Here is a 72,089-nt window from a genome sequence, read left to right on the forward strand (position 1 = left end):
CTCATTAGGAACGGAATCTAAACCACGCACACGGAGAAGTCTTAACTGGTCCTAAGAATCTAAACTGGGCCACAGCCACGACTCATTCATTTTGGGTGATGCAGTAGACAAACAGGTATAATCACGTTCTTACTGAGGAACTCATGGCTCCACAGCAGCCATTAGATACTTATATGTACTGGTACCGTTCAAAGTATGGCGATCACTTGAACTTGTCGGATCTTGCGGTCCAAGAGGATGTTGAGGGTGACTAGGTTATGGATGATGATAATGAAGAGCAGGTGCCACAGTCACCACCGCCTCTGCCTCCACCTCCACCTCCACCTCCACCGCCAGAAGAACAACCTTATTCCACAAGCCAGTATGTACCTCAGACATAATTTCCTACGTCGTTCCCGATACATCAGCCACATTTTGACTCAGGAGAGGGAGGTTCTTTTAGCCATTTGCTTGGGTTCATGGCCTCAGATGCCGGCCAAGCACAATATAGCCACCAGGCCGACTTCATGGCGGGTAGGTATTCGTTTGACGCGAGATTTCCATTTCATACCTACTCGGGTGCTTCTGGAGGGTTTGTATCTGGTGATTCTAGTAGGAGTGACGGTGGTCGAGGAGTTCTTAATAGTCAAAACCCGAACCGTGTTTCAATGACTATGATTGAAGAAAATGCTAAGACTTTTGAGCATGAGACTGCTGAGTACTTAGTGGATGAGCTAGATGACGAGGAAGACGAGGAGGATGAGGATGAGGACATGGAGGAGGAAGAAGATGAGGACATGGACCAGGATGAAGAATCCCGTAATGATGCAGGTACAATTATCATATAAGCTTTTCCCGTCAATTGATGTTATCATACTATTGTATGGTTTGTTGTGTAGGGTTGATTAAACTATATAACTGTTTGGTCAATTGATGATATTATGCTCATGTATGGTACGTTGGTTAAGGTTGATTAAACTATATAAATGTTTGGTCAATTGATGATAGTATGTTTATGTATGGTATGCTTTTCTAAGGTTGATTATACTATATACCTGCTTTCTCAATTGATGATATTATGTTCATGTATGGTATGTTGGTTATGGTTGATTATACTATATACTTGCTTGGTTTGATGGTTTTATATACAGGTGACACCTGTACTCCAGGTGAGACAGGCAAAGGCTACAATCTCAGGATTGATCCACCGCGTGGTAGCGCGAGTCAATACACTCCGTCTGTGTTCAAAAAGACCGCGAAGAAATGCAAGAATATCGTGAACTTTGGAAAGTAGACAGCGAGAAAGTAGTAGTTAGTTTTATCAATGTATCAGTTATCTTTCTTAATGTATACTTTAACTATTTATGTATGACAAAAGTAGGGGTGTCAAAAATCCCCAGGAAGTGGGGATCCCGCGGGGACTGCCCCGAATGGGGCCCCGATGGCGGGAAATTTTCCCTGCGGGGACGGGGATGGGGGACAAAATTCCCCCGAAGCAAATGCGGGGACCCGAGCGGGGATCCCCGTCCCCATCCCCGTATTCCTCACAATCCCTGAATATATTAAATTACTTAAATACCCGTAAGAATTTAGTTTTGATTTTGGTTTTTAAGTCATTTCACTTTGCATATATATATATATATATATATATATAATTTAAAACCCTAACTCCTCTTCCCAGTTCCCACATAAAGCGCCGCATTCCAATCCCTAAATAACCTCAGTCCCTCACCCTGCTCCTCGTGAAACCCTTCGTCTCTGCACCCTTCCTCTGCGTTCTCTCTGTCGTCCCAGCCAGCCACCTCCGACCACCATCGTCACGGCCTCACCACTGTCGTTTCAGCCGGCCCACTCACTGCATCATCACCGCACCGCCCCGTGCACCCTATTCCGTTCGCCCTCTTATGCGTCGTTCGCCATAAGATATGTATGTTTGTGTGTTGTTTTGACATTTTGTTGTTTTTTTATTTTTTTTAAATTTTTTATGGTAATTTTCGTATAAATGTTCAACATAAGCAGATGGGGAATGGGGAACACGGGGAACGTGGGGAATGATGATGGAAGCAATTATTCCCCCATGGCGGAGAATGGGGCGGGGAAAAAGACAAAATTTGAGGGCGGGGACGGGGAGCAGGGAGGCATCCCCCACCCCCGCCCCACCCCATTGACATCCCTAGACTAAAGTCTCCTAAGTACCAACTAAATATTGTATTGTATGTTTCAGTTGATGTTCCTTATGTTCATTAAAGTACAATGAAGCAGGTTACGATGGCAGTGTTATCAAAACCGGACCGGATCGGCCGGTTCGACCGGAACACCAGTGAACTGGATCCTATATCGGTCCGGTCCCACATTTGGACCATGCAAGGAAGAAAACCGGTACAAACCGGTCAAACCCAGAATGAACTGTTGAAAGCCCAGTGACACAGTAGTCTGGCCGGTTTGATTACCGGTTCGGTTCTGACAATTATGTATGACGGTTCAAATATAATAAAGTACATTGACACAGGTTACAATGATTCGATCACCATAAAGTACATTCACAAATGTTATACTGGTTCAATTATCATGAAGTACACTAACACATGTTACGATGGTTCAATTACCATAAAGTACAGTGACACAGGTAGCAATTATTCATTTATCATACAAGGCATTCACATAGGTTACAATGCTTCAAATATCATATACATCTACTGCGCATTATTGTCGGTACCTGGACCACCTCCCTGACGGCATCTACTACAACTGTGTCCCTCAACTCCACATTGCCTACATTGCCTTGGACGGCGTAACATACGTGTGTCCATCTCATTCAAGAAGCGCGTCATCCTGTGCCGACCTTTGGAAACGCGTCTCAGGTACGGGTTCGGTACGAATCGAGGACCATTGTAAGAAGGCCACGTAGTAGGATTCCCTAGTGGCCTAAACCTAGCCCGATAAACGCGTCTGACCTAGTCCATATTATAAACGTCATGCACATACACCTGCCAATCTAGTCGTTGATTTGCACAACATACAAACACATGCCGGCAAGGAATCCGGCCCACCTGGAACTCACCGCAGTCACATCTTTGACGACGGAGGTCAACAGCATACTCCACTCAACTTGGCATCTCACGCATTTCAAATACTTCATTCTACCTGTCGAAGCAATTAACTTGAATGTTTCCTGATGCAAGTTGATTTGCATGAATTTTGGAGGTCACATGCTCAGTAAAAACATGGCATGCATTAATCCTCGCCTCCGCATCTGCTCTTTTCCGTGTGAACAACTCATTAAGTCTGTAGAACGTTACTTTTACAAGTGCAGTGATGGGGAGATTGCGTGCACCCTTCAAGACTGAGTTGATGCATTCCACTAGATTAGTCGTCATGTGACCCTATCGGTAGCCACCGTCGAAGGCCAACGCATACTGTTCACGGGGAATACGGTTTAACTAGTTAGTGTACGCCTCGCCCCGCTCTCGTAAATGCTGGTAACACACTTCATACTCACGAACCGTCCGCGAATATCCTAAACAATATCATATACCAAACAAGAAATAAGTTTCAGGATGTCTAGATTGTTCGCAGTTTCATTAATAACAAACTTTGAAGGAATCAATGTTACCTATATTGACGACAAGCTTTTGCAGGTAGGGTGCCTTGAATTTCCTCAGAAAGTTCGACTTTATATGCCTGATGCAAAACATGTGGAAAGATCTAGGAGGTGACCAATCTCCGTAACTACGTTTCACAGCTGCATTTATGGACTCATGTCGGTCCGATATAAGCCCCACACCATCCCGAGTCACAACATGTTGACGTATGTTACTAAGAAAAAAGTGCCAAGCATCAGAGGTCTCTCCCTCGACAATAGAAAATGCAATCGGGATGATATTGTTGTTACAATCCTACGAAACGGCCACTAATAAGCAACCATTGTACTTTCCGTACAAGTGAGTCCCGTCCACCTGGACAACTGGCTTACAGTGTCTGAACGCTCTAATGTAGGGGTAATAGCTCCAAAAGACTCGATGCAATACCCGGATATCACTTACCAAGTCATCCCCTTGATATGCAGGCATAGTCTCAAAATGTACGACAGTTGATGGCTCCTTATGACACATGGCCTCGAACCATATGGGCAACGCTTCGTAGGATGCTTCCCAACCTCCAAATATCTTCTCAACTGACTTTTGCTTTGCCAACCATGCTTTCCGATAGCTGACGGTGTAGTTGAACTTCAACTGCACTTCTGCAATAACTGATTTTACCTTTAAAGAGGGGTCAGCCTCAATCAACGGCTTTATGGCTTCGGCAATCGTATCTGAATCCAGCTCCGAATGATCCTGAGAAATGGTTGCTCTGGTACAAGTGTGACTGCCGTTGTACCTCCTAATAACCCAACAGTGCTTTCTGCTGATCATGCTAACTCTGATAAGCCAATCACACCCTGACCCGTACTGTGTACACTTCGCATAAAATGTCAACGACTCCGACTCATACACACGGTAGTCTACAGATCTTCGGAGGGTATACTCCTTCATCGCCTTAATAACAGCTTCCCTAGAACTGAATTCCATCCCCATGGCGAACTCACCATCTGCGACAAAAGGAACTTCTGCCAGGAAGGCAGCCATACCATAAGTATTTAATACACGATTGTTTAATGACCAAAATTAAATATTAAATCAGCACTCACATCATCAATAATGATATAAATAAGGTTTACATTACGTTATTATCTAAATCTCAATTAAATAAAAATACAAACACATTAATACAAATTATGCTCAATAACTAAAAATAAATACTAATCTTCCAGATAACTTCATAAATACTATAATAAACAATCAGTTATAAACCCTAATTAAGTAAATAACTAAATAAATACAAATTAACTAAATAACTAAAAATAATTATTAATCACCTAAACAACTAAAAATAAATACTATAACAAATGCTCATTAGTAAATCATAATTAGCTAAATAAATATAAATTAACTAAATAACTAAAAATAAATACTAATCGCCTACATAACTTCATCAAGACTATAATAAATACTCATTAATAAATAAACTAATAAATAAATCCTAATTAACTAAATAACTAAATAAATATAAATTCCCTAAATAACTAAAAATAAGTTCCAATCGCCTAAATAACTTCATAAATACTCTAACAAATACTTATTAATAAATCCTAATTAACATATTAATTAAATGAATACTAGACCCTAAATACTAATTAACTCAAACTCTTTTTATATTAAACTTGTCTAAATAACCTCTTTTACAAATGCTAAACGAGTACATGCACTCATATAGTCCGGAAACTCCGGAGCATGCATGGTTTCTAAATCCAAAACTCGCAAGAAAGATGGCTCCTCAAATGGCTCTTCGTTCGCGAGTGCATTTGCAACGTCTGTCACATTCGGAGCCACACTGCCGTCGGCTTGATCTTCATCTCCGTCTTGACCAACAACTTCGTTGATTTCGAACTCTTCCTCACTCTCACTATTGTAGTCTTCTCGTAAAATATTTCGGTCAGCCTCAGATTGTTCGAATTCAATGTACAACTCGATGAACGAAATTTGAGCACGACTTTCAATATACATTGAAAACATCTCTTGCATGCTTGCTTCGTCCGTTACATATTTGGTCTGAAATTGGACGAATCCACCAAATACTGGTACATGATATCTGTATGAAATACATGATATTTTTCTTGACATCTCCGAATCTATCTTCTCACAAATCACGCCTTTAAGCTCTTCAAATGAGATTGTGAAGGGAATAACAACATCTAACAGATCTTCACAAACAAATTTTACTCCTTCAGGTGTCTGCAACAAAATCTGACCAAAATAATACACTTTCAAAAGGACTCTATCATCCATTCTTCTCACTCACTTAAATAAAAATAGCAACTTCACCATCAACTTTTTTTCCAAACCCAAGTAAACACACACTAGACCTAGAGAAAGAAGAGAAGTCGAACAAGATGAAGAAAGTTGGATCTGGTCGGCTGTCTTTGGTTCGCACACCTTCGCAAGTATATATATACACACACAAGTCTGACCAACCGAGTTGTGTAACCTAATTCAAAAAAATTATATAATAATTAAAACGGACCGTCCGATTTCATTTACTGTAAATTAAAAAAAAAAATCTCTCAAGCAAAAATCGGACCCAGCAACTAGTATAACCAAATTAAAAAAAAAAATCCAACAAAGAAAACGGATCATCCGTTTTAATGAGGACATATCGCACGGTCTGATTTCTTCTATGTGAATTTCGTATACCACGAGCAAAACGGACCCTCTGATTTGCTTACAAATTTTTCAAAACAAAAAATTCAGAGGGTTCAATTTTTTCCTACTAAATCTGAGCCAAAAACTGTCATACATTTCGGTGTAGCACCCCCTCATTTTATAATCCGGCACAACACCTGTCCCTCCTCCATAACCAAAAAAATGAGCCTGCAAATGACTAGTAATAATAGTACACCCAATAGGTGACTATAGTGGCTATAATGCCTATACAACTTTAATAACATGTGAAAAATATTACTAAATTAAAGTAATGATATTTTATTATTTAATAATATTTTTTAAATATTACTAAAATTATGTAACCATCATAGCTATCCTATTATAAACAATATAGACTTCACTTGTGTATATATATTAAAAGTGCAAATTAAACTTTCTTGTGTGGCCGGAAGCTTATTGGTGATATAGAAATATAGAATGAACATGTATCTGCTGAAGATGAGGATGAGACATTCTTGTTGCACACTCAATTGAGTTGTTTGAACTTTGAAAGCAGTAGCCATTAATTTCATTGCACTTTAAATGTTTTGTCTTTTGTCTGTCACGGAGAATTTTTGAAGGTTAGATTTAACAGTGTTTGAATAGCTTTCTGGAGTGTTTGAGAATACTCTAGATGGTTCCGGAACGTTCTAGAATGTCCTAGAAGCTTCTGGAATACCCTAGAAGGTTCTAGAAGACTCTGGAAGGTCATAGAGTATTCTAGAAGAGTGTAGATGTATATAGAAGTATAAAGAGTGATATGGAATAATCTAGAAATATTTAGAGAGTTGTGGTAGGATAGATATTTGTAAAGAAGGTTCTGGATGATTAATCTGGACCATTGATTAGATTTAATCCTAACCATCCATTGAGGAGGTGGATGGCTATAAATAGGGATAAGAGTTAGAGTTTGGGTGTGTGAATCATTTGTAACCAACACTTGAGTAATAAAGTGTTCTTTCCACCAAAGCTTCCTTTCTCTTGTGTTCTCTTGTGTTCTTAGCTTTCTTGCTAAGTATTGAGGGTTAGGCTGACTTGGTCTTAGCTCAAGAGGTTGAGTAAGTCCGAGTGCCATCACGGTAGCGTTGGAGTGTGTCCAAGGCCGTGACAATTTGGTATCCGAGCAAGGTTCGAGAGGGAGCACAAGTCGCTTGTGGGAATGGCTTCTAGTATCACCATGGAGCATGTTGAGTCTCAAAGGGGAAGGGATACTATTCTTTCTCAATGGAGAGGCAAGAAGGTCCGTTCTTCAAGTGAGCCTAGAGGTAAGGACTCTAACTTCTTAGAAGAAAGAGTTTCTATGTTGGAAAATGTTCTATCCTCTATGGATGAGCGCTTCCAAAGGATAGAACATGACAAGGAGACCCTCGAGGCTCACGTATTAGGAGAACTAGATGCTTTCAAAGAAAGCATGCTCCAAATTGAAGAGAAGCTTGAGAATTCCTTAAAGCTATTTGAGGAAGTTCGAGTTTGGTTCGAGGAGGCGAAATCTCGACCAACCATTATAAGGGAGACGACAAAGATTGATCTCCCCAAGCCAAAGGAGTTCAAGGGCGTAAGGGACGCTCGCGAGGTGGAGAACTTCCTATGGCAAATGGAGAGGTACTTCGAAGGCCAAGGGGTGGTCGAAGAAGCAATAAAGGTACGCACTGCAGCTTTCTACCTTTCTGATAATGCTACTTTGTGGTGGAGGAGAAAGTGCGTAGATATGGAAAAGGGCACTTGCAACATAGCCACATGGGAAGATTTCAAAAGGGAATTGAAAAGACAATTCTTCCCTGAGAATGTGGTTTATGAAGCAAGGAAGAAGTTGAGGGAGTTGAAGCACAAGAGTACGATTAGCGACTACGTAAAGGAGTTTACTACTCTCACGCTTAAAATTCCCAACTTAGCATCAGAGGATGCATTGTTCTTCTTCATTGATGGACTCCAACCTTGGGCAAAGCAAGAACTACAAAGAAGGAATGTTAAGGATGTCGATGAGGCCATCGTGGTGGCCGAATCACTCACTGAGTATCATAGGGGAGACTCTAAACCTAAGTCTTCCTCCAAGCCTAGTTCTGCTAAAGGTGGGGGAGACAAGGGGAAGAGCTTCTCAACCAAGAAGGAAGGAAAATACTCTTCAAAGAAAGAGTACGAAGAAAAGAAGAAGGCTTTCGTGCCCAAAGGAGGATGCTTCGTGTGCAAGGGACCGCACCAAATGAAGGATTGTCCCAAGCTAGGAACTTTGGCATCTATAGCTGAGGAACGAGAAGCTCAAACTCAAGTAACTGAGTGTGTTGGATCTATCCAACACATAAATGCTGTGAAGACCAAAGAGACAAGTACTGCAGAAAAGAAAGGCTTGATGTATGTCAAAGCCTTTATCAATGAAAAACCCGTCATGGCTATGATCGACACTGGTGCTACACACAACTTCATCACGCCTGATGAAGCAAAGAGGCTTGGGTTAAAGATCACCGAAAAGAATGGCTGGTTCAAACCCGTGAATACCAAGGGTGAACCCCTTAAAGGAGTAGCAAAAGGGGTTGAGATGACTCTTGGTTCTTGGAAGGGCCTTGTGGATTTTTCAGTAGCACCCATGGACGATTTTAAAATAGTCATCGGACTCGATTTGCAAAGGAAAGCAAATATAATACCTATGCCATACTACGACGTAGTATGCATCATGGAGAAAGGGTCTCCATGCATGGTCCCTACAGTCTCTAAAGTTGGCGGACCACCGATACTCTCCGCTATGCAACTCAAGAAAGGGTTCAAGAAGGGAGAGATTACATATTTGGCTCTACTACAAGAGGAGCCAACACTTGAAAGAGAAGACGTTCCTCCCGAAATCAAGGAAGTCCTTGAAGAAAATAAGGATGTGATGCCTCCCGAGTTGCCAAAACAACTACCACCTAGGAGGAAGGTGGACCACAAGATTGAATTGGAGTTAGGAGCAAAACCGCCCGCCTCAACACCGTATAGAATGGCACCGCCAGAACTCGAGGAGTTGAAGAAGCAACTCAAGGATTTGCTAGATGCTGGGTTCATCCGTCCATCGAAGGCACCTTATGGCGCACCAGTCTTATTCCAAAAGAAGCATGATGGTTCATTGAGGTTATGCATCGACTATCGAGCACTTAACAAGGTAACCATCAAGAACAAATACCCCATTCCTTTGATAGCCGATTTGTTTGATCAACTTGGTAGAGCCAAGTGGTTCTCAAAGCTAGATTTGAGGTCAGGATATCACCAAGTGAGAATTGCCGATGGTGATGAGCCTAAGACCACGTGTGTCACGAGGTATGGATCGTATGAGTGGTTGGTGATGCCTTTTGGCTTGACCAACGCTCCTGCGACCTTCTGTACCTTGATGAATGAGATCTTTCGACCTTACCTTGATCGGTTTGTAGTGGTCTACTTGGATGACATTGTTGTCTATAGCAATACTTTGGAGGAATATGTAGAACACTTACGAACCGTGTTCAAGATCTTGCGAGAGAATAACCTATATGTGAAGAAGGAAAAGTGTTCCTTTGCAAGGGACGAAGTCCACTTCTTGGGACACATCATTAAAGGTGGAACTCTCTGCATGGATCAAGGAAAGGTGAAGGCTATCAAAGAGTGGGAGCCGCCAAACAAGGTATCCGAATTGAGGTCATTCCTTGGGTTGGCTAATTACTATCGGAGGTTTATCAAGGGATACTCCGCTAAGGCTGCACCATTAACTGATCTTCTCAAGAAGAATCACTCTTGGGAATGGTCAAAGGAGTGTCAAAAGGCCTTTGATGAGTTGAAGGCTGCTATCACAGAAGGACCAGTACTAGCACTACCCGACTACTCAAAGGTATTTGAAGTCCACACTGATGCTTCTGACTACGCTATTGGAGGAGTTCTGATGCAAGAAGGACATCCTATTGCCTTTGAGAGTCGCAAGTTGAATGATACAGAGAGGCGATACACTGTCCAAGAGAAGGAGATGACCGCGGTGGTGCATTGTCTGAGAACTTGGCGTCACTACTTGCTTGGTTCACACTTCATCGTCAAGACAGACAATGTGGCTACAAGCTACTTCCAAACTCAAAAGGAGTTAAGCCCCAAACAAGCTAGGTGGCAAGACTTCTTGGCTGAGTTTGATTTCGAATTCGAATACAAGTCAGGCAAGACTAATGTCGTAGCAGATGCGCTGAGTCGCAAGGCTGAGTTAGCGGCCATTTCTATGGTGGAAGGAGATATTATGCATATCATCAAGGAAGGGTTGCATCACGATCCATTAGCCAAGAAGTTGGTGGAGTTGGCTAGAGAAGGTAAGACCAAAAGATTTTGGTTAGAAAATGACCTTCTCTACACAAAAGGGAGAAGACTATACGTTCCTAAATGGGACAATCTGAGAAGGAAGTTGGTAAGAGAATGCCACGACACCAAGTGGGCTGGTCACCAAGGTCAGCGAAGGACCTTAGCACTCATTGAATCTTCTTATTATTGGCCTCAAATGAAAGATGAAGTGGAGAGCTATGTGAAGACTTGTCTTGTGTGCCAACAAGATAAGATTGAAAACAAGACACCAAGTGGGTTGTTGGAACCTCTGCCTCCATCAGAGCGACCGTGGGAAAGTGTCTCTCTAGATTTCATCTCTGCCTTACCGAAGTCCGAGGGGTTTGGATCTATTCTCGTAGTAGTGGATCGATTTTCGAAGTATGCTACCTTTATACCTGCCCCTACTGACTGCACTGCAGAGGAAGCAGCACGACTATTCTTCAAGAATGTGGTGAAGTACTGGGGATTGCCTAAGAGCATCATTAGTGATCGAGATCCACGCTTCACAGGACGACTATGGACAGAGCTGTTCAAACTCCTTGGGTCGGAGCTTCATTTCTCAACAAGCTTCCATCCTCAAACCGATGGGCAGACTGAGAGAGTGAATGCCTTACTTGAGTGTTACTTAAGGCATTTTGTAAGCGCTAATCAGAAGGATTGGACAAAACTCCTAGACATTGCTCAATTCTCATACAATCTGCAAAAGAGCGAGTCTACAGGGAAGAGCCCATTTGAGATTGTGACTGGACAACAGCCGCTTACACCTCACTCTCTTTCTTCCTCTTACTCAGGAAAGAGCCCTGGAGCTTATCATATGATTAAGTCATGGGAAGAACAAGCAGATGTCACTCGTTTTTACCTCGACAAAGCTGCCAAGAGGATGAAGAAATGGGCAGATAAGAAGAGGAGGCATGCAAGCTATCAAGTGGGAGACAAGATCTTTTGACAAAGAAATCGAAGAGATCCTAGCTAATCGCGTCGTGCGACGAAGAGGAGTACCACCAAGTATCCAATACTTGATCAAGTGGAAAGGGCTCCCGATAACTGAAGCTAGCTGGGAAACTCGCGAAGATCTGTGGCAATTCCAAGAACACCTAGAGCGCTATCATGAACAGAACGCGACGAGGACGTCTGCGCATTAGGTGGGGGAGAATGTCACGGAGAATTTTTGAAGGTTAGATTTAACAGTGTTTGAATAGCTTTCTGGAGTGTTTGAGAATACTCTAGATGGTTCCGGAACGTTCTAGAATGTCCTAGAAGCTTCTGGAATACCCTAGAAGGTTCTAGAAGACTCTGGAAGGTCATAGAGTATTCTAGAAGAGTGTAGATGTATATAGAAGTATAAAGAGTGATATGGAATAATCTAGAAACATTTAGAGAGTTGTGGTAGGATAGATATTTGTAAAGAAGGTTCTGGATGATTAATCTGGACCATTGATTAGATTTAATCCTAACCATCCATTGAGGAGGTGGATGGCTATAAATAGGGATAAGAGTTAGAGTTTGGGTGTGTGAATCATTTGTAACCAACACTTGAGTAATAAAGTGTTCTTTCCACCAAAGCTTCCTTTCTCTTGTGTTCTCTTGTGTTCTTAGCTTTCTTGCTAAGTATTGAGGGTTAGGCTGACTTGGTCTTAGCTCAAGAGGTTGAGTAAGTCCGAGTGCCATCACGGTAGCGTTGGAGTGTGTCCAAGGCCGTGACATGTCGCTGTAAAGTCTTAATATTAAAACCAACACCAACAAGTATATATCATAGCCATACTCATTATTATTCTTTTAAAAATATTATTTATATACTAAAATTAACTATTAAAATCAATTATTATATATTTATATGTTATTTAATTTATTTTTAATATATATTTTATATTAATAATTAATTTTAATATACATCTAATATAATTATAATTTTTTATGCGTTTGTCGTTTAATTATTGTTGATATTCGCAGAGAGATAGAAAGAGAAAAAAGACAATACATATTAATAAATAAATAAATTTTGATAGTTTATAATTTTATATTGAATTGTGTAAGAATAAAAATATAAGACTACGAGTACTGCTTTGTTGAATATTTATATTATGTGATTAGGTGTCTGGTAAAATGGTAACAATACAATTATAAATAATAGAAATTTATGATGTTTGGATACTGATATGGATACGAGATACGATACGACACGGGATACGTTAATACATAAATTTTAAAATCTTATAAAATACGGAAACACGTATAGATATAAAATATAAAGTATTTTTTAGATAAATCGTAATAATATTTTGGTATTTTATTAATATTAGAATATAAATTATTTTTTAATTATTTTTAATATCTTATTTTAATTATATCAAGTATTTAAAATATTTTTTATTTTAATAAATAATAATATATACTATATCTAAATTTATTTCAAGAATATATATTAAGAATAAGATTGGACACGCTGACACGTGATTATATTTAAATGTGTCCAAATATGTTCAAAATTTTTTTAGTTTTTATTAAAATACGATTGGACACAACAAACACACATATTAAACGAATATCGATAAATATCGTATCTAAAATATGTCCAATATACAAACACAATAACACAGCAAAATATCAATACTTCATAAAAATTGATATCTTAGTATACCTTATATTGATGCCAAAAGATTACCTGTTAATAGTATCTGATCTTAGAGGGACATACAACATCTACTATAAAATATACTAATTAATTGGACCGTATAGCCGTACGACTATAGTAAGCAACCGAACCATCCTTCATTCCTTCTAGACCAATATAGCCTATTCTATCGTCTCATTATTTATCCCAAAAATTTAAATCAATAAAAAAAATAATATTAATAATTATATTTTTAATATATTTAACATTATTATTAATAAAAAATTAATATTAATTTAAAAAATTAATTTTAATATAATATTAATATAACAAAATTACGTAAAAAATTATAAATGTGCAAAATCTAACCTGTAAAATTTAATTTGGATAGTCACAATTTAATCTAGTATATTTCGAATTAATTTAAAATTGGATTAGATTTTTTTTAAAAAAAATAATTCAATAAAATATCTAGATCAAATTTAGGTTTAACAAAATCCAATTTAACCTATACAAATTTTGTAATAAATTATATATTATAAGAGTATATTAAAATTAAATAACAGTATATTAAAATTAAATTTTTAACTAAATACAAATGCTATCATTTTCATATTTGGTTGTTCGTATATATAATATATCGTCTGTTAAATATTTATGGTACCTAATACGAGTTAAATCTTAAAATGGTCTTTGAGATTGGCGTCGTATAATAAAATCGTCCTTGAGATTCTAATTGTACTAATTACGTTCTTGAAATTAACAAAAGTGCACCACGTTAGTCCCTAACTCATTTTTCATTAACGACGTGATGACATGACTTGATGATGTGGGTTGTTAGTGACACGTGTTACTCCATAGTTTGGCCACGTGTAATGGTATGATGATGTGGTGACCAGTGACATGTGGCATGCTGATGTGGATGGTTATACCACGTGTCACAATGCTATTTGGCCACATGTTCGTTTGTGCCACGTGTAGCAATAGTATTCGTCCACGTGTCGTGCATTATGTCATCATTGTAAATGCACCAAATTATTAGTCCCTTACTTTGTATTAAGTGACTCATTTTAGTCTCTAAAATTGAATGTCGTGCATCAAACTAGTTATTTCACCAATTTTTTCTCATTTTTTAAAAAATTTAAAAATTTCAATATCTTGAATACATTAATTTCAATTCTATTTTTTCATATATTGTTTAAATACAAATGCTTTCAAAAATTTGTTTTAAATTTTAGTTTTAATTTTATAATTATTTTTCTATAATAATTTAAGGGTAAAGTACTAAATTGGTCCTCTAGGTTTGGACGTAATTCTGTTTTGGTCCTTAAGGTTTAAAGTGTTCTATTTGAATTCAAAAAAGTTTCATTTAGCATCAATTTAGTCCCACAGTGAGGTCAAAATTAAATAATTAACAAAATGTCCTACATAATAACAGTACAATAACAAAATCGATAATCTGGAGAATAAGTACAAGCTCCAGAGGCATAAAATCAACCATTGATGATACATCAATACATTTATTTATTATTTTTTTATAATATAAATAAAATATTTTCTATAAAACTAAAGAAAATGATAAATAAATGTATTTATGCATCAATGATTGATTTTGTGCCTCTGGAGCTTGTACTTGTTCTCCAGATTATCGATTTTGTTCTTGAACTGTTGTTATGTAGGACATTTTGTTAATTATTTAGTTTTGACCTCATTGTGGGACTAAATTAATGCTAAATGAAACTTTTTTGGATTCAAATAGAACACTTTAAACCTTAAGGACCAAAACAGAATTACGCCCAAACCTAGGGGACCAATTTAGTACTTTACCCATAATTTAACATTGGTAAATTTTGTAATATATAAGTATGTTATTATAAAAAAAGAATTATATGATTGATTAGACACATTTTTTCATATAAAAATATGTATTTTTAACAAGAAATCAATAATTAAAATAAATATTTTTTTGTACTTATGGAATACACGTTTCCGTTATGTGTAAATGGGCTAAACTGAAGGCACTTGTATTTGAATAACATGTGAAAAATAGAATTGAAATTAATGCATTCAAAGATATTGAGAATTTTGAATTTATAGAAAAAAATGAGAAAAAACTGGTGAAGGGACTAATTTGGTGCATGACATTCAATTTCAAAAACTAAAATGAGTCACTTAATGTAAAGTGAGGGACTAATTTGGTGAACAAATACAATGATGACACAATGGATGACATGTGGATAAATACTGTTGCGACACGTGACACAAACAAACATGTGGCCAAAAATAGCATTGTGACACATGACACAACCATCCACATCAGTATGTCATGTGTCACTGGTCACCACATTATCATACCATTATACGTGGCTAAACCATGGAGTGACACATGTCACTAACAACCCACGTTATTAAGTCATGTCATCACGTCGTTAATAGAAAATGAACAGTGACTAATGTGATACACTTTTGTTAGTCTCAATAACGTCATTGGTGTAATTGAAATCTCAGAGACAATTTTAATAAACAGCACAATCATTTTAGGATTTAACTCAGGTAACACATTCATAAATTAAAGAGTGAAAAGTAATTAATAAACTTTTGCACCCTTTTTTACTATTAATTTGGTTCGAACCCCAAGCCTAATATAATCATAACCTTGATGATGCATGCACTTACTAACTTGTAATTAATAATAAAATGTGCATGCACTGTTAATAAGAATTATAATAATTAGGTTATCCAAAATACTAGTAACAACCAAAATCAGCTTTCATTTATTATTCTTTTTGGGGGTGCAAATGTAACTGCCAACTAACTCAAGTAGTTAGGTGGTTTAAAATTTGCAAGGTACAGATCATAAAAAGGCGATTATGTGTGTTAATTAATTAATGACATTGAAAGCTATAAAAAGTAACGATAATTTTAAGAGTTTATTCGTATTCTAAGAGTATATAATAAGACTACTTATTAAAAATATAATCATTAATATTATTTTTTTATTAGTTTAAATTTTAAAATGAGTAATTTCATAACATTATTATTAATAAAATATTTTAAATATTTTTTATTTAATAAATAAAAATAAATACATTAAAAATTTAAACTCTTTATATTTTAAAAAAAATTAATTCATCATCTTAATATATATCCTTAAAATACAAGTTAGATAAACTCTTGACACGTTAACATTTATCTAGTTGTTAGTTGTTGAAGGGTCTCAGCATGGTGTTCTAATAATTATTCCATTCCAAAGACACTGACACTGCAACCATATAACTAATACTAATTATGATTATATATTCTTTTTGTCAACTATAGTTTGTAGTTGTAGAAAAGTGTTTCGACCAAGTAGACCACATGAGCACCAAATTTGGCATAATGAATTTGGTTAGTTAAAGTGAGTGCAAATGTGCAATGAGAGAGAGAGAGAGAGAGAGAGAGAGAGAGAGAGAGAGAGAGAGAGAGAGAGAGAGAGAGAGAGAGAGAGAGAGAGAGAGAGAGAGAGAGAGAGAGAGAGAGAGAGATTATAGCAATTTTTAGGTGAGTCAGCTTTTATTGATGATAGGCCAAAATAAAGGGTTTGCCACTACTACTCTTATCACATGGTTCTTTTTTGTTGGTCGTTATATATTTTGCATTTTTTTTATTTGTCTTATGTTTTAAATATTTAATCTTTTTTATATATGAGAATAAACAAATTTAAGAATTTAAATTTTAAATTTTTTTTATTATAAAAATTTTGATATTATATAATAAAATTATTTATATCAAATAAAAATACATAGATAATTATATATCGACTATACTTGGCACTCTTAATTATATTCATTATGGGTTTTGAATTTTGAGTTCTTGACAGCTACTGATGCATGTTGTGCACTAAGGACTCTGCAATTAGAATTTGGAATATTCATTGCATATAGAGATATTTGCACGTTTCTAACATAGTCCTCCTTAATTGATAGGAATTATTCTGAGCTTTTGCATTTGAGAAATAGGATCGAAGATTCATTCGAGCCTTACCTTCCTTAAGTTGGCAATTACTTATATTTATTTATAATTAATATGTAAATCTTATGTCTGGTGAGAAATGGAATTGAAAGACACCTGTGATAATGAGCGAGCTTTAAGGATGGTTTTTCTCTATGATGGTGTTTAATTAGGTCAACCACCCCTAATTAATTATGAGCTTTCTTCTTTTCTTTTTCATTTTATATAGTCTATCTTTTCATTAGTTCATATATTTATATTTATGCCACTTAAAGTCAATGCCTAGAGTCAATGATCAAATCACATGCACTTCGACTATTATTTTTTTTTTTTTTAATTGAGTATGGGGAGTTTATGTCATTTGAGCTATTACTCATTGGCGTACTTCGACTATCTTAACGACTAGAAATATTTGAGGAACAATAAAACTTACTTAAATCAGTTTAAAATTATTTTGTTTTATATTTATTAATTATCTTTAAAATAAATATATAATATTATATATAATAAAAAAATTTTAATATTATATACATAAAATTATAAATATTAAATTAAATAAAATAATTTTGGATTATTATCTCTTTTAACATTAATCTTTAAAGACGTGGTGCTGGCTTAATTAATAAATCACTTAGCTTGTAATTTATTATGGGATGAAAATAGAAATAAATAGATAAATCAAAATGCGTATGCGCTATATATAGCCCGATATTCTTACTTAATATGATCATTTGGTCCATGAATTTTGGTTGCAATTTATGAGTGATCAGTTGCTTAGAAAAAGAAGGTTGAATTTAGGTTTTTTGTTTTGTTTATTTTAATTTTAAATTGGATAGAATTTAGAGAATTAGTTAAGTCTGTCCTTATTAAGAACGTAGAAAATATTTTTATTTTATCTCTTGTCAATAAAAGAATCAAAATAAAATTGTATGAGAGTAAATTTATTGTGACGTCTTGCGGAATTGAATAAACAGAAAATAATTTTATTTTGTTTCTTAAAGAATAAAATTAGAATTAAAATAGAGAAAGAAGAGTGACACAATCATATATCATAATTTAATCACTTTGTGTAATGTGGCATATATTTAGTCTCCATCACAACGATGATAAAATTTTTACTATCTTTTACAAAGATTATATTTACCAATTTTCTTATGATTCAACTCAATCCTGTCTGGGACAAACTCAATTTCTACCCAAGTTAGATTTGACTAAGTTTACTTTCTAAATTTTCAACAACTAAGTATTCACTCAACTTAGCAAGGGAATCCCCTAAGAATTATGAATACAAAATAGAAAATTATACCAAAATTTTTTAAAATAAATATTTGGCTTTTTTCCAAGTCTAACTCTCTTTGCCTTTTTTCTTAATGACTTTTTCTTAATTTCTTATATTAATGCATTTTTTATTGAAATAAAGAAAGATAAACCTGAAAAAATTGAATATTCAATAGAGAACTATGAAGAAAAAGAATGTATAATTTTGTAAGTTATGAAAATCCAAACTTTATGCTCTCACTCCTTGAATCAATCTCTGCCTGTTTACCCATTTAATAGAGGAATAAAGCTTCCAAAGTTTGAAACTTGACTTCAACAACTTTAACTTCTTCTTTTTCAAATATCAGCACTAGCAGTGACGCAGAAGAAAGATAGAGCAATAGTAGTGATTGAACTTTACATGCATCCATACCCACCATCTTCTCTTTCATCCTTTTTCAAATTTCTTCAAGGATCTGAACCTTTCATTTTTTACTCCAAGATTTTTTCTTATCCCTTGATTTATAGTAGAGCTCCATAATATTCAATTTATCAGTTCGGTGTATGTAGAAGAAAGACTTCTTCAACAATTTTCAATGAAGCACAAAGAGAAAAAGATTTCTCTGACGTAGCATTCAGATTTGATCTTTGTTTAGAGTCCTAACTTATTTGAATTTTTTCTTCTTGTTTGATTTTAATAATCCACTTTTTTCATCTTTGATTTGGATCCTAATTAGATTTTTTTTTATTTTATTTTTTGGAATGCTTCGTATGAGTGAGAGAGAAGAAAGAGACGAAGAGAAAAGAGAGAACTGGTTTTGTAGCTTTGATTTGGTTTAGATAAAAATGAAATTTTATTTCTTAGTTAGCTACATTTTTTCTCGTGCCATGATATGAACTTGGACTTGGATCATCCATTTAATTGGCCTTAAGATTGTTTTTTATTCAAATTCATTTTTCCATACTAGTTAACCAGATTTCTCACAACTTTAAGTTTTGTTAGCTTGTTGTTGAGCTTGTTTGGTTTCTTTGAATTACTGTCCAATTAACAAACTAATCACACATCTAATTAAATTTTTAACCCAATAATAATGTTTGATCACCATCAAGAAATTATTTTTAGTTCTTCAAACTCAACAATGAGCTAAACCAAGCTCACGAAAGCCTAGATAAACTTATCAGCATGTAGCATGAATAGAAAATTAGAGGATATACTCAAATAGGTTTCTAAGAAATTTTGCGTTTGATGTTTTTGTTTCTATTTTTTTTTATTATATTAAGTTCACTCCCTAAATTTTCAATAACTAAGTGTTCACTCAACTTAGTAAGAGAATCTCCTCAGAATAATGAATACAAAATAGAAAATTGTACAAAAAATATTTGAAATAAATATTTGGCTTTTCTCCAAGTCTAACTCTCTTTGTCTTTTCTCTCAATGAATTTTTCTTAATTTCTTATATTAATGCATTTTTTTATTGAAATAAAGAAAGATAAACCTAAAAAAATTGAATATTCAATAGAGAACCATGAAGACGAAGAATGTATAGTTTTGTAAGCTATGAAAACCCAAATTTTATGCTCTCACTCTTTGAATCAACCTCTGGCTGTTTACCCTTTTAACAGAGGAGTAAAGCTTCCAAAGTTTGAAATTTGGCTTCAACAACTTTAACTTCTTCTTTCCCAAATATCAGCGCAGAAGAGAGATAGAGCAGTAGTAGTGATTGAACTTTACATGCATCCATACCCACCATCTTCTCTTTCATTCCTTTTCAAATTTTTTCAAGGATCTGAACCATTCATTTGTGCTTTGACTCCAAGGTTTTTTCTTATCCCTTGATTTATAGTAGAGCTCCATAATATTCAATTTACCAGTTCGGTACATGCAGAGGAAAGACTTCTTCAACAATCTTCAATGAAGCACAAAGAAAAAAAGATTTCTATGATGTAGCATTCAGATTTGATCTTTGTTTAGAGTCCTAGCTTATTTGAATTTTTATTTTTTGTTTGATTTTGATAACCCACTTTTTCATCTTTGATTTGGATCCTAATCAAATTTTCTTTTTTTTTTTTACTTTATTTTTTTGGAATGCTTCACATGAGTGAGAGAGAAGAAAGGTAGCGTTTGTTTTCGGGGGCAGGACACGGAGACATGGACAACACTTGTTTAAAAAGTGTTTGGAAGCAGAGACATGGACAGTGGACATATTGTCTCCGAGACAGTTTTTTATATTTTTGTGTCCACTCTTTCACGAAGGACAATGATGGACACGAGATTTGGAAGAGTGGACACGGACAATTTTATAAATTTTGTTTTCCTTTTTTTCCACTATTACCCCTTCTTATTTTTCCTATTACGTTGTTCAGAGATACTTTTTTCTCCCTGTTCTTCCTCTATCTCTTTCTTTTCCAAGTACTCTCTCCTTTCTGTAGAATTTTTTATTAGGGGTAGATAATTCTTTTCTTTTTATCGTTTTACTTCAATACCATTTTAACCTTATATTATATTATTTGATTTGTAATAAAAATAATAACAAAAATAATTAATCTTAAAACTTTTGAAAGATAAATATTAGCAAAAGTAAAATTGATCTTTTAAAATGCTAAAAAATAATTTATAAATTGTAATTGATTTTATATAATTTAAAGAAAAATCAGTTTTTAAATAAAAAAATAGTTTTTTTTTAAATAAAAATAGATTTTTATATGCAAAAACTAATTGTTTTTTCATGTAAAAATGGATTTTTTGTTAAAATTAATTTTTTATTTAAAATTAATTTGGCTTATTAACTTAAACAAAATTTTTTATTAATCAAACTCAAATTTATTTTTTTTGTTAATCTTAACCATATGTATTCCTACATATTAATAATAAATTTTAAAATAAAATAATTATATTTATAAATTTTATTTTAATATAAATACTAATATATTTTTTTATTAAATTTTTTTGTCTCTTCAAATATTTTTTTCAAGTTCCGTTTGTACTCTTACGTACTCTCATTTTTTATTAAATTAATTTGTATTGATGTAGAAAATTTGGAATCACAGGGCTATTTTAGTCATTTTATATAATATTTTAGTCTTGTCCATGTGTATCCAAACATAATACTAGACATTACATTAGTGTCTTGTCCATCGTATCCAAACACAATACACAAAAGATAATTTTTAGTGTCTCCGTCCTATTATCTCCGTTTCAGTGTCATGTTCTGTCCTATCTCTAAAAACAAACACAGCCAAAGAGACGAAGAGAAGAGGAAGAACTGGTTTGGTGACTTTGATTTGGTTTAGATGAAAATGAAGTTTTATTTCTTAGTTAGCTACCTTTTTTCTCAGGCCATGATATGAACTTGGACTTGGATCATCCATTTAATTGGCCTTAAGTTTGTTTTTTATTTAAATTTATTTTTCCATACTAACCAACAAGATTTCTCACTACTTTAAGTTTTGTTAGCTTGTTGTTGGACTTGTTTGGTTTCTTTGAATTACTGTTCAATTAACAAACTAATCACACATCTAATTAAATTTTTAATCCAATAATAATGTTTGATTATTATCAAAAAATTGTTTTTAGTTCTTCAAACTCAACAATGAGCTAAACTAAGCTCATGAAAGCCTAGATGAACTTATGGGCATGTAGCATGAATAAAAAATTAGAGGATATACTCAAATAAGTTCCTAAGAAATTTTGCGTTTGATGTTTTTGTTTCTAACAAAATTTTATTATATTAAGATCTACGACCTTTACAAAAGTAAAACATATAAATTCTATTGTTTTTATTTGAACAAATAAATTTTTAAAAGTATGACGAAATAACTTATGTCTTATTTTTATAAAGTTTAAGGACTTTTGCATAATAACATTTTTTTGTAGACAAAAACGACCAATGCAAAATTTCTTACGAACCTGTCTAGATATATACTCAAAAAATTATAGTTCACTCATATTTTTATAATGTCACTCTTTATATATTTTTTATATTTTATTTTGCATGCATTTAAAAAAAATATTATCAAAATAAATAAGAATAATATTATCATTTTCCGATATCAATGTATCAACATCATTAGGGTTCTTACAACTGATAAACCTCCAATGTACAATCCACGGCCCATAAAGCTACAAGAACAAGTGGAGTCCAAACACATAAGAATGTAGAGAAAGCCCAATGATAGCACGGTATGTTTAGTGTCAAAATGACAAAAAGATACCCTGTTTTTCTGTCCGACTCAAGCAAAAACAAAAACAAAACAAAAACATGCAGTTGAAATTTGAAAACAATAACAAAAATTGTCACTAAAAAAAACATAAAAAAAGAAACAATAACAATATTTGAATCTAAAATTTTAGACATTATACTTATTATGACAAAAAAAAAAAGACATTATACTTATAGATATTAATATTTTTGGATACTCATGTGCAAGTATTCATTTTTTTATGCCAATGGATTATAACTTAAATGGCATAATCTTTTCATTATTGATTTCGATCCTAACTTTAGAAAAAAAAAAAAGTATTCTTTTCCTGACAAGGATTCCTAACTCTAATTTATATTATATATAATATATAATTACACATGACCAAGAGACAGAAATATGAAACAATACAAATTTATTAATGAAATACAACTTTTTTTTTGTGTTTTGTTTTTGTCTCAATATTTTCTATTTTAAGATACTTATCAAAGACAATCGAATTTGGCGGTTTGCATGGGAGTCATTCATCAACCGAAAAGTCAGGCTCAGCTGGCTTCTGCACAGAGCTAACTACACCAGAATCTGACCTACTAACACTTTTCCTACCACTCATCATCACAGCCCTTGATGTTGGAGTCTCAGGCTCAGAAACTGTTACATAATCATTATTATTATTAATATGATTATTATTATTATTCTCCTTTGCTCTTAATCCAGCAAGATCCTTTCTCTTCTTATGCCTTCTCCAAGCAGCTTGAATGAAACATGCAGCCCAAGTTCTCCATTGGTGTGAATAGAATCTGAACTTGTGCCTAAGTTGCTTACTATGCAGCCTTCTAAACTGAGATGCAACAAATTTAAGATCTTCAGCAATGAGTGCAAAAGCCTCAACTTCTGAGAAGGCCTTAACAGTTCTTGTTGAAGAAGGGAGAATAACACTGGGCCTTGGATCCAAGGCCCAAGTTAGAAGCTCCTCCCCACAGAAATCACCAGGCCCAATACGGCATGAGTTGAAGAATCCAGCTCTGCCACCATTGGTTGTGTAAGAGTCAAGGTGCCCTCTTATTATGAACAGCATTTCATTCACTGGATCCCCTTCTCTTACAAGGTAGGTTCCTTCAGTGCATAATGCTGGTTTTAGTCTTTCACATATTGCATCTAGCATGCTCTCATCCATTTGGTCAAACAATGGTACCTGTTACAATAATTTCATTATCATAATATATATAAACTTATCTATCAAAATGTAACATAATTATTGTAACCACTTACTCCTCGAACAAGGTCAAGACAAAGGTGGCGCTTGATGTCTCTACGAAGATCTAATGGAAGACCTTTGAGAAGAGCTTCTTCATCAACTCCCCTAGTAGCCATCCATTTGTATTGATCATATTTTCGCACAGATTGTCTAAGTTCTTGTGGTAGTTGCCTGTGATGCATCCATTGTTCTGTGTCTGTTCTTTTCACCCTCCACTCTTCTAATCGCACAGTAGTTGATTGCAGGTATGTCTACACAAATTTTGAGTGCTACATATTAGTACTCCCTATATATTCAACTATAATGAATAATGTCCTTTACTTGCATTCATTACTTATAGTAATAATAATTACCTGCATATTACCAATGAGTAATGCAAAAAGAACCAATCCAAGTGTTGCAACAACAATGGCAACCATAATTTCTCCAACAAAAGTGCTAGTAAGAAGGCCTTGTCCTAATGAACTGTTGCATAGAATAGATATATCAATTTCTCACGGTGTCGACAGTTATTTTGAAACGAGAAAACTCACGTGCAGTTGTCTTTACGTAAAGTTGATATTTGAAAACTGTTAAATGATTAGATAAGTTTGACTAAATCATCGTCTAATGGTTTTTAACTCTCAACTTCACGAAAAAACAATTGCATGTAAGTCTTCAAAAGAAAAAATTGGTTAGATATTACCTGAGATTCCTAAGGCCCCACCAAAGACAAAAGAAGTACTTGTTGAAGAATGATGAGGATGTAACTTGAGAAGTGACAGCATCAGCATATATACCAAACTGATAGAAGTTAGAATCTGGTGAGCATAGGTTTGTGATGTTACTTGCTAGAAACCATAAGTCTCTTTTGGAATTTCCAACCCTGCGGCAGTCAAAGAATGCATATTCACAAAATGGCTTCTCAACATTGCATACATTTCTCCAACATGCTTCTTGCCTTTCTATTGACAGAAGGTACCAGCAAGCTCCTAAAATCTTCATGCAATACAACAAAAACAAACAAAAGGGTATGAGTTAGTTGAAACTATTTTCACCTAGCACATACCATAATGCTATTTAAACATCTAAAAATAAGACAAGAACTTACATGGCTTGCCAACATGTAAAGCATGAGGTTGTAAGCAGCACCAGCCCATGCTGTTTCTGTGACAACCCCAGTAGCACTTACAATTTGTGAAGAGAGTGGGAAAATCAAATATAGCCTTGGAACATATTGGAAGATGATGAAAAACCGAAGCACATTCTTTGTGTTTGCCATGGTTGAACCCCTAAGAGTTGGGATAATAATCCAAATTAGCACCTACAATAAATAAAAGATTTGAGTATTGACAGGTATTGAGTTAGGAGAAGGGATAATGATTGATTAAGGTAAGGTACCTGAGGAATAGGCAGGGCAGCAAGAAAGTCTAACCAAAATCCCTTGAAAAGGTACTTAACTGCAATCTTGGAAGTGTCTATGACAAGTTCACCTCTTCCAAAAACTCTTGAAGAAGGAGCTACATAAGCAGTGCGAAACTTGGCGAAAATCTGAATCACATAGAAGGCATCACCAACTGTTCTTATCAAAGTAAGGGCAACTTCAAGTGTTACTCCAATGTCAATGCACACTTCATCTTGAACCACTGGCAAGTAGAAGAACAAAGGGTCCACAAACAAAGACACCAAGCTTGCCACCAAGAAGATCTTGTTCCACCTGTGGATCGCTTGGCCGCGAGGATCTAAGATTATTTTTCTTCTTTTAACTCTCTCATAATCCTCTGAGAACACTCTTGATAAAACTCTACCTTTCAAGAACTTATTCCCTGCCTTTTTGTTGGAACTAGCCTCTGCTATTTGTGTTCCATCAATGTGGTATTTGACCTTCATACCATTGTTACTTTCACTCTTTTTATTTGGTAGCTCCAGATCATCTTCAAATCTATATATAATGTATGAAAACTTTCAATTAGAGGCTTTGTAATATATTAATAAGGAAAGAAACTTGGAATTATTGTACAGGAACAAACCTTACAGATCTTGAATTACCAAAACCCATCTTCTCTTGAGTCTTTAGAACAATGAAGATACAGAATTTGGAGAAGATTCTACAATTTATTAGTAGCTTATATTATAAACAAATAACATAAATTCATCATGTAAAGGAAGAGAACTTCTATATCTTTAGAAAACCTTTATTATGGAAACAACACCAACACCATTTGAAGTTCCAAAAGCAACATGAAAACAAGAGTATTTGCAGTAAGATTAAAGTATTAAGTAACCAAAAGCATGTAAATAAGATGAGAATAAAAAATAATAGAATGAATGAATGCACTTTACTTAAGGGAGATAAGTGAGATCCTCAAGAATTTGCATTTGCTTCTGGTGTAAGCAAAAAACTAACTAATTAACCATGTCACATTCAAATTCAACAAACTTATTAGCCTCTCATATATGAAGTAGTAGTGCCTGAAAGCTTGGTAGCTCTTCCTCCACCTTCTTTCTGAATTGAAAAACAGAAAGACGGTTCATTTTGCAGAATAGAGAATGAAAATAATGAGAGTTTCTCTATCTGATTCTGACTTTGATTGTTTTACATAAAAATTGTGCCACATGTGGCACCAAAGCATCCCCGTACGTTAATTAATTAATTGATGTAGGCATGTATCTAGCCATGTTATTATATTACGATGTTCATGCCAGAAAAAAATAATTCCACGCTTTTGTCAAACCATAATTATTTGCGTATATTGATGATTACCCTTCACTGTCTAGAGTATTATTATTATTGATATACTAATGTATATAACAATGCTATAACAAATAATATTGTTTATAACTTTTTTTTTTATATCGAGCTAATTGAATGTTCATTATTACTAGATTTGCTATGAATCAGAAATTTTATCTAAGAGAATTAATGAATTATTTTATAGGTGAACTCTACCATACCCTCTCTAAAATAAAGGATAAATTACCCTTTGTGATATATATAATAATTATTGATAATTTTTATCAGAACTCCAAAATTTACGTTGTCTTCTCTTTTTTTTGTTTCTTTTGAAATTTAATAATAATGTCATTTTCATCATCTCCACCAAATACACATCTTCCCTAATTTAAAAAAAAAACTAATGCATTGATGAAAGCATATTAAACTATTATATTGTCACAAAAAAAATTAAATTATTATTCAGATAACAATAAGACAAAATGAAATAAGTATTTTAATATTCACATTCATCTCAAATATTAATTAATTATTTTATTATTCATGCCATTAATTACCTACAAGAATTTTATTTATGGTGCAAATTCATATCTGTCATACAAACCCATATTCTCTTGCTTATCTCCGAACGTAATATCTTCTGATACGAAAAAAATTTTTAGAAAGAAGAGAGCTGAAAAATTGATAGTTGTGATCATTGAAATTGGAGATTAAAAACGTAAGAACAAGTTCAAAATCCTAACTTAATTGATTGGAAATGGTGATTCGATTTGAAAGGAATTAGAATTTTAAAATTGGAGAAGAAAAAGTGTATTTGGTGGGGACGATGAAAATCACATTGTTATCAAGTATCAAGTGAAACATAGCGTCAATTGAAAAGAAAAGAGAAGATAACGTGAATTCTAAAATTATAGTAGAAAGATAATTATCAATAATCACTGAATATATCACAAGAGGTAATTTACCCTTTATTTTAGAGAGAATATGATAAAATTCACCTATTTTATATATAAAATAATATTTAAATTTTTAACATTTATTTAAGTGGACTTATTCGACACCGTTAAATTATTTTAAAATAATAAAATGATGAAATTGAGATAAGTGAAAGCGAAAATGATGAAAAGGAAGAGCAATGAAAGTGAAAATGATGAAATTGAGATAAGTAATAACATTTTGAAAGATCCGAGGAGGAGTTGACTGCGTTAGATACGCTGCCATTTGGAATCTTGACACGTGTTTCCTTCACTCTCACTCTCCATACCTCAGATGCATAATACAATTTCCTATTTTATAAAAAAAAATAATTAGTAATAATTAGTCTAATCTTCAATATGATAATACTAAAAAAAACAAAAAAAAACTCAAATTTATTTTATTTAATATTTATTGTTCTACAATTAATAAATATTAAATTAAATAATTTTAATTTGTTTTAGTTAATTTTTTTTATTTCTCAAACATTATTATATTCAATACATAGTTGACTGGGGTAGTAGCATGCATGTACTCATTTCCTTTCATTAGTAATTCAAGAGTTGAGCTTTTTTTTTTTTTTAATGAAAAACATATATTAAAAGGATGAAATCTGAAATAAATTCTTAAATTCTCAAATTAATTAAATAGAATGATACTGTTCCTGTATGAGCTTCTGTTTAATCTCTAGTTAAAAATATCGATTTTTTCTACTTTAATTTTAGACACAAATGGAATGTGATATAAAACAATTCAAAGTTTTAATATATCTTCTAATTATTGATATCCACATAAAATGTTTCAAATTATAATAAATATTAAATATCTTATCATCATTATATACTTTGGTCTTAGGAATTTATCCATTGAAAATTGTTCATTTAAAAATCATAATATACAAATTCTTTGACCTAGTTGTGTGAAACTGAAGTTTCTATCTCCTTTTCTTGTTTTTCTTTTTTCCCCCTAAAAAACCAAAAGAAAATAGCAACCATTTTAATAACATGACAAAGTAAATAAAGCAATGACAAATTCCTTGCCTCGTTGGGAAGAGACACATACATTGTTAGGGAAACTTTGAACAAAATGCTTGTTTCATATAAGTTAAATGATTTTTTGGAGTAATATTTTATTTAAAATAGAACCATATTAAATTAACTATTTATCTAATAATAATATCAGGCTTTTTCCATGAAAAAAAAAAATTAAAGAAATCAATTTTGGAGGCCAATGAAATTCCAACAGCTAACAGCTTACAGCACAACATGAAGCCTCAAATTGTTTTCCTGTCGAGTGTCGGCACAACATTTCTACAGCCAGCACAGCAACACTCCATAACCAAATAAAATAAAATAACACACATAACATATTCTTTTTTTATTTATTTAAATAAAAGATTTGAGGTATAAACAATTTACACAGTGAAATCGTTCTATGATTATTCTATTGAATTGAACTTTGTGCATTGCATGACAGTATAGTTGGCTATTTGCTATTATATTGATTTATGAATTATGATTTATCCTATACTACATGAATCACGGACACTTTGCTGAGTTACCTGTAAGTCAAACATATTTCGAATACGACACGCACTGACACTCATCTGACACATGTGTCTGCTGTGTCCAAACCGTGTCTCAATAAAAAATAAAAATTTTTTTGGACACACTTGGACACATCTAAATACTATCACGTGTCAGCATATCCGGTCTTATTCTTAATATATATTTTTAAAATAAATTTAGATATAGTATATATTATTATTTATTAAAATAAAAAATATTTTAAATACTTGATATAATTAAAATAATATATTAAAAATAATTTAAAAAATTAATTTATATTTTAATATCAATGAAATATTAAAATATCATTACGATTTATCAAAAAAATACTTTATATTTTATATGTATGCGTGTTCCCGTGTCATATAAAATTTTAAAATTCGCGTGTCGACATGTCCCGTATCATATCATATCGTATCCCGTATCCGTGTCAGTGTCCGTGTATCATAGATCCTATGGTTCTATTTAAATCCTCTATACTATAGCAAGAAGAAGAAGATAAGTGTATTTTATATATATGGAGAGTATAAAGGGTATGGAAACAAGGCTTGTGATAGCATTAAATGTGCAAGTGGCATTGGTTGTACCTTACAGAAGATCCATCTATCAAATTTGTTAACCCCAAAATACAGTGTGTATCCATACTCAGAGGACCCATCTCACAATGATTTTGGTTTCACACCTCTTCAGAACCATGTGGTTTTGGTTCAGAATTTGTATGACTTCAAAATTATACATTCAAAAAATATAAATAACTCCATAAAGTAGTATTATACTAGTATATAAAAGTTGTTATTTCTGATGAAGTAGAACACATATAAAGAAAATTCTAAGAAAAAAAAAATGCAACAAGCTAAGAACTAGAGAGGAGGAGGTCCTGGTTCATAAAGAGGAGGGAAGCAGCAACTGAATAAACCACAGCAGCACAGAAACCATAAGCTGAAATGTAGAATAAAACCAAACAAAACATGTTATAGGAGGATCAGTTCTAAGTTTGCATAACTCATTATGAAGCAAGGATAAGTGTTGTCTTACCATGTATCCAAGAATCCTCCATCAGGGGGAGCTTGACCTAGCAATGGTGTGCTTGGAGGAGGAGGATCCATCACCTACTTACAAGTTACAATAATGGTTACTTCTCAACAAAGAAAAAGTAAGCATAGTTGATAGGTTTCTTACCATCCTTTCCTCAAGTCTTACCTTCATCTACCATTCAAACTTTGGATTCAAAATACAGCTAACAAAATAGTGTTAAGTCTTTCTATTTAAACACTTGAAAGTCAATCCTTATTCATTGGTTAAGACTAGCACTAGTGGAAAAAAAAAAAAAAACCAAAGAAATGTTGAGTGAAAATTGGGTACAAATAAATAGACCTAGCACTTATATCAGTACTACTGCTGAATACAAATGCAAAATGCTTATTTCTATTGCTGAATGCTGATTGTTACAAGTTCATCACATCCAATTCTTCTACAAATAAAGTAGAACTGGAATCACAATTACCTATGCTTATCTTTTCTGTACAAGAATACAAGGAACATATTCAAAGTTCTTAGCTATAAACAACTCTTATGTGCTCTACATTACAAAGGAAAGTGAATGAATTTAGATCAGCACCCTCTACATTCTTCAGTCTTCAGTATTCTGAACCTTTCTATGTTAATGTCATCAAGGAAAACGATTCGAACCTCGGTTCAGTTAGGTCTACCATTTCCTCTTCTGATGCATGCCAGCTCTCAGGAATTTTTGAAGTCAAGAGGATCAAACTCTCCATATACTCAGTTGAAAATGCATCTACATTTTCATTTTCATTCCCAACAACATGAAGATTGTTTTCAGTATCTTGTGACATGAAATTACAATAAGCTAATCTGGCCGATGAAGAAGCTTGCCTTGCCTTCTCTGCATCCTCTGATTCCTTCACATGTCCAGATTAGAAAATAAGAAACATGATCAAACTAAATGCAGTTCAGAAATGTGGACAAGAGAGTGAAAGTGTGAACCTGAAAAAGGCTAAGTGGAATGCTTATTCTTCTTCTAGATTTTCCAGGGGAAATACTTGAAAGAATTTGAACAACCTCACTCATGGTTGGTCTTGTGTCAGGATCCAACAGCAAACACTCTTTTGCTAAGTATGCCATTACCTTCACCTCTTCTTCTGGGAAGTTTCCTTTCAATCGCGGATCGATCAACTCTGTGATTAGTCTCCTGCTATCTTGCAACAGAGGAGTGGCCTAAAACAGAAAGAATGCTACTATCAATGATGGTAAATTCAAGATAAAATATATAATAATAATATCAACTTAAGAATTACCCATATAACAAGGCTTTCTTCTCTTCCTGCTGATCTAAGGATTGGTTGCTGGCCACTGATAAGCTCAAGAAGAACCACACCAAAACTAAATACATCAGATTCAAGAGAAGCTCTCCCAACAATTGCATACTCGGGTGCGAAATACCCGAATGTGCCCTGCATTCTCTCTGGAGAGCCAGGACAACTGGGTATGTCATCAGATATCAAGTTTTTAGCCATACCAAGATCAGTTATCTGCAATTCAGTCATATCAAAATCAACTTAATTAGAAGCATACTATAAATAATTAATGATTAACTATAAATTTGATACCAAACTCATACTTTTGCATGCCAATTTTCATCAAGAAGAATGTTGGTTGATTTGACATCTCTATGCAGAATTCTTGGAGCAGCTGCTTCATGGAGATACTCCAAACCCCTGGCAGCTCCCAATGCGATATTTACCCGAGTAGACCAACCCATGTTCTTTCCAAAAACTCCATCCAAACGGTCCCTCAAATTCCCATTAGGCATGTACTCAAACACTAGTAACCTATGAACATTTTTCCCTTTTAATTCTGAGCAGTATCCAAGCAATGGCACCAGATGACAATGATGAAGCCTAGACAATAGTTCAATCTGCAACAAGTGTTCCTTTAGTCTTATTTCCGTTTTCTTAAATCTAGACACTATAGAACATGATTAGTTACAACCTCAGTGAAAAATTCAGTGTCTGCTTCAGGTCCTCCTTCATCTTTTAATCGCTTAACTGCCACGTTACTTCCATCTTTAAGTCGTCCGCGGTATACATAACTACATCCACCAAGTCCAATTATGTTGGAAGTTGAGAAGTTTCCAGTGGCATTTTCCAGCTCAGAGAACGAAAATCGAATGATACTTCCATGAAAAGTTTCTCTATGGCTCCCAAACAGGAAAGAGGCCTTCTGAAAGCATCCTATATATATATATAACACAGGAGGGAAAAGAAGGTCATTAATAACCAAAAGAGAAGTAGCAAAATATGAGAATTTCTTCTTGAATTTGAATCAAAGAACAGTACCTGGAAAATGAATAGCAGCTTTTGTTTCTGGAACTGAAAATGTTCTATGACTAATTAAGTTGGAGGTACTATTGTAACTTGTTTCTTTATCTGATAAAACCATTGGTGATTGAATTGAACAGCTGTCTCTTCTGCAGACATAGTATAGAACTGAGGCAATAAATGCAAGAGTGCTGCATACAACACATATTAAAAGCACAACTACTATCACAGTCCTTGTTGAAATGTGTTTCTTGGAACCTAATGCAACGCTTTTGCTTCCTGCACAAGACTCAAAAGTCAAAACCATAAGATTAGTTGAAAAAAATAATTGAAAAAGGCAAGAGACTAAGAAATGGTTTCAAGTCATGTTTTGAATCTACAAGGCTAAAATTAAGCAAAGGGTTTTAAATTGTTGTGTGCAACCGAAATTTCGGCATAGTCTAGCTGCATTAGTAAACTTTCAAGATGGAAGAAAAAAGGAAGAAAGAAGATAAGATACCCCAGGTGCAGTTGCAGGATTTAAAGCAACTAGAGCTATGGCCACCTGCTGCCACTTTAGGGAATCCATTGGTATCACATATGCATGTCCATGAGGATTCACTATCTTCAGCATCTGCATAGAAGGTAAAGCAAATGCCATGAAAGGTTGAACACATAAAAAGCATTGCATGCTTACTAGTTAATATAAAAGCTTTAAAAGGTTACAAGTATACCTGAATGGCAATCACATGAGTGAGAACAATTAGAAAGAGAGTATCTATGGTTCCTTTGGAAAGAAGAACATCTACATTTCCACTTGTTTAGGTAAGTCTCAGAAGGTTCATCTGCTGATAACAACAACAAGAAGCAAAAGATCTAAGTAGAGATTAGTAGCTAACAATAAGGTAATCCTTCAATTAGAGAATCAATTACCAATTGCTTTATAAGCTATGATACTAAACTAAACCAAACCAAACCAAATGCATTATGAATGGTGGAACTAACCACAAAATGAGTGCTGAATCCATAGCAAGTTAATAGCAAGAACAGCTGCAACTTTAAGTTGAGACTTCATTTATTCCAACCCATAAGCTGCAAGGAAAGCAAAAGAACATTTATTTGTATACAATTGCAACCCCTACAAGAAGAGTGAGGATTAAACATATTAATGGCTTCAATATATTCAAAGTATATCAGAGTCAATCTGAAGAACAAACACTACTAACTCATGATCATGAGTGTATGCTTTGGAATCTATCTATTTTGCCACTATAGTTATAGAGATCATATCTGACAGAAAGATAAATAGCAAAAGAAAAAACAGCAAAAAAGTGGGCATTAATCATTGAATCCCATGGTTTTCAGTTATATTTGTATCTATCTAAGATGCAGAAAACTAAATGAGGGCCAATCATTTCATGCTTAATAAGGAGATACCAATTTTTGTGGGCAAGAGCTGAAAATTGGTAGGAAAGAAGGAATGAAAAACGTTTATCCCACAAACAACTGAGTTAAGTTCATCCATGATCCATCAAGTTCTGAAACAAAGATGAGATTGAGGTGATTGAAGTAGGGACTATATTGAAAGAGTTGCATATAGGATAGTTAATGCAATAAGATGAGGAATCACGGCACTGATTAATGTATAATGGACCCTTATTAGGACTAAATAAACAAGTGTGTTCAATTGGAGGAAGCCACATATATTGAAGTACACTTTATTACGTAAGACAACAAACATGTGTATATAAAACTTGTATAGAGCTATGTTTGCCGACGGCTTCAGATACTAGATACTATATCATACATGCAAGGACTATGAAATTGAATAGGGAAAAAAAATGTGAAAGTTTGTTTTAGCAAAACCTGTTCAAATTGTAGAGCTTAAGATCAAAGCATTATGTAAAACCCTTTTATTAATAAGGTACATTATAATAATAGAATCTTTTTATGTTCTTATATATATATATAATAGACCGATTAAACTATCAGTATACAGTGATGCAGCTTCACCTTGAATACCCCTTAAAACCAGACCGATTAAACTATCACAGCTCTAATACCACTTGGAGAGCTCTTTATCACCTGAGAAACTTTGAAGACACCACATCCAACTCAAAACTTTGAAATAATAAGTTATAAACTCCTCACTCTTTCTTGTTTTCTTTGATGTGGAACTAACTTTAACATTCTTCACACTTGCAACATTAACAGTTAATAAGGCTCTTTACCCTTTTGGCCTTTTTAAGTTTCACCAAATTAAAGTGAAGTGAAGTATATAACTATATATCCCTTAGCACCATGAATAACAGAAATGACATGATTAAGAATGAGGAAAGAGCAAAAGGCTAATGAGTAATGAGACAGATGAAAGTGGAAAGAGAGAGACCCCACTCGAATGGGTGCATTCTCTATTGATTATGTCCTTCACTAAACAAAACCACATGCATACAAAATAGGAAAATGAGGCTTAATTAATAAAGGGTCCATTTGATATACCACCCTCTCTTAAAGTGACCCCTTTGCTTACTGAAAGGGACCCTTCAACGCCTTTCTTTCTTTAGTCAAAAAACAAGGATGAAGTATTGTTTTTTTAAAATATCTTTAATTTTTATTTTATTTAATTTTGTCTCTGAAGTTTTTAGTTTATACAAAATATACTTCTAATAATTAAATTTTTAAAAATTTAAAATCAATATAATAATAATATATAATAATTATGTCTAATTTACTTGTGTTGAAGGTTGCTTTTGTAAAATTATTATTGAATTGATTCTATTTTTTTTAAAATAGCTATTAGGAATATATTTGATACAAATAAAAAAATATTAGGATAAAATTAAAATAAAATAAATTTAAAAATATTTTTAAAATTTTTAACAAACTTCAAAAATAAAAAATATACTTTATTTAGAACCAAAATGATGAGATCACTAGCTGAGTAGGACATAATACATGAACAACGAATAGTATACAAGTCACTAGATTAATTTATTATATCGAAAACAGAATAATAGTAAATGAGGATAATGCAAATTAGTACCAAAATACACAAAAGTTTCTTCATTTCTAGTTAACTTTAATTGAAATTTTTCTTTCTTTTAATATATATATATATTCAGTTGCCTATGATATCTGTGTAATAAGTCAAAGACTAATTTGTCATATATCAAAATGTGATGATAGGAGAAAATTAAATTTTGTAACGAATTTGATGCGTGTTGCGTATACACCTAAGTAACTAAAAGTATAAGCTATCAACTGAACTTCTTGTTGGGCCTGAGGCTTGCTTATTTGTCTTATGTAGGCCTAAAGACCTTCTAGTTTGTCAGATATGGGCCTACATATGAATTTGAGCTTCGTCAGTCTTTAAAATTTAAATCACGTTATTTACCAAAAAAAAAAATTTAAATCACGTTGGTAAGTTAAAATAAATAAATAATTAATTTAAATTGATGTAATGATATGCTCGTTAATTAAAGAGCACAACATCTCATTTTAGTAAATTAAAAAGTCTAAATACTTGTATTTACAGTTTTTAAAAGCTAGGGGTACTTTTGAAAGCACAACAGCGGGAACTTTTTTTTTTGGTAAACTTTTTATTTTTTGGTAAACACAGCGGGAGCTTTTTAAAACTGGCTTATACTTATCAAATTTTATTTATTTTTTCGCATATATTTTTCGTTATTATATTGTCATTGAAATTCTCATATATTTCTAACTTCTCATCCTAACCTTTACAAATTATAACACAGTCTTCATATATTTTTTATTTTTTAACCTAATCTTCACAAATTTCAACACAAATACATCTCTATCACATATTAAGTATGAACTTCTATCTATTTATATTATTTTTTTGTGCGTTGTTTTTGTATTTTTTCAGTAGATCTATTATGTTTGTTTGTTTTTTATCTGTTCTTTGAAATGTGAAGAGATTGACTTAGCTTATGAAAACATCAGTCAAAATTATAATAACAACATGTATATACATATTTAAATATAGATATATAATTATAAGAGTAATTTATTTGAGATATGTGTTCAATTTTGTGTGATCTGTAAAGGTGAGCCAATATATATAGGTGGGCAATGGACGTACCCAGTACTAACATTGAATTACATACAAATTTTATTATTGACTAATGATAACTCTATTTATATTAGTACAATCAAGTAAATATTTAAACTATTAGTCTCTAAAATTTGAGTTAGGTAACTTAGTAATTTTAATGATGATGTATAGGATAAAATAAATTTTTATGATACTTATATAAAATTTTAAATTTAAAAAATAAAAGAATTTATTTATTATATTTATGTTTATTATTAATTTTTTTTAAAATTATTTTATTTTAAAATATTATATAGAATTTTAAAGAATTTGAAAAATAAATTATTTTTCGTTATAAACATGTTTATTATAATTTTTTAAGTTTTAAAAGTTGTTTTACCAAATATAATTGTGATGTTTGTACTTATTAAAAGTCATTTTTAATTTAATTTTACCAAACCCAAGTGCTGAGCTGTCTTTTAAAAGATAGCTTTCATAATCTATTTTCAAAAAGTAAAAATTTTACCAAACCGAGCCTTAGGGTTTAACTATCTATCACCTATGAAAAAGTTATCAGGTATACCGAAAATATCGGTGTTCCAGTTGTTTTAACTTTTAACTATTGATTTTAATTAATATATATTATATATATTTTTTATAATTTAAATCAACGGTTAAAACAACTGGAACACTGGTATTCTCGATATACCTAAAACTCTTCCTCACCTATATATTCTGTAATTGTAACTGTAATTACTGAATGCTCAGATCACTCATTTGCGTCTTCTGCACATTGCTGATATCATTTACAAAGACCATGCGTGCCGTAATCAGCATACCCATAGGGTTCTTCAACCTGATATTTTCATTGCTAAGTATTGAAGAGAAGAACTTCCTGAAGTTCTTGTTAGGATTGTTACTCGGCGTTCTTCTGACGGTTTCTTTTCCCCACATTAGGCAGTGATTCCAGCCCCTGCTTCCAACACGTTGGCCTCCTCGGCTGCCGATCACCTGGCGAAATGGATGTGCCTTATTGACGGATTTGGTTCGTGTACGCGCATCCTTTTCTGAGAATGAAACTGCTTTTGTAAATACCGAAGATCATCCTATGATTACCGAAGAATCAGGCTCAAGAAAGGTGCAGTCACCACCCACAGGAGTTAAGAAGAGAAATTAGAACTCTAAAGATTTTTTTCATTTTTAGTTAACTTTAATTGAAGTCAATCTTCAATGTATGAATTTTAAACTGTAAAATGCTGATCGTAGATCAAAATACATAAAAATTTCTTCATTTTTAGTTAACTTTAATTGAAGTTTTTATTTCTTTTAATATATATATATATAAATATATATATTCAGCTGCCTACATATTCATAAGTTCAATAAGTCTAAGACTAATTCGTCCTAGATCAAAAATGTGATGATAGGAGAAAATTATATTTTGTAACGGATTTGATGTGTGTTGTGTATACACCTAAGTTACTAAAAATATCAGCTATCAACTGAACCTCTCTTATTGGGCCTGAGGCTTACTTATTTGTCTTATGTGGGCCTAAGAACCTTCTAGTTTGTCAGATATGGGCCTACATATGAATTTGAGCTTCGTGAGTCGTTAAAATTTAAATCACGTTGTAAGTTAAAATAAATAAATAATTAACTTAAATTGGTGTAATGATATGCTCCTTAATCTACTTAAACAAGTGTCTATACGCAATAAATTAATTATTGGTTTGTCCAACTGAAAATACTATGAGAAAAAAATAAAAATAATAAAATAAATTGCCCAACCAAAACAATGAACAAATTTCCGGTAAATTACATGCATGATAGTGTGATATTTCTAATTCATGAAGTATGAAGGAGAAACGAGGATCAAGTGACTATGATTTTACTAGTGAGACATGCTAAGCAAAAGATATTAAGATACAAGTAATACTATATCCCAGTAAATATTATTATTTTTGGCCAATATTTAGTCAATAATAATTTGTACATATATTTATAAATGTTTACACACATAAATTAATATAATTTGCATCTATAATTTTTAAAATTTACATATATAAAGTAGTAAAATAATAATTTAATATTTGTGCTGACCAAATAATAACTAAATATACTAAAAATTATTGACCCTAAGAGTTTTTCTTAAAATAAACCTACTAAAAAAACTGAGTCTATGTAAAAAGCAACACCAAGAAATATGAAAAGAATGAGGAGTGTGTATTGTATGATATATGTAATTCGTTGAAGAAATGTTACATTTCTATACCCTCTTCTCCAATTAATTCACAATTAACTGAAAAGAAAATTATATACATCACTAGTCAGAATGACATAGTGATATCATCTCTTCTCCGTGCATTTACACCGGAAAAACATGGTGAAAACAGAATACTAAAGGTCTCCAAATAGCTATCACTTTCCTCTCTGCCTCCCGTTGTAAGACTTAGCAGGCCTAAGGGTGCGTCCTGCGGATAGTGGAGCCCCAAAAACCATGGTTTGGGAACGGCTAACCATGTCCACCATTGAAGGAGTTTGATATGCTTGCACAAGGCTGGTACTATCTGTGGAATCACCTCGTGCGGTGGCCCTTTGCCACGAATGCGAGCTCAATCCAGACAGCACATAGGCCCTCCCAGATTCCTCGTACACCCGCCTGTTTGCCATCCTTTCCTGCATCTCCTTTAACTCAGCCAGAAGTGCAACACATAACCGATCACCAGCTCGTGATGAAACAGTTTCTGACAATGCCTTAAGGCAGTTCTCAAGTACCGAAACAGCCCCAGCCAAGTCACTGCGTTCAGCTTTAACTCTAGCCTCCGCCATTGCCTCTGCAGCGTACAGCCTGTTTCGCTGCCGGTCTACTTCTACTGAAACATCCAATTCTCTTGCTACATCAGGTCTCTGAATCTTTACTTGAGTTGGTTCTAAATTCACCATTTCTTTTGTGATAGGCTCTCTATAGGAGCCTCTAACTAGCAACAATGACATGTCACCGCCATAAGTTTCAGCCGGAACATTGAGTGTGACTAAAAAGTTTCTTTCCTCTTCAGCATACAAGTCTCCTACCTGGATAGAAGCCATTCTTGCATTGTCCATCAGGCTAGTTTGGTAACTTCCTGCTTTTACCGAACTAAGCTGCAGGCGAGGGTTAACACACGCAACTTCGACCTGTAATTCCTGCGCCACCACGCTCAAGAGCCCCCCAATACACTGTGCAAATGCATCCTGAATGACATCCTCGGCTTCAATAAAAGAAAATGTTCCGCCAGACATCTCAGAGATTGAGTGCATTGAAGTAGCATCATGGTCAATGCCAAAGCCGAATGCATGAACCGGTATGTGCAAACCAGTATCGTTGTTGCGTTGAAAGGTGTCGGGGACAAGTGACCGGTAGTTGGCTCCGAGACGGGGCCTGCTATTGCCTGTGTAGGTATCCTGCCCATCAGAGAGCAATATCATGCCACCAACCGGATTCTTCCACCTACGGTCAACAAAAACCTTCGCACCTTTCTTTAAACCTTCAGCAATGTTTGTCCCACCATTTGGAACCAGAGAATTGACAGCCTGCAATGCCTGCTGCCGTCCGGCATCAGTCATCCTCTGAAGAGGAAAGACACGGCGGGCTGAAGAGGAGAAGGCAACAACCGAAAGCCGGTCCGAAGAACTCAGGTTCTGTATGACAAAACTCATAGCTCGCTTTAGCAATGCAAGCTTGGTACCTGCCATGCTACCACTCACATCAAGAACGGTGACAAGGTCAATTGGAGCACGAGAATTCTCAACTGAAGGTGCTCCACTTTGGTTTCTCCCTGAATGAGAAGGAGCCTTGAGATTAATCAACACAGCAAAGTTATGATGAAAGGCCGACTTTGAAACAGCTGAAACTTCAGGATATGTTCTGATTTCCATTGTGTTTGTCATGAGATCAGAACCATTTCCATCCTGGGGAGTTGATGTCTGTTGATCCAATGCTTCATCATCATTAAAAATGGTTGGTTCAGGAATGTGGCTAAGCAATGAACTCTGGCGCCCCACACTAACTTGTGTGGAGGGAAACCTCCGAAGGTAAGTAGTTGTCCAAGCATCATCTCGAGGTAAACTTACTCGGTTCAGTCGAGGAACATTGCGGGAGACATTGGAAGAAGGGCTTTGGAAAGGAACCTCCTTCCAGTTTGCCCTGCAGATAGGGCAAATTTGGTTTCCATGCTTAACATTGGATGTGATGCAGTGGAAATGGAAAGTGTGAGTACATTCTGCGGTAAAAATGGCATGCCCCTGTCCTGGCTTCATTGACTTCAGGCATATTGCACATGTTTCCTGAGTACAATGTTGATAAAAATGTAAAGAAAAGCTCAAGGACATTTTAAAGCTAGTAATATAAATGGTTAGCAGATTAAGATGCAGAGGCAGGTAGTTAAAACAAAAAACAAAAAACAAAACTAAAGTATACAAGATATAGAACACAATGCTGCAATTTAGTACAGGTTCTTGTAGAAATCAAGAACCATTGTTTAACAAATTTTATATCCACAACCAAGATTGAGCAAAAGGAAAAGAGTCATGACTATGTCATCTAGAACAATTACTATTACTTAGGAATGTGAAACTCTAACCCGGTTTGACTATGGCTTAACAAAATCTGCCAAATTGATGCCATTGAAACACTATTCAAAATGTGGTTGAGAGGTAGCCAACCGCTAGCAAAATTTGGTCACTAGCTCAAATCAAACTTCAGGTAGCAACAATGTTTATGGAATGGAGTTTTTAACAATAGTTTTATTATTTTTTTTATTATAGTTATAATTAACTCGTACTAATTAGGGGGGAGAAAAAAGTGGTTACACGTGCTTTCATGAATACATGGATCCAACTCCAACCAACAACAATAATTTATGGTTTAGTGAAGATTTTAAAAAAACTAAAAAGAAAAAATGAAAACCAATAAAGTATTCAATGTTATAGATAAATGCAAAATTTGCAAAGGTCACTAATACATTATTTTGTCTAACAATGCCCCCTTCTGTCCCAATGCAGGTCCACTACTATTATCAGTGCATAAAAAGATGAAATAGAATGCTACCCATCTTTACCAGAGATACATATATGTTTACTATTTAGGTGGCTAATTACCTAAAGTTGAGAATTCCAAGGCAAATCTACAACTTAGCATAAAGTTTAAAATAAAGGTCAACGTTAGGTGGTCAAACATAGTTAGGACTTAGGACGCCAAAGGAAAAATTTGAACAATATGCAAATGACTTTCACAAAAGTAAAAGGCAAATTGCAACACTAATATTGGACCTGTCGACAAATTAATTAACAATTAAAGACATATAATAAAAAAATGACATCAAAAGAAGGAATAGATCAAAGGCGAATCATTCATTCATTGCTCCAGCAGGACTATGATTTCTTTGTCTTTTTTTAATAATAACAACAATAATAATAATTCTTATCCTGCAAAAACCTCAACTTTTTCTTTGTTTACAGCTGGGATTTTCACAATCAACGGCTAAGGTGCCTTTGACTCTTCTGTGGGGGTTTCCACCATAGCAATAGCTTTAGCTTAGGCCCTAGGCAATTGAGAGTTGAACAGTACACGCAGCAATGGACGAAAACAGAAGCAACTAAAAGTCCTCATCAAATGCAACACAACAGTGGAGATCAAAGCAACTCATAAACAAATAAACACCCAAAATAATACACCGTCTTCACCACAAATATTCATATATTCATATACATCACTCTCAAATATAGCAACCACAATGATACCACAATTGAAAGGCAAAAACGAAACTTTTACCAGTGATTAGAAACTGCCATTGATGTCTATACAGTATACACTATTTAGAAAAAATGTAGTGAAATGAATGAGCCTCAGCTCGAGTAGTGAAAAAAAAAAAAAAAACTCCGATCAATGATTCATACCCCCGAACCCAAAAAAAAAGTAACTTTCTATAAAACCAACAACAAAAAACGTAACTTTATATTACGAATATGCTAAAAGGATTAATGGTAACGAATGATAATAACCTTGGGCAAAAACGACTTCGATTTAGATCCGGATTTGGACAATCGTAACCCGGAGGAGGACGGCGTCGGAGTGGTGGGACGGCGGCCGGAAGACGGAGAGACACCGTCAGAGAATGCGGCGGCGGAAAAGGGAGATTCGATGGCGGAGGAAGAGGAAGAACGATCCATAGTTCTGGGAACGTGAATGCACAAATTGAATCCTATGGCAAGCTTCACCTTTCTCCATTTGCTTCCCATTGTTGAGGTTCGAAGCGATGAAAGCGACAACGACGGTGAGATCTCGAAACGAAAAAGGACAGTCACGGAGCTGCAAAACTCTCGTAGTAGCAGCAGAAGATGAAGAATAATATCTCAATGGCGTTGTTGTTGAGCATTGAATTGAAGCAGAAAGAGAAAGAGAGACAGTAAATAAAGAAGAGAGAGAGTGTGTGTAAGAGAGAGAGAGATTAGGTTTGGGTCTGGGTTTGTTAATGAATAAGAACGGTTACGGTTATGGCGATTGTTATGGATGAAAGGGAGAAGAGAAAAGAGAGTGGTTACTGGTTTTTAGAGCCAAACAAAGCTGCTTCGGTTTGTTAGTTTTACTAATTGAGAAGGGCAAAATGGGAAAATTAACAACTTTAACTTTGAACCAAATACTAATCAGTAATTAATCACTATCCATAATCCCAAATCTCAAGGCGTCCAATTCAATCATGATCTTCTTTTTTCTTTATTTTATTTTCAGATACGGATATTATTATATACAGTTGCTTTGTTTAATAAGTTGTTTCTAAATTAAAAAAAGAAAGGGAAAAAAAAAACGGTTTCTATATTAAGCATATGTCTCGGATAATTAAAAAAATAACATGTTTTTAAATCTTGTAGTGAAAGAATTTTATTTTTTCTTTTATTTTAAAAATAAATTAGACTACTCTTCAAAGTTGAAACCATCTCAAATTTTCAACTAAAAGCTCCTAGTTAAGGTCTTACTAAATAGGTATATGATGTCTATAGAAAGTAATTTTATAACAAGAAAAAAGTATTATTCGAAATTTCGAATCTTACTATTGTCGTATAAGAAAAAAACTTGATAACATATGCGTTTTAAATTTTAATATTCCACTAGGTTGCAAGTCAAAACTGCAATTTCGTGTCGTGCTTTATTACCTGCATTATTACCAATTTAATCAATGGCTTTAGCATCGTGCATTAAAATTTTCCTATTTAATATTATATTTAGTTAGCAAGTATCGAACCCTAATGAGTAAAAAATAGCCCCAAAGCAAATTAAGATAGTTTTATTAATTAATTGATTTATTATAAATAAATATAGTAGAAATGTAATAAAAAAACATGAAATTAGTACATTGTATTTTTTTTTTTTTTGAAAATCTTTATCAATGAAATCCTTTTTTCTCTTGATTCTCTTTAATTTTTCTTATTAATTAATTGTTTTCTTATTCGGTTTCTTTCCCCTTATACGAACTTAATTAAAATATTAAATATAAAATGTTTATATTGAAAATTTAAAAATTTTAAGTTTTCAAAATATTTATTATAAACTTGTTTGAATGAGTTTTTATGAGGAAAAAATATATTCAAGTAATTTTTTTAAAAGATATTTTAAGAAAATAAAATAATTTTATGTTTAAATATTTTATATAAAAATATTTATTTACTTATTATGTTAAAAATATTTTTTTTAATAAAAAAATCTTTTAAAAAATATAAATTATAACTTCTAAAAAAAATATTTTTATTTTTACTTTTATTATTAAAATTTTGTTAAATATACTAAAAAATATAAATATATTTTTTATTAAAAAATATTTTTTTAATAACTTAATAGCACTCAAATAAGTTTTATATAAAAAAAAATATATCTATATACATACTAAAAATCAACTATCAAATTAATTACTTTATATTTATGTATAAATACATATAATATTTAATTTATTTTAAATATATATTTTATATTTTAAAATATATTTTATATTATTAATTAATTTAATAAATAAATTTTAATATATACATTTTTAAAATAAGTAACCTTAACTAATATTCTTATTAATGTTAATCACTAATCAGCTGCACTTATTAATTAGAAAACCCTTTAATATTAATCAGCTGCACATGGAGGTGTCTAGTTGTGAATGACCCACTCGTCCATTACCATTACCATTTCCGGACCCATATTTCGCATGAATTCTCCATCCTCATTAATTCCACCATCATAAAAAGTATGAATTTGAATTCAATGTCATGGAATATATATCCGAAAAAAAAAAAAAAAAAAACAACAACAATAACAAGGACAGAACCTTAGTTTCACCCTAACCTAAGGTAGATCAATGTTATTGTTGAGGAAAAATGACATATTTGTACATTATGTACTAGACAAAAACAATAATCATCAATTTATTAAGGGCACATTTAAAATATTTCAGTTAAAAATTGGAATATCAATGTTTCAGTAAATATAAGTAATAATATATGAAATGTAGTACTTAAAATCTGATCATCACCATAAACTTTAGGGTTGTAGGTAAACTTATATTTAAAAAAAAAATTACAAGAATATATGAAATTGACAGAAAAAAAAAAAAAAACTCGTTTGAGTTGTTATTAAAATCACATTGGAAATTATTAGAATGCATATATATATAGAGAGAGAGAGAGAGACAAATAATTATATAATAAAAACAAATAAAATTTAACATAATAAGTACGTACAATATTTGATTTCAACATAATAATTACATAAATCTAAAATGAATTTACTGTTATATAAACTTAATAAATCTTTCCTGATGTTTACGTATAAATTATTACTTGTAAAGTAATGTTTTCACTCTACAGCAATAATATATCTGCATATGATCATTATTATTTCAAAGTAATAATGTTTGGAATAATAATAACAATATATCTGTACTAAATCTTAATAACTATTAATGTTAATAATTATGAGTTGAATTATATATATATATATATATATATATATATATATATATATATATATATATATTAAAAAATTAGGGACATTTTTTTTGTCAATTTAACAATTGTGTAATTGTAAATTAGGATTTTTTTTTTGTTTGTTATTATATATACGTGTTTGTTTGGGTGTCATTAAATCGATAAAAAAAGTATTTTTTTATTTTTTAGTGTGTTTGGTAAATTTTTAATAGTAAAAATAAAAGCACTAAAAAAATTAAAAAAAATATTTTTGTTGAGAAGTTACAATTTACTTTTTTTCTTTAAATTTTTTTCTTAAAAAAATATCTTTTACATAATAAATGAACAAAAAAATATTTTTATCTTATTATTTTATTCAAATATAATTGATAAATAAAAAAAAATTTACATAAAATATCCAAATATAAAATATTTTTATTTTTATAAAAAATATTTTAAAAAAATATTATTTTAAAAAAGATTTTTTTCGAAAATGACATCCAAACAAATTTATAGTCTTTTTATCTTTTAAAATAAATGAATAATATATTCATTAAATTATAAATTACGAACCAGTTTAATTCTAAGTTCCAAATCACCATTTGGACTTAAAACATGTCCATTTACTACTGCATAATGTTAGAAAGATAAATAAAAAGTCAAAACTTACTTTATTTAATATTTATTAATTATTATAATAATTAATAAATATTAAATAAAATAAATTTTGGTTATTTTTTATTTTTTTATTATGAAATATTTCTGTTACTACTATTATATTTAACATAAAAAGGGTTTTGATATTGTACGTATACAAATATAAATAGATTGAGAAACACATTTTAAATATGTGATTCTTTGTCTCTTTTTTTATTTGTATTTGTGGTTGACGTGCTACATAGGATGATTAGAGAGGCTATCAGGAACGGTCGTATATTTCTGTTATTAGTAGGGAGAGATCATATAGAGTTATCGCATCTTCAGTTTGCAGATAATACGATGTTGTTCTGCCCACCTGAGGAATAGACCATCAAGAATTACAGGAGACTACTTCGTTGCTTTGAGTTGATGTCAGGTTTAAGTATTAATTTTGATAAATCTAGCTTGATTTCTATTAATTGTAATGAGCAGTGGGTAGAACGTATGTGTATGGTGCTGGAGTGTAAGGATGCCACTCTTCCAGTAAAATACCTGGGTATCCCGCTTGGAGCTAACCCGAGATTGGTCAAGACTTGGAAGCCAATAATAGACAAAGTGGAGGAAAAGCTAAGCCTTTAGAAGGCCAAGGCCCTTAATAAAGCCGGCAAGTTGGTGCTTATCAAATCTGTGTTGAATAGCCTTCTAGTTTATTATTTGAGTTTATATAAGATGCCCAGGGTTGTTGCAGAGAAGTTGATTTTCTTGCAGAGAAGATTTCTTTGGAGTAAGGAGGATGGGAGGAATGGTATGGCTATGGTTAAGTGGGAAGTGGTACAGGCTCCTAAAAGGCTAGGCGGATTGGGAGTTGGAGATGCTATGGTCCGCAACACAGCTCTTCTGTTTAAATGGTGGTGGCGCTTTTCAAAGGAGGAGTGTCCGTTGTGGAAGAATGTGGTTTGTTCCTGCAATAACCTGGATCCAAATGTGCCCCTGGCCAACCAAGAAATACCTGCTCTGGGGGGCCATGGAGGGATATTTGTCAGTTACAGTTCACGAATCAAGAAGTGAGACAGAAGATGATCACTAGGTTGTCTATGGAGGTGGGGATGGGAGAGGTACTCGCTTTTGGGAAGATGTCTGGCTTTTTGGAGGTTCGTTGAAAGATTGCTATCCAAGACTCTTCTCTGTTTCAAACCAAAAGGGATCAGTGATAGGGGATTGTGGGTTTTGGGATGGGTTAGAGTAGATATGGAACTTCTAATGGAGACGACAACTATTCTAATGGGAGATAGATCTAGTGAATCAGCTACATGATGCATTAAGGCTGGTCAGGCTTGCACATGACAGAGAGGATAGGATTGTGTAGAAATATGATAAACATGGAATTTATTCAACTAACTCTTTTGTACAGGTAATGCAGGCGGAAATGGTCCCGGAGGATATCACAAGCTACAACTTTACTAAAACTATTTGGAAAGGACTAGTCCCGCTACGAGTGGAGTTATTTGTTTGGTTTGCTTTGACTGGCAGGATAAGTACAAAAAAGAGACTGAGTCGGTTTGGGGCTATTAACCAACATGATACCTTGTGTGTTTTATGTAACAAAAGTATTGAGTTTGGTCACCACTTGTTTTCTGGCTGTAGTTTTGCTTGGCAGGTTTGGTGTGCATGGTTATCGTATGTTGGTAGACAGTGGTCTTACCCAAGTACGTTGAAGGAGCATTTTTTAAGTTGGATAGAGATATCACAAAGGAAGGCGGAGTGCAAAAAATGGATGGTATGCTTCTGTGCGATCACCTGGAACTTATGGTTGGAAATGAATAGGAGGATTTTCCAAAACAAAGGAAAAGGAGTTGAGGAGATTGTCAACATGTCCTTCCTGAGCTATAAGGAGTGGTAATGTGTGGATCCCTTTTGTTGCTGATGGCAATGCCGGAGATAACAAAGGGGTATATGGTTTTTGTAGGTTACAGGATTTGTCTCTTTGTCTGAGTTGTCTTACTGTTGTGTTTTTTCTTTATGCTCCACTTTATATGTCGAGCTCCTCTTAAAAAAAAGTATATTATGGAATTAGGTGTGTTTTAATGATTTTAATAGCTGATCTCAATTATAAAATTGATTTTAGTTATTAATCTATATATATTATGATTGAAATTAACGACTAACATATAATTTCAAGATACATTTAAAATGTTTCGTATCGCTTTTCTTTTTTCGGATGCACTTGATCTTTTTCTTGGCTAGGCCATTGTAATTGATACAAGATGGTACAAGAAACCATAAGTAAATGGGTAGTGCTAGGTAAACAAAAAATACTGTATAATATAGATATAGTACAGAATAAATGTCAATTTCATGATAAGCGAGTGGAGTACACTTGCTTATCAATAACATACTTATCACTTTACCTTCTTCTCCATGCCTGGAGTAATTAATTTGATTCCCAAAATTAATTTCAGTTTTCTCTCAATCAAATTCCTAAAAATCTCTCATCTACATTTATTTCAATTAAAATGCAATTTATGTCCAATGGATTAACATCCGAAAAGAGAGAAATTAACCCGAGTGAAAGATCAAGACTTTTCTCCCCATTTCATTCCATCCATAACCCCACTACCGAGAAAAACGAAAAGACGCAGAGAGGAGAAACCCAATAGCTTCGTCATCGGAGCATCCCATAGCCTTATCTCTGACTCCTATAGGCATGTTATTTAGTTTCATGTTTCGATTAATTGGCATATTGGGGCTCCATTATCTGTTGTTGCATGTGGTTGGAGTCGATGTTAACGATAAAAGTTTTGGTCTTTATCTCACGTTGATGGGTTTGGAAAAAGGAAAAAGAGAAAATCTTGAAAAAGATGATGTTTTAAGGGTGGAGATGAAGGGAAGGCATCAAGAAAGGGGTTTTTTTCGTTTTCATAAGTAGCCATGATTTTTCTGGTGTGTTACGGTTCTCTTGATTTTTTATCTATTCAATCGTGGTTTGAATTGCTATGTTGCGTGCTTGGTGTTGTGCTTTCTTTCAAGTAGTTAATAATGTGACAAATATGAAGCAGCCATTTCGTTCAAGTTGCCTCCATACTTCGAAAGTCTCCACTGGCCTTGTCTCCGACTCCTATAGGTATGTTATATAGTTTTATGTTTCGATTAATTGTGTTTCGATTAATTGGCATATTGGGGCTCCATTATCAGTTGTTGTATGCGGCCGGAATCGATGTCAACGATGAAAATTTTGGCCTTTATCTCACGTTGATGGGTTTGGAAAAAGGAAAAAACTTGTAAAAGGGCATTTTGGGCTGGAGATGAAGAAAATTTTTCAAAAAAGGGTTTTTTTTTTTCATTTTGATAAGCATCCATGATTTTTCTGGAGTGTTACGGTTCCACTAATTTTTTATCTATTCAACCGTAGATTGAGTTGCTATTTTGCATGCTCGGTGTTGTATTTTCTTTCAAGTTATTAACTGTGTGACTAATATAAAGTAGCCATTTAGTTCAGGTTACCTCCATACTTTGAAGGTCTCTACTGAAAAAGCCGCAATTGTGTCTTTAGATGATAAAATTAAGGTGAAAGTGTAGAGCAAAAACGAAATCGTTTTCATTCTAGTTGCTCCAGGTACCTTTCATTTTTTCCCTCTTTATCAATTCTACCATGAGACAAAAAAAAATATGAATAAATTATTTTTTTTTCATATCAGTCACTTAGATTATGTATTTTTTAATAGTTGACTGATTATGGTAGTTAACTATAGTAGGAGTACATTAGGAGTACTTAAGGTTAGTGGCAAATTATTTTTTTTTTCGGATTTCTGTTTTTATTCATGTAAAGAAAAAAATCCTTCTAAATACGGATGCAATAAAGATGTTATGCCTTGATATTTTTTTAGTGTAGATTGCTTTATCTTTATAAAAGGTTGAGTTGGAATTTGCATAAAAAAATTTTAGTGTGAATTGCTTTATCTTTATTGGTGTCTCTTAAAAATTGAACATACATACATATATGACTATTTAAATAATGATATATAGTTAAACAAATTAATTCACTGAATTTTGATTAGTTACTTTAGTGAAATAATTATGAGAATGATGGATACATAGTAAATAATCATGATTTTTGTATTGAACTAACCTAATTAGTGTGGTTATCACAACAATCACGATAGAAATAGAGAATGGGATATGAGGAAGGATCATAATTTCATATGCAATCTCTTGATATCATACTTCTGTTCAAAGTTATTTGCAAGCAAAGTTGTTAGTTTAGGTGGGTATCGAATTTAAAATTTTATAGAGATTAACAGTAAACTCTCAAAAAGTTGGACATGTAAATGGTATTTTGAGGGGCCACTATGATAGTATAATGATAGAGCAAGATATGTTTCAATCATAGATGTTATACTAAGCAAAGTTGTTAGCGTATCTATGCTATTGATAAACATGTTGGTATGTTAATGATTAATTTAAGTGGGTTATTTGAGTATATATAGCAGTTGCTTGTGAACAAGTGTTCAAAAAATAAGTAGGCATGGCTCGTACCAGGAGCAAAAAAGAGACACATAAGAATAACATTCCCAAAAGAAGACCACAAAAAAAATTAGTGGACTAAAAAAGGTACGTTGAATGGTTAGCAGTGAATTAACTATAAACTCGGGATATTGTGTTTTAATAGTAAATGTTAAAACTGACATTCTCCTTCGTTGTCACTTTGTGCTGATTATGAATGTTTGTGTAGAAAACACTGGTATCTAGGTGCTCGCCATATTGCATGGCTTCAGTTATGAAGTAATTAGGTTCAGACGCGGGTAGAGAGAAAATAATGGAGGTGCAGAACATGGAATTTGGCTGGCTGCAATATGTGCCTGAATGGGTTGTCAACCAAGATATGATGGTGGCATTAGCATCATCATATAGCCGGGATGAGAAGTCTTTGATCGTCGGAACAAGAAAAATTCTCATATCGGTTCAATCAATTACGTGGTGTTTTGGACTACCGAACCATGGTAAGAACTCCCCAAATAAAATAGGGAGAAAAGGGAAAAAATTATCCACAATAATCTTGTTGAGTATATGTTTTTGGTAAAATTAGTCATTAAAGATTTGGACTGCATGGACTCATTTTGTGTTTGGCAGGAAATAGTTTCAAAATTCCAGAAACACCAGCAGAGCACCGACTTATTAACAGCTTCACAGGAAAGACACAAGTAGATTTGAAAAGGGATGTAATCACATGCTCGATGCAGTCCGATGCCGATAGAATCAACTTTCGGAGACAGTTCATCATGTTGATAGCGAAGTGTTTGTTCTTTCCCTTGCCAAAGGCCACAGTTTCAGACATACATATACGGGCTGCCATTGATGTATCGAACCCAAGAAAGATATATTGGGCGAGGTACATTTATGATTTTCTAATTGAGGGAGTTCTGAGGTTTCAGGATGTAGGGAAGAAGACAGTGGATGGATGTATATTCGCATTACTGGTGAGTCGTATATCCCTAACTTTTGATTTATTGTTTGTTATTTTATAGTATACCTTGTTTATAGCAATTACTATAACTTTCAGATTATATATCTCCATGCTAACAAGAATAGAGATTTAGGAAGATATAATGGGAGAGAACCGTGAATCAGAGACTGGTCGCTTGCTGATCTGAAGAAGATGGATGGAGAGGAAAGCACATCTCACTCGGTGAGACATATGATAGATATATAATCTTTTAATAGTGATAAGTGTGAAAGATATGTTAATCAGATCACTTCTTTTAAGCTCTAACGAAAATAAAACTTATACTTTGTCCACTGTAAGGGTTCTAAATTTAATTAAAAAGATGTCTGGGATACCGAAAAAGTACAACCGTGTATCAAAGAGAGGATGCATTAGGAAAAAAAGAAAGTCTAATAGAAGACTCGTAAAGAAGCTCCCACAGTAGATGAAAATGAGACCGACATACTGGCTGGTCATGCATCACCGGCTAAATTTGATGAACATCCTTCCAAAAAAAGGAATTCAATGATTTTTCACTTTTGTTATAAAATTTTATTGCTCTAACCTGCGTCTTTTTAATAGTATTATAGTATAAATATTTTTAAAATTTTGCGTCTTTTTAATCGTATATAAAGTTTTACCATGTATAGAGTAATTAATTATTTATCTCATTTTAGAAGTGTGGTATTGATACTGTAACTTGTAGATATATCTTTAAAAAACTGTTGGAGCTACTTATCTTGAGCATGGCAATAGACCTTACACATGCAAATACATCTTTTTGTGTTTTAGCATTCATTTCATAACATAATAACTTTGAAAACTATGTGTCCTCTCCCTTATGTACATAGCTAAATACCCTTTACTAAGCTGCTTTGGTTTTAATGTGCAACATGGATGATAGTTTGATGAGCGTTATTCCAATTAAATAAAGATCTAAGTAATGCCAATACTAGTTGCTTTAAATAGTATTTCGAATAGCTAATTTTTGTCTTATTAGTTTGGATGTTATGTATGTCTGACACCTGATGTTATCCCTGTGGCCTTATGGATGTTAACTGATTGAAATTACGGATGTTAATGTCCATTCTGTACTATACTCGGCACGAAGCAGCCTTGGGTAAAATTTCGAATTAAACTCATTTATATATTTGGGTGTACTAGATTTACTTGATCGGATTATATTTGTGCTAGGTGACCTTTTTTATTATCACTTATAGTTGATCATCCTCCAATTTATTTAAACAGAAATTGTAGCCAAGATTCACAAGACGGATGCATTGGGGGGATAAAGTGTGTACGAACAAGACATGTATGGAAACGCCCACAGGGGAGGAGACATTGGCCGACATGCTAATGGTAAATGTAACAGATGATAATGTTGATGAAGGGCCTTCCGAGAAAAGGCAAGTTACTGAATTTTCAGTTATAGTATGAAATTTTAAAGCTCTAACCTGCCTCATTTTAATAGTATACTAGTATAATTTTTTTTATTTGGGCATCTGCGTTGACATAATTAATCATTAGATTTGTTTGTATATGAAATTTTACCATCTATAAAGTAATTTTAATATACGTTACTTACGTATGATATTGTGCTTAATTGATAAGGATGGCAACAATAGGGGTTGTAACTTGTAGATTTATCTAGAATAGGAGTTCGAATAGCTAATATTTATCATTTAAATTAGGATGTTATGCATGCCTCACACCCGATGTTATCTGTGTGGCATTCTAGTTGCTAATTGGTTGGCACTGCGGATGTTACTATCCATTCTTTACTTTATTCTGCACGAAGAAGTTTTGGGTAAACTTTCGAATTAACATCATTTACACATTTAAGCGTACTAGATTTACTTGATTAGATCAGATTTGTATCAGGTATCTTTTGTTATTATCACCTATAGCTGCTCAACTTCTAATTTATTTAAACAGAAACTACAGTCAAGAGTCCCAAAACAGGTCTATTAGGGGGAATACTGTGAGTATGAGGAAGACATGTGCTGAAATACCCACAGGGGATGAGACAATGCCTGACACACCTGTTGAAAATGAAACAAATGATAATGTTGATGAAGGATCTTCAAAGAAAAGACAAGTTAGATGAATTTAACAATAATACGAATTATTGATAATTATAGTAGGTGCATGACTTTTTATCTCTGACTCTTTCCTGTTTTTGAGGTGGAATGTTTAATCAATAATAGATGTTATCCATATAATCTTATGCTGGTCACACAACTTTCTTATTTTAGTTTGCACTCAGTTAAGAGCACCTAATTGTTAATGAATGTGCAGGGAATCCGGAGAACTTGTAATGATAGTGTATGTTGCGCCAGAGGACCCAGCTCAAGCTGACTTTTCAATCCCGTCATTCTCGCTTGGCATCAGTCAGATGCACATACCGGACTCAACGCCAGGATCTCCGGTAACAAATGAACGAAATGCGACTTCGGAACCTGAAGAACCAGAAAACATAAGAAAAGCAAAAGATGTGGTGGAGACACTAATGCCATCTGGGGGTGCTGCAAGGCCTACAGGTGATGACATGATCATGATATACAAGTGGGTGATAGATCGTAGGGGTGCATAGAATACCACGCTTGCGTGAATTCGCAATGGTGATGATGTTTAGCTGCAGCGAGCGGACCTTCAATCACTAGGTTGGCGTAGAAGAGTAAGCGATACGGTAAGAGCAAACAAAAAAACTGTAATCAATTGCTGAGTATATGTTCTGCATTAAAGTGCTATGAAATACAATGCGTTTATTCTATTCAGGTGGTTGATTATTGTGTGCCATGTTCAATGCTTCGAGCAACGCAAGGTTTTGCACGAATTTTTACTGTATTTCGCCGAGACTAATGGTTAGTGCAATCTGTCCTTACCCACTTAATATTAATTAATACCCATAGTTGCCTCGGTGAAGGATACTCTAAATTATTTCGTTAGGTGTTTAACTAATGCAAAATGGGTTTGCAGGCCCTAATATTGACTGATGATAATATTGAACGATGTGTCGGGACGGACACTGGTTTTGTCCCTGTTCTTAGCAGCTTCATGGGCTGCGGGCAGCACTGGTTCGATGCGGGGAATGCGAAACAAGTTAAATATGTAAGTAATTCACGTACTTACTTATCCACACACAAAATCTATTTTTCATTACAAGAATGCGAAAAAAACTATATGCTAACATGCTTTACTCAACAATGAAGTGGTTTGTTCCAGTGTGTCGAGATGATCACTGGTGGCTATATGTACTCCACCGGCAGACTGATAACCTATGGGTGTTAGACTCCATGCACAATGGCCCACACTCCGAGTGCCGAGAGAAAATAGCTAAATATTTACTAAGTGAGAATAGATTTGATGATGCATATTTTTTCGGGTGTTAGGTGTTGCCTTGCATGTATTTTTTTTTATATTTTTCTCTCTAATATTTTCTATCTGGCTTGTCGAAGGGCTTTCTTCTCCAAGAGTTGGCAGCAACTGTAGACCCAAATGTAATATTTACAACTGAGAGCTATGAGTGTTGCTATGAAACAAGGATCCAAAAATAGCCAAATGGGTAAGTCTAGAGATGAAAACAAAGAATGGTTAAAAAAATCAACCCACACAAAAATTTTAATATATTGGCACGACTATTTGTTATTTGTGTTGTATAGGTGGGACTGTGGTGTATATGTCATTAAATGGATGGAAATGTGGGATCTAAAGAGCTTGGCAGAGGATGAATTGAACATGCCTATTTGGACGACGGTTAGTGAAATCCAAAACATATGCTGATGTTTATTTGCGTTTTTAATAATTGATAAATAACTCTTTTTGGATGAATTCTACTTATGATGGCTGGATTTATATTTGCTTCTTTAAAGTATTTTATACCAAATACAAATACATCTGTTTATCACCACAGGCCCAGCTGCAACAAATTCGGAAAGAAATTGTAACTGACATACTAATTTGCAAAGACAACATTGCTAGGAGTGAGGTTGAGGGTGTACTCAATGTACCATGTCGTCATGTGGAGGATAGGGGAAAGAAGAAAAATATTGAAGACCGTTGGACAAATCCAAGGACAAGATCATTGGTTCGAAGGGCAGAACGGGCTAAGAAAACTAAACGGAACTATAAGACATAAATTGAGATTAGAGTTGGTCTGTGTGTGTTTTCTGTTAATTTGATTTCAGAATTTAATGGATGTTATCATGGAATATAGATGGATGTTATCGGATTTAAACCAAAAGCGGGTGCATCTTTTTTAAAAGGTTACCTATACTGGACAACAGGGTAAATATATCTACAAATAATTAATTAGGACTAGAGTTGCTGTGTGTATTTACGGTTAATATGGTTGCAGGATTTACTGAATTTTATCATGAAATACTTGCGAATATTTTTTGGATTTGGACTGGAAAAAAAAACACAAGAATTCAATATCACAGTAAATAATTATGTATGAAAATAATTATTTTTAAATTCTTAGTTTATTTTTTTATATGTGTTTGACTTATTTTTGCTCAGATCGAGAACACGTTGATTGAAGTTTGAACTTTCTTTCGAATTCTACTTAAAATCTTTTAATTAAACTTTAAAATTATCCATACTTAACAGCCAGCTAAAAATATCTATGCCCAAGCAATAAACGCTCGATCGTGGTTGTTATTCTAATAAATTAGAGGATATTATTGTGTGCGGATACTTTTAAATAATAAAATAAACACCTTATTGTGTACGGATACTTTTAAAATTCAATTTTAAACTTCATGTAATGCACCAAATTATTATAATGATCAAATTATCAACTGAATATTTATTATTTTAAATATTAGTAACAAATAATAACGGTAAAAAAGAGTAAAAGAATAAAAAAATTGTATATTAGTTGGCCAAGTCTGTTATTATATTTTGTTTAATAATGGTATATGAAGTTGTAGCAAGGTAAAATAAAGTTGAGTATATTAAAATATATAAAATAAACCCAATAAACCACCAAATCATGATAACGTAAAATAACATTAAAGCATGGGAAAAGTACAAAGTAGTTGCTAAACTCTAATGCTTATGATATGTTGTGGTGTTAAATTTCGAATCCTTCAAAAATGCTTCTTGTGAAAAAAATTTAAAAACAAAACAAAAGAGGAAACAATAAATAAATGGACATGACATTAATGCTATGAAAAGTACACTAGGTACACATACACAATTGTTCGGCGTTATGGAATGAATTTAATAGTGATATGAAGGAACCAGAGTACGTAGCCAAATTGTCTATCATTTCTGAACAAGCCCATTGCGTATCTTTGTAGGAAGATGCCATATTGGTAGGAGATGGTTGTGCATTACCATTAGATCCCTTAACACACAAATCATATTGAAAAATAACATCATAACTTATCATCCATTCAACACACTTAAAATAAACAAATGACGTAAAAAAGGGTAGATCTCATATTTACCTTGTTGTGATTGTGAGTGTTCTTGTGTTTGTGTGCCCTCTTTTTAATAAATTTTTCTAGATTTGCCCCAAGTCTGGTGGACGTTGGACGACCTCGCGTAGGAACACGACGTGGGCCCTGTAGCTCATCCATGCTAACGGGACATTCATCACGCGTATGTGAGTTAATCGCACTTGGTACATGTGCAACTTGATGCTCGGATTCCTTGTGTTCTTTCAGCTTATGCCGAGCACTGTGCATGGCATCACGCAATATAGCAGCAACCTCTGGAGTAGCCACGAAATCCTGATCAACGTTGTAAAAATCAGAACACAATTCCCTAAAAATGGTCATGCTTTCATTAGAACTAGGGATGGCAAACGGGCCTAAACCCGCAGGGGCCAGCCCGCGTAACCCGCCAAAAAAGGCGGGCCGGGCTGGAAATTTAGAACCGCCGAAAGACAAAAGCCCGCCTAACCCACACCACTCAAACCGTGGGCTTTGGCGGGGCGGGGCAGACTTCCCCGGCGGGCTGAGACTTTTTTTTTTGTTAAAAGGCTTATTTTTCAGCCCAGATCCAGAACCAATGAACCCACTCACCCCCGACTCGACCCGACCCGACCCGAATCCCCAGCGAAACCCTAATGAATCCCTAATTCCAATTTCCAGATTTGCAGCTTCCTCGTCTCCTCGACCTCAATCCTCAGTTCCTCACCGTCACTCTCAGTCTCTCACTCGTCACTCCCTCGGTCCTCAACAGTCAACACAGAAGACAGAGCTTCAGCCTTCAGCCTTCAGCTTCTCCAGTCTCCAGCGTTCAGCGTTCAGCTTCGTCCCCAAGGTCTTCAATCCTCACCGTCACTCTCAGTCTCTCACACGGTCACACCTCACACCCGCCGTCTCGCACTTCCATCGACCTCAGCCGTCAAGATCGCACTTCCGTCGACCTCAGCCGTCAAGCTCACACTTCAGAGTTCCGTCCTCACCCCTGACGCTTGCTGAGTCGCAGTCACTGAGCCACCGTCGATCTTCGGTCCTCGTGGCCTCGTGGGTTCTAGCCACCGCTGCTGCTCCGTCTAGCCGTCGTCACTGCTGGTCTCGGTCCTGGGCTCCTGGGTCTTGTCCTCTCGCTGCTGGTCTCGCTCTCTGGGACTCTGGGTCTCTTTGTTTATCTTCGTTGCTACGACACGGCTGCTCCTTGCCTCCTCTGTCCTGGTCCTCGCCTCCTCTGGTTAGTTTTCTGGCTTAGGGTTTGAGATTCATCAATTTAGGTTTGTTTGTTGTGTTTTGTGCTGTTTGGTATAGGTAAATTAGGGTTTATGGTTGATTATGGTTGATATTTGGTTGAGTTTTGATTATGGTTGATATTTGGTTAAATCTGATTATGGTTGAATTTTGATTATGGTTGAGTTTTGATTATGGTTGATAATGGTTGATATTTGGTTAAATCTGATGCAGATTCAGAAATTGTTTCCTGTTTTTTGTGTTGTTTGATAATGGTTGAGTTTTGATTATGGTTGATAATGGTTGATATTTGGTTGAATACTTGAATCTGATGCGGATTCAGAAATTGTTTGCTACTTTTTGTGTGGTTTGCTAATGGTTGAATTTTGATTAAATCAAATGAGTTGATACTTGTTTTATTTCAGATTCATATAAACAATTTACACTTGCTTTTATTTCAGAAAATATGAATTCTGAAACTGTGAGTAACCTTGTTACTACTGGAGTTGGTTCTGAGGCTACTCCGATCGAGGTTGATGAACCTAGTTTGAAAAGGCTGAGACCAGCAACATCCGATGTTTGGAATTTTTTCAAAAAGCTCGGTCCAGATAAGGATGGAGTAGAATGTGCTGAGTGTAAAGGATGCAAGAAGGTGTTTAAAGCTGGAGGTAAGCGATATGGCACTTCTACTATAAAACGACATCTTGATAGTTGTACTCAAATTAAGCATGAAAATATTGGTCAGACTATAGCAGAATTGCAACTTAGAATGTGTTCACTTAAGATTGATTAAGGAGTGGCTAGAGATATGTTTGCTTCTTATGTAGTTGCTGGGGATAAGCCTTTTAATATGGTTGATGATAGGAGATTTAAAAATTGGGTGAAATATATTAATCCAACTTTGAAACTTCCTTCTAGGAATACGGTTAAGGCTGACATAGTGAAAGTTCACAAGAGAGAAGCTGCGAAACTTAAAAAAAAATTTAGTTTCTATTCCAAATAGAATTTGCTTAACATCTGATCTTTGGACTTCCAGTACCAATGAGGGGTTTATATGTTTGACTGCACATTTTGTTGATGAGAACTGGAAATTACAGAGTAAAATTCTCAATTTTTGTCATATGTCTCCTCTTCACACAGGATTTGAGTTGTCTTCTAAAATCTTTACGCTTTTGACTGAGTGGAAAATTGATAAAAAGATTTTTTCCATTACTTTGGATAATGCTTCTTCTAATTATACTTGTGTTGAACACTTGAAAAGTACTTTGGATGTGCATAGTTCATTGTTGTGTGGTGGTGAATTCTTTCATGTTCGTTGCTCTGCTCATATTTTAAATCTTATTGTCCAAGATGGAATGAAAATATGTGGTGATGCAGTGCATAAGATTAGAGATTCTATTAAGTATCTGAGAAAATCTGAAAGTCGAATGGTTAAGTTTAAAGAATGTTTTGAAGATATTGAGGGACTTGAGTATACGACTGCATTATGTTTAGATGTTCCTACTAGGTGGAATTCACTTTATGCAATGCTTGCAAGTGCTATTCCTTATAAGAAAGCTTTTGAAATGTATAAAGTAAAAGAAGCTGGATTTAGGGAGTATTGTCCTTCATCAGATGAGTGGAGAAGAACTGAAAAGATATGTGATTTCTTGTTACCATTTTACGAAACTACCAAGTTGATGTCTGGAACTTCTTACCCAACATCCAACTTGTATTTTTTACAAGTTTGGCAAATCCAGCTTATTTTAATGAATAATTTGAAGAATGATGAAGTGCTTATAAGGAACATGGGAGAAAAAATGATGATTAAGTTCAAAAAATATTGGGAGGAATACAGTGTTGTTCTTGTATTTGGGGCAGTTCTTGATCCTAGATTTAAACTCAACACTTTGGTTCATTGCTATAATGAGATTAATCCTATTAGTGCTAAAGACAAAGTGGAGCATGTGAAGAGTAAGTTATACAAGCTCTTTGAGGTTTATGACCACAATTCTGCAATTGGAACTCAGCTTATTAAAATTGTTGGTGTAAGTATTTTTATCTACTTGGTTATATGTATTTTTTATTTTTCATACTTTTTGATTCATATATTGTTTGCAATGCAAAGAATTTGATGTCCCGTAATCAAGAAGCTAAAGTGAAAAGTGGAAAGAACCAACTTGATATTTATTTGAGTGAGGCAACATTATTTTGCAATGATGCAATCATTGATGTTTTGCAATGGTGGAAAGACAACCATCATCATTTTCCAACACTATCACTAATGGCACGAGATTTGTTGAGCATTTCTATTACTACCGTGGCTTCAGAATCTGCATTTAGCATGGGTTCTCATGTTTTGAATAAATATAGAAGTCGTTTGTTGCCAGATAATGTTGAAGTGGTGATTTGCACCAGAAATTGGATACGTGGATATGATGATTTTGGTATAATTATATTTATGACATACAACATACTTGAGTGATTTTGAACATTATTATGTACTATTTTTCTAATATATTTATTTACTTTTTTCTAGAGGAAGATAAAGATGAGGAAGATATTGCAAAAGGAGAAGGCTATTCTTCATGAGTTGGTTCCAATGATGTTATTGACTTACATAAAGATGAAGATGAAAATTAAGTGTTTCGAATTATGTTTAATTTGCTTTGAAGACTATTTATCATTATGTTTTTGGATTTTGGATTATATTTATTTTGTCTATGGGACTATTTATAACTATGTTTTTGTATTTTGGATTATGTTTATTTATTTTGGAGACTATTTATATTTAATATTTGCATTTATATTGATTTAAATAGAAGATATGTACTTATAAATATTAAAAAAAAAAAGAAATTTAGGCGGGCTTAGCCCGCCAGCCCGCCATCCCGCCATTAGGCGGGGCGGGCTAGGATTTTGGGACTGCCTGAATAGGCGGGGCGGGGCGAGCCAGCCCGCCAGAGGGCGGGCTTCCGACGGGGCGGGCTTCCCCGCCTACCACCCCTAATCAAAACGGTACATGTCAATGCTACTCCTGATGTATGTGTGTCTCCGACTAACATTCTTACTCCATCGAGATAGAATGTATTGTGAGGACACTGCTGTTACACGAAAATGTAGAAGAACAACAAGACTGTGACATCATAGAATACCATTCGATTGGAACATAAAGCAATCACATTGAACTTCTGATGACTGCGAGCAATACACGATTTGGTATCTGCTATACACTAACATGTCAAACACCATCTTTTGTTGGTCAACTTCACAAACTATACTTGTGCCATGATGGTTGATTGAGGAGATGTTACAATCGGCTTTTTTTATAAATTGATCCTGAACGTCTCGAAATATGGAGTTTGTATATTTTTTCTGAAACTGCTTCTCTATTGGTGAGCTGGAAACACAAGGGATAATCCCCCTTAAATCAGCAGCATCACACTCAAGCTCCTTTTGCTCATTGTCTATAATACAGTGTTGGTATTGGCGAACAAATTGCAACAAAAAGCTCTTACTGTTTAAGTACTTATCGAAAACTGAATGCATGCTCTCACTACGCTGTGTGCTCCTCATGCCAACCCAGAATTTGTCCTTGAAAAATACTAGCACCCACATGTGTCAGTCATCAAACATATCTACCAATGAATAGGAAAAACAAAAAATGCAAAAAAAAAATAGTGTAAGTTAACCCATAAGTGCAACATCCATATTGACTATAAAATAACATCTATAAAGAAGCCATACAGAGGCAGTAATGAACCGAAATATTATACTACTATTTATCCACCTAGAATTGTGGAGGTCATACTCTTCAATAAAATCGTGCCAATCTCTCTCAAATGAGTCCTTAGATTTGGATTCAAACACAATCCTCTTCATGCATGTGTTGAGCTGATCGAAACAACGGTAACCTACCAGCTTGTTTGGTATCTTATTTAGGATATGCCATATGTACCATCTATGGCGTGTGTGTGGTAATGTGGTCTCTAATGCAAAACGCATCTGCAGGGATTGATCTGTTATAACACATATGGGGGACTTACCTATGCACTTCAACCAAGTACGAAAAAAGTCATTGGAATGTACGAGTATCCTCATTCCGCAATAATGCACACCCAAGAAGCGTAGACATCCCATGGTGGTTGACACCTACGAAAGACTCAAACGGCATGTCGTACCTAAACAATGGAAATATAAAAACATGTAATGTAGGTAGAAACTCTAAATGCCTTAGCTCTAAAAAAATCTAATTAAGTCGAACAAAAAAAATAATAATTTCGTACCTATTAGTCTTGTAAGTAGTGTCAAACGTCACGACATCACCAAAATATTCCCATGCAGCTCTACACCGAGCATCGGCCCAAAACACATTTCTAAGGTTATGGTTTTCATCCACATCTATTTCAAAGAAAAAGTTTGGATTGAGCTCCTTCATTCGTGAGAAGTGCTTAAGTAACTCTTTTGGATCCGTCTTATCCCCGGAAATGCGTAAGTGACGACTAATATAATTTCTAACATCCTTCTCCGTAAAGGTGAGGTTGGCAGGGCCACCGGCGGCATTGGCTAGTGCCTGGTACATCTTACTCGGTCTAATGCCAGCTTGGTCGTTTTGCTGTATCAGGTCCTTCACATGCATACTTAGCTGACGGTTTGCTGAGAACATTCCAGATAGCTTCGGATTAAGCGGGTGTGAGTGGGACACCTCTACTCGAGAAATCCTCCACTGCCCTGTCATCTTATCTGATGCCAAATAGCAATGGGCTTTGCAGTTTGTTGAGGCCACCGTTTTCCTTCTCTTGGGTGCCTTTACACGGGATGTGCTGTTACAATGCAAAGCCTGATTAACAACCACCCTCTAATCGTTTCTAGTCTCCCAGCTGGTGGTTCTTATTTTGACGACAAATCCAGTCCTAGCCGCATATCGGTAATAATATGCACGCGCATCTTCTAATGTGCCGAAGCACATTCTCTCCTCGGGATCTAGCTCTTCGTCACCAATGGCTTGGTTTATGACCTAAAAAAAATGAAACTCTACCTAATAGTTAACTATACAAAAGTGGCTAATTTCACTATCGAGTATAACAAATAGAACACACTACTGTAATTTTAGGTGCTAATTTTATTTTATTATGTATGTTAACGTGGATGTTAACTTCATGTAATTATGGATGTTATTCATATGAACTTATTGATTGTATAAAGCATGAACTTTACACGAATGTTATGCATATAACTAAAGTGTCAAAATTGGCAGTTCACTAAATAGTACAATATAAGTATAACTGAGAATACAATTAGTATCATACTCGATATAGTGAACATTGTATGACTGCGCTGGTGCTTGAAATAATAATAACAATAGAAATAATACTTTATATATAGACATAAAAACATGATATGTCTATTTTGATTTTTTTTGTCTAATAAAAATTTGTCGATAAAAAAATGAAAAGTTCCAATCTTTTAAAAAGACAATATAAAAATTTTATAGTTTTTTTATAGATTAATGGGCCGGTCATGATAAAATAATTTTTATATATTTATTTATTTTGAATTTTTTAAAATATTATTGTTATTAAGCAAATTAAAATAAAAAAAATTATAATTTGATAACTAATTAACCATAAGAAGAAGGAATTAAAAATATAATTAATTATATAAAAAATAACATAAGTATTTATTTAAATAAATATTATTTCCTTCCTCCACATATATAAAAAAAAAATAAACAGTATAAATAAAAAGGAGATAATTAACAGGATTTTGGACTAATAAACTATAGTGCTTAGTCTTTCTTTCTTGTTGTCTTATTTGTTTCTTTTTTCCTATATAACCAAAAAGAATTAGTGAGCAAAATCAAAATATTTAAATACTAATTACCAAAAAAAAATTAAATACTAAAAAAAAATACTTCTTATTTTAGAGATCAACATCATAAAAGTATTTTTAAAAATTAAAAAATATAACAAAAATAATAAAAAATTTTTGCATATAATTAATATTAATGAATAAAGAATATTCATTTTTTGTATTTATTTATATTTTTTATATTTAATTATTTAATAATAAAAGATTCTGTTGCCATTTAAAGTATTGTGTATTAAAGTATTATTATTTAAAGCATTTATTTATATACTAGGATATTTTGTATTTATTAGAGTCCATTAATGTTCTTTTTTTATATTAGCCTTTGATTTTTATCTAATAAAATCTAATGTCTATATAAATGTGATACATCTAATAAACACATAATTGTTGTGTTCATTTTAGACATATCCAAATTTTTTAATCCAAAATTATTGATTAATAACATAAAATAAATATCTATCACTTTCAATCTTGCATTGACCATGAGTTGTTTGATGATGTTTATTAACACAAAATTGTTGTGTTGTGGACAAAATTTTTTTTATCAACTATTATTTAATTTATGTATATTTATATATATTGTTTTATAAATTAAAATTTTTAATGTATATTTTTATTGTATTTTATATGTAATGATTAATTTGATGATTATTTTTAATGTTCAAAATAATATGATGTTATTAATAATGGTAAGTGTGGGAAAATGAGCAAGGAAAAAAATGAGTGAATCTTGTGAGATATGTAAGTTGGAAAATGCCATGAAAATGAAAATTCAAGATATTGATAGTGATTTGTATGTTTTATTGTCACTTACATTATTTGACAATGCATGGATGCAATATTGTACGAATCATAATCATCACTCTTCATTATATTCATGATGAAAGTAATCCTGTAAAATTAGTAATCATGGTGATATCTCAGATAAAGGATGAGTGAGTAGACATCATGTAAAAGGATGTTGACTTCCTTTTTAGGAACAATGTTTTTTATTTTACACTCAATTGAATTCTAAACATATCTTAAATTGATTTATTGTGCGTTGATTTCGGTGCTTAATTTGTTGCATGTTTCATTCAACAACTTTAATTTCAAAAACAAAAGAAAGTTTGTTAGTAAAATAATGCATAACAGGTTTTTTTTTTTAATTATTCTCTTTTGATGAGTAATATTATTTAATTATATGTAATTGTTTCGGTATCCTTGAAAATTATAGGTAAATATATTATTTGAGGTATTTGCTTAATAAACTTAAACTATGCATTCATTTAATACATGAAATAAAATATTCTTCCATATTTTATTTGAATATATATACATATCGTGTGGTATAATTAAACTCAAGATAATTTATTTATTGCATTTTTTTTTCAATTTTCATAGGACTATAAAACTTAAAAAATATTTGCATAATCTTAAACTATATTTAATTTATGTTCCAATTTTTTTTTATTTAAACTTTAATTATATGTTAAATTTGTTAAATATATTATTATTTCATGTGTGTAAAAATGCATGATACAAATTTATTATAAAATTATATATGGGAAATAATAATTTTTCTTCTAACTTTGAAAGATACCGAAATTGCGTTAATATATTATATCTTTCAAAAGAAAAACGCTTAATTAATTAAGTTTAAACTTACTTATGGCTGAAGACATATTATCTTATTAATTAATAAGGTAATTTTTTTTAAAAAAAAAACATACAATTGATTCTTGCTGGTTATATACAAACGGCCGCAAGCCCATAGAAAAACCAAATCTTTATCACTACAATTAATTTTAGTATTAGTGGTTATTGATTAATAAACTGTAAGTAGTGTGATGGCTAACGCATGCATATTTTTTAAACAACGTTGTCAACTTGTCATACACTTTAGAATAAATAATATATAATTACGATTAATTAATTGATTGCAAAAAAAATATATTAATATAGAAAATATATATCAATTAAAAAAATAATTTGATTAATTATATGAAAATCTTATTTTTTGTATATTAAATAATAAAAGTAGATATTGTTAATTTCTTAACAACTATAATATATTTAAGGTAGTGTTGTTATGTTACACTTACATGTAATAATAAAATGCTTTCCTTTGGTGAGAGTTAATAGGCAAATCAGCAGGACATTACCGCATGAATTACCATTATAGATTTATTTGGGTTAATTAAAATATTAGGGACTAATTTAAGTTTGTCTCGAATTTCAAAAATCGAATTGAGTATTAATTTATTTTGTTGATTGAGGTCCGATCAGATTTTTTTAAATAGTTTATTAAACCTAACTTTCTAAATATTATTTATATTTGATAATAAGTTAAAATATAAGTGCTTTTTAATAAGTACAAACTATAAAAATTGTATTTGATAAAAATATTTTTAATATTTAAAGTTACTTTAATAAATATAAATATAATAAAATTAAGAATAAATACAGATATCTGTAGCATATAAATTATATTAAATTTTTTAATTTAAAAAAATACAAACTAACTTTAAAATCTATTTTTACGGGTGCTTTCAAAAATAAATTTAACTTTCTTGTTCTAAAACTAAAAACACGAACATAGTTTGTGCTTTGAACCTCTCCAAAACACGAACATAGTCTGAAAAATTCTTAATTCTGAATTAATTAATTATAGTTTTTTTTTTTTTTTTTTTTTGGTGCGTGAGAGAAGACAGATGGGAAGCACAATAAGGAAAAGACGAGAAGAATGTAACACAAGTTGGATCGGCATATTAAAGTCATTTTCTATGTTTGATTATTTTCCTTTTGGGAAAATGCTACTTGCTTGTATAATGAAATTCAGTTTTTATTAAATTTTTAAATATAATATTTTATTATTTTAATTTTTTAATTAATTATATTTTTTATTTTTAAGAAATAATTTTTATTTTTAATATTTATTACCATAAAATTTGTAATCACTTGTAATATATTGATTTTTTACAAACCAAACCATAAAAGTAATAAAATTTGTAACAATTTTGCGTGTATTAATTTTTAAAAAATCAGTAAAATTTTTAAAATTAATTATACTCACTTTAATTATTTTTTTATTCAAAACATTCAAAATTTATGTCAAAAAGACAAAAATACATCTAAAATTAAATAAATAATATAAGCACATTTAAAATTATATATTAACACATCTAAATTATTGTCATTGTAGTTCTAAATTATATATTGAACACAGAAAAAATTAAATTCAAATATACATCTAAAATTATAAGAATGCACTCTAAATATTTTATCAACACATCTAAAACTCATATAAAAAAATTTATATATATACAAAAAAAATATAATGAACAATGTAAATATATCCAAATTAAGTATAAACTTATATATGTATATAAGAACATAATAAACAATATAAACACATTTAAAATTATAAAAATGTATTTTAAAAGTGATGAGCAAAAAAACACAGCAAAAAAACAGAACAACAACAACAGAATAAAGCCTAAAATGACAAAGAAAGAAAATAAAAAAAGAGAAAAATAAAATAGAATACCTATGAGAGAAAGAAAAGTAGAAAACACAGTAAATGCAAAAAAGAGGAGAGGGTTAATGAGAAGAGGAATAATTGAAACCCAGGCTGCCTGCTTCTATTTATAGACCAAGCAACAGCAGCACCAACATGAGTTTATAGGTATTTCACAACATAGGAAAATGAATTTTGAATTTTAACTAATTTGATTTTTGTATGTATATTTAAATCGTAATATATTAATAATTAAATATATTAAATCTGAAATAAAAATTTAAAATTAAAATTAAAATTTTAAATTTTAGTTTTATTTAGTTTGTATTTTAAATGTATATTTAATTTTAAAAAGATACTAAATCTATTTATAATTTTTAGATGTGTTTGTTTTACTTGTTTTTTAAATTATTGTAATAAAAGGCTGAATATTCTACAACTTTTAAAGGATATCTAGTTGAATTATTCAAATAAAGTGTTTTCCAAATTTAATTTTGTAATTAATTCAACTAGGTATCCTTTAAAAATTGTACAATATTTAGTCTTTTATTACAATAATTTAAAAAAATAAAACAAACCCATTTAAATAGATTTAGTGTCTTTTTAAAATTGAATACACATCTAAAATACAAACTAAATAAAACTAAAATTTAAAATTTCTGTTTCAGTTTTATTATTTTTAATTGTTAACCGATTATCATTTAAATACACTTCTAAAAATATAAATTCAGTGAAATTGAAGATTTTAATTCGTCCGTGTGATTATTCGTACGTGCCGCCGTCTTCCTCGGCGCCGCCGCATCATCCCCAGCGCTGTTCTTCTGCTTCGCCGTTTCTCTGCAACGCCGTCATCCGCCTCGCTCGTCCTTGGCATCGCCTTCCTTCTCGCCGCTCAGGCCGCAGCATCGCTTCGTCCTACTCCTCGTTGCGTTAGTCCTCTGTTGAGTTAAGAAATTAACTAAATTAATTAGTGATGACAAACATTATTTTTGGGAAAATAAATAATTAGTGTTGATTAATTAATAAGTATATGTTGCTAATTATTTATTATATGTTGCAGGCCATAATTCAATTTAAGCAGCCCAAATGGAATGGAAAATAAAACAAGAAGTGATGGGTCAATAATATAAACGAAGTCCAAGGAATCAAAGCTGAAGAAATCAAAACGAGCCAAGCATATCACTACCCGATCCAAGCCCGACCTTGTTTCAGCAAGCAAATCCCTCTCTTTTGCACAACCAAAAGCAACGTTCACCTCTGTGAGTTGGTCAGAAAACTCAGAAAAGTAAGAAAGAGAGAAGGATTAAGCTTGAATGGCAGATGTCAAATCACCAAACTTAAACCAAATCAAGCTTAGGTTAAAGGTAACTCATTTCCTCTTGCATGCATCAGATCTTCCTCTCTTCTTCCCAACTCTCTGCAAGTCCAAAAATAGCATACAAGGGAAAGTTGTTTTCTGCCCCAATCTGCTGTATATTTACGGTCACAAGTGATTCTTGGGGACCAAGTAGCTTCTCAATGGCTCAAATTAAGTTGACCATTAGAAGATTTTTGTGGTTGTTGCTTTATGGCTTTTGGTCAAGATGAAGAAGTCAGAAGCAAAGTTTCTACTCTAAGGTTTATTGAGAAAAAGTGAATCTGTGGGTTGGTGAAGCTCAAGGCTCAAGGTGTTGACATTGGAAGAAGAACCCAGCAACATGCAAGGAGATAAAAGAAGACTTTGTGCTCATTCAGAACCAAGGAGAGAAAACCAAAGTTTGAGAGTTGTGTTCTGAAAAGAAGTTCCTCTACTTGGATAATGCTTTCTTTCAAAGAAGCATTCGGCCAATACTGAATAACTCAAGCTGATGTTTGCAAATCTGGTTTTGCACATAGAAAAGAGGCTGTTGATGAAGTCAATCTCCTTCATGTTTTACTGATTGTAATGTACTTTTCAATGTTTATCTTTCTGTAATTTCTTGTGAGAAAAGGCATTGTGAGAAAGCTTAAGAAAAAGCCACGAGTGGAAAAAGGTTGAGAGAAACACTTGAGAGAAAAGCCTAGAGTTATTTTCTGATTTCTTTAGGTTGGTTAAGTGTCTTGTATCTTGTACCTGTAAGGTATCTTTTTTTTTAGTTGGGTTAGCACTAAGAGTGAATAGTTAGGTATTAGCATAGCCAATGTCAAGTGAGGTTAGAACTTGAGTGTGAAAGGATTGGGTCAATCCTGTGAAATTGGTGTATGTAATACTGTTAACTATAGTGAAATTCTTCCATAATTGTGGAGGAGACTGGACGTAGGTTGCATAGCACAAGGCAACCGAACCAGGATACATGCTGGTGTTAGCTTCTCTCTTCTCTGCTGTGTTCTGTTTTCTGATATTCATGAGACAAAAATAAATTGTCTCATAAAATTTCGCTGCTGAGTACAAACAGAATCAGAATTGAAAGTTTGTTTTAAAAAAGGATAATATCAACAACTTAAAAGGAAGGCATAGATTCAACCCCCCTTCTCTAAACCTACCACAACCTTCATCTTCATCAGCGTCGCTAATCCTTCTTCGTCGGAAGTGGACCTCAGGTGTTTTGGATATGTTTAAGAGAAAGTGATTCATAGTTAACCATATGTATCTGTTTAGTTATTCAATCACATTAATTTTGTATGCCATGTACAACATCCTAATTTGCATTAGAAGAACAACTTAAAGAATCACAATTCTCAAATTGTCAACATACACTGTTATATCTGCAATTACGGCCACTACAAGAGTTTAAATTTTTTATTTATGATTTTGAATGTGTTTTAGAAATATTTTGTGTATCACTTCATAATTTTAGATGTGTTATAATTATTTTTTAATGTTTAAATTTAAATTTTAGATTTATAATTTTGGATGTGTTTCAAAAACTTTTTATGTATAAGTTACTAATTTTAGATGTGTTACAATTGAAAAGGAAATTATGGCCACTATAAAAAAGAAGCGAAGAACAAAATAGACGAATAGAAGAAAGAAGAAAAAAGAAGAAAACAATAACTAACTATTAAGTGAGTAGGAAATTAGAAAAATTGTAATTTTTAAAATTTAAATTAATTTTAATTATAAATGTGTATCTAAAAAATAAAAATATATTTTAATTAAAAAATAATTAAATAATATTAAAGATTGACCAAAGATTGAATTTTATTGTACAAATATTTTCTTTTAAAATATACGTATTTTGGTTTTGAAGGCTGCATTGTCTTTATTATCCCTCGGCGAGGCCAGCAATGTTTCTTTAGAACTAAAACAACACATTTTAATTTTAGGTTTATTGTTATATTTGAGCCTCTCTGTTACTTTTTCATAAGTGAAATTCAACGCCTTAGCCTAGCGGCTAGAATTAGAAACTCATCCAAATTCTGGTTCTGCTTGAATTAATTCTGAATATATGTGTGTGTTTGTGTGCATGTTTTTTTAATTTAGAAAATCATAAATCATGACATTTAGATTGGTTGACTTTAATTTAATTAAAACATGATTGTCATGCTGTCTTAATTAAAATATGTAATAAACTGTTTAAGGTAATTTACCTTGTATTACACTAGTAACTAAAATATGCTGGCTACAACATTCCGCTACAAAATTATATATGAGAAACATTTGTCAAATTTTCAGAAAAAAAAAAATTTAGGGAGCTAATTATAAATTTATAATATAAGCCAATTCAAGTCAATGTTTTGTATTTTTAGTTTTGAAATTCGAAAAATTAAAATAGTAGAAAGTTATTTTTTTTATAACAAACTTTTTTTTTTTAACTAATTAACTCTAGTTGGTTATCCTCTTAACTCCTAGTTAGTTTCTTAGTGAAATTGTAAAAAAAAAATAAAGATTTTTGGTGATTTTATAAAATATGGCGGGACAAATTTAAAATACAGAATTTGCATGGGGCGAATTGTTTTTCTAATTTTAAAAACGAAATTATCAACATAAATTGTGTGCGTGTTTTTTTTAATTTGAAAAAGGAATTTGATGGGAATGATTTGTGTTTTTTTGTTTTTTTTTTTTTTTTTGTGTCTATGATTTGTGGTTTCTTAAAAGTAAGAGGATATAATAGTATAAAATAGTTATGACAATTACAAGTTGGTTAGATCTTTGGACTCTTAATTTCTAGCTCTAGAAGCTTCTTATCTAAATTCTGCTATATGTATATATATACAGCACTATCTTCTATAATGTACAAAGAACAATAATTCACTTAATACATATATTACAAGAATAAAGTGATTAACTACTATAAAATAGTTAAAAAATTATTATTAATCTGACACAAAATATAATTTGTGATCGATTAATTATTACGTAACAACTAATGTTTTTTTTTGCTAAATACAAGTTGCAGATCAGTGAGATAAACACAACAATCGCTAATTCATCGAAAAAAAATTTTAGCGACCAAATAGATAGTTACAAATCTATCACTAAATCAAAAGTTAATTCCATAG

The 72,089-nt window shown here is 32.9% G+C and overlaps 6 protein-coding genes across 11 annotated transcripts; all 6 read right to left on the reverse strand.

Annotated features, from left to right (window-relative positions):
- Positions 1-3,875: 3,875 nt before the first annotated feature.
- Positions 3,876-4,604, reverse strand: LOC107610435 (uncharacterized). The gene has a single exon (XM_016312487.1). The coding sequence runs from the start codon at positions 4,602-4,604 to the stop codon at positions 3,876-3,878; it is 729 nt and encodes a 242-aa protein (XP_016167973.1).
- A 639-nt stretch (positions 4,605-5,243) lies between these two features.
- Positions 5,244-5,864, reverse strand: LOC148547045 (uncharacterized). Its single transcript, XM_088495262.1, has one exon. The coding sequence runs from the start codon at positions 5,862-5,864 to the stop codon at positions 5,244-5,246; it is 621 nt and encodes a 206-aa protein (XP_088351388.1).
- A 17,171-nt stretch (positions 5,865-23,035) lies between these two features.
- On the reverse strand, positions 23,036-26,490 carry LOC107614170 (protein CNGC15c). 2 transcript variants are annotated; one of them, XM_016316400.3, is made up of 8 exons: positions 26,216-26,490; positions 25,903-25,980; positions 25,274-25,814; positions 24,984-25,196; positions 24,579-24,871; positions 24,247-24,358; positions 23,908-24,144; positions 23,036-23,830 (listed from the first exon to the last, which is right to left on the reverse strand). In XM_016316400.3, the coding sequence occupies exons 2-8, from the start codon at positions 25,929-25,931 to the stop codon at positions 23,156-23,158; spliced, it is 2,100 nt and encodes a 699-aa protein (XP_016171886.1). In that variant the 5' UTR covers positions 25,932-25,980; positions 26,216-26,490; the 3' UTR covers positions 23,036-23,155. The 2 variants fall into 2 exon arrangements, with proteins under 2 accessions (XP_016171886.1, XP_020964296.1); XM_021108637.2 differs by having other exon boundaries at positions 25,903-25,943; positions 26,216-26,307.
- A 4,058-nt stretch (positions 26,491-30,548) lies between these two features.
- LOC107612997 (receptor-like serine/threonine-protein kinase NCRK) lies at positions 30,549-34,451 on the reverse strand. Of its 5 annotated transcripts, XM_088496499.1 has the most exons (11): positions 34,333-34,451; positions 33,904-34,004; positions 33,472-33,558; positions 33,201-33,311; positions 32,987-33,100; positions 32,506-32,766; positions 32,159-32,400; positions 31,788-32,084; positions 31,465-31,698; positions 31,154-31,384; positions 30,549-31,068 (listed from the first exon to the last, which is right to left on the reverse strand). In XM_088496499.1, exons 3-11 carry the CDS (start codon positions 33,539-33,541, stop codon positions 30,805-30,807), a joined length of 1,824 nt encoding a protein of 607 aa, XP_088352625.1. In that variant the 5' UTR covers positions 33,542-33,558; positions 33,904-34,004; positions 34,333-34,451; the 3' UTR covers positions 30,549-30,804. The 5 variants fall into 5 exon arrangements, with proteins under 5 accessions (XP_088352625.1, XP_016170299.1, XP_016170297.1 ...); XM_016314813.3 differs by lacking the exon at positions 34,333-34,451 and having other exon boundaries at positions 33,904-34,238; XM_016314811.3 differs by lacking the exon at positions 34,333-34,451 and having other exon boundaries at positions 33,201-33,314; positions 33,904-34,226.
- A 4,273-nt stretch (positions 34,452-38,724) lies between these two features.
- On the reverse strand, positions 38,725-43,117 carry LOC107612995 (E3 ubiquitin-protein ligase WAV3-like). The gene is made up of 2 exons (XM_016314809.3): positions 42,560-43,117; positions 38,725-40,843 (listed from the first exon to the last, which is right to left on the reverse strand). The coding sequence occupies exons 1-2, from the start codon at positions 42,794-42,796 to the stop codon at positions 38,939-38,941; spliced, it is 2,142 nt and encodes a 713-aa protein (XP_016170295.1). The 5' UTR covers positions 42,797-43,117; the 3' UTR covers positions 38,725-38,938.
- Positions 43,118-62,333: 19,216 nt separating this feature from the next.
- Positions 62,334-62,996, reverse strand: LOC110265207 (protein FAR1-RELATED SEQUENCE 5-like). The gene is made up of 2 exons (XM_088495263.1): positions 62,545-62,996; positions 62,334-62,439 (listed from the first exon to the last, which is right to left on the reverse strand). The coding sequence occupies exons 1-2, from the start codon at positions 62,994-62,996 to the stop codon at positions 62,334-62,336; spliced, it is 558 nt and encodes a 185-aa protein (XP_088351389.1).
- Positions 62,997-72,089: the final 9,093 nt, after the last annotated feature.

This window comes from Arachis ipaensis, chromosome B8, assembly GCF_059453495.1.
Source record: "Arachis ipaensis isolate K30076 ecotype BB chromosome B8, ASM5945349v1, whole genome shotgun sequence".
Lineage (NCBI taxonomy): Eukaryota > Viridiplantae > Streptophyta > Magnoliopsida > Fabales > Fabaceae > Arachis > Arachis ipaensis.

What these genes read in the sequence shown, in the direction of transcription:
- LOC107610435 (XM_016312487.1), bottom strand. Translation starts at nt 4,604, where the DNA reads ATGGCTGCCTTCCTGGCAGAAGTTCCTTTTGTCGCAGATGGTGAGTTC.
- LOC148547045 (XM_088495262.1), bottom strand. Translation starts at nt 5,864, where the DNA reads ATGGATGATAGAGTCCTTTTGAAAGTGTATTATTTTGGTCAGATTTTG.
- LOC107614170 (XM_016316400.3), bottom strand. Translation starts at nt 25,931, where the DNA reads ATGGGTTTTGGTAATTCAAGATCTGTAAG. An exon ending in GGTAATTCAAGATCTGTAAG is followed by an intron (nt 25,815 to 25,902) that starts GTTTGTTCCTGT and finishes CATTATATATAG; the next exon opens with ATTTGAAGATGATCTGGAGC. An exon ending in GTCTTGACCTTGTTCGAGGA is followed by an intron (nt 23,831 to 23,907) that starts GTAAGTGGTTAC and finishes TTATTGTAACAG; the next exon opens with GTACCATTGTTTGACCAAAT.
- LOC107612997 (XM_016314811.3), bottom strand. Translation starts at nt 33,541, where the DNA reads ATGAAGTCTCAACTTAAAGTTGCAGCTGTTCTTGCTATTAACTTGCTA. An exon ending in ACACTGAATTTTTCACTGAG is followed by an intron (nt 32,085 to 32,158) that starts GTTGTAACTAAT and finishes CACTTGTTGCAG; the next exon opens with ATTGAACTATTGTCTAGGCT. An exon ending in ATGAAAATTGGCATGCAAAA is followed by an intron (nt 31,699 to 31,787) that starts GTATGAGTTTGG and finishes ACTGAATTGCAG; the next exon opens with ATAACTGATCTTGGTATGGC.
- LOC107612995 (XM_016314809.3), bottom strand. Translation starts at nt 42,796, where the DNA reads ATGGGAAGCAAATGGAGAAAGGTGAAGCTTGCCATAGGATTCAATTTG. An exon ending in CGAAGTCGTTTTTGCCCAAG is followed by an intron (nt 40,844 to 42,559) that starts GTTATTATCATT and finishes CATTGTACTCAG; the next exon opens with GAAACATGTGCAATATGCCT.
- LOC110265207 (XM_088495263.1), bottom strand. Translation starts at nt 62,996, where the DNA reads ATGACAGGGCAGTGGAGGATTTCTCGAGTAGAGGTGTCCCACTCACAC. An exon ending in ACTACTTACAAGACTAATAG is followed by an intron (nt 62,440 to 62,544) that starts GTACGAAATTAT and finishes TCCATTGTTTAG; the next exon opens with GTACGACATGCCGTTTGAGT.